General features: G+C 36.0%; 5 protein-coding genes and 1 long non-coding RNA gene across 6 annotated transcripts in view; 3 read left to right on the forward strand and 3 right to left on the reverse strand.

Annotated features, from left to right (window-relative positions):
• The first annotated feature begins 7,428 nt into the window (after positions 1-7,428).
• On the forward strand, positions 7,429-10,413 carry LOC109146519 (metal-nicotianamine transporter YSL1-like). The gene is made up of 7 exons (XM_019294183.1): positions 7,429-7,882; positions 7,989-8,161; positions 8,307-8,401; positions 8,607-8,741; positions 8,877-9,066; positions 9,146-9,260; positions 9,369-10,413. Exons 1-7 carry the CDS (start codon positions 7,471-7,473, stop codon positions 10,292-10,294), a joined length of 2,046 nt encoding a protein of 681 aa, XP_019149728.1. The 5' UTR covers positions 7,429-7,470; the 3' UTR covers positions 10,295-10,413.
• A 185-nt stretch (positions 10,414-10,598) lies between these two features.
• On the reverse strand, positions 10,599-17,514 carry LOC109146520. The gene is made up of 14 exons (XM_019294184.1): positions 16,931-17,514; positions 16,216-16,332; positions 15,721-15,790; positions 15,258-15,371; positions 15,021-15,104; positions 14,638-14,688; positions 14,286-14,315; positions 14,056-14,118; positions 13,861-13,926; positions 13,572-13,700; positions 13,256-13,291; positions 11,635-11,754; positions 11,104-11,283; positions 10,599-10,946 (listed from the first exon to the last, which is right to left on the reverse strand). Exons 1-14 carry the CDS (start codon positions 17,392-17,394, stop codon positions 10,836-10,838), a joined length of 1,635 nt encoding a protein of 544 aa, XP_019149729.1. The 5' UTR covers positions 17,395-17,514; the 3' UTR covers positions 10,599-10,835.
• Positions 17,515-31,997: 14,483 nt separating this feature from the next.
• Positions 31,998-38,508, reverse strand: LOC109146535 (small G protein signaling modulator 2-like). Its single transcript, XM_019294201.1, has 5 exons — positions 37,933-38,508; positions 36,892-37,027; positions 36,715-36,764; positions 33,639-33,692; positions 31,998-33,454 (listed from the first exon to the last, which is right to left on the reverse strand). Exons 1-5 carry the CDS (start codon positions 38,286-38,288, stop codon positions 32,176-32,178), a joined length of 1,875 nt encoding a protein of 624 aa, XP_019149746.1. The 5' UTR covers positions 38,289-38,508; the 3' UTR covers positions 31,998-32,175.
• LOC109146536 lies at positions 35,608-36,428 on the forward strand. Its single transcript, XR_002048461.1, has 2 exons — positions 35,608-36,172; positions 36,214-36,428. It is a non-coding gene; the product is annotated as an uncharacterized LOC109146536 (long non-coding RNA).
• A 29,194-nt stretch (positions 38,509-67,702) lies between the features above and the next one.
• LOC109193914 lies at positions 67,703-68,431 on the reverse strand. The gene has a single exon (XM_019344740.1). It carries the CDS (start codon positions 68,429-68,431, stop codon positions 67,703-67,705), a length of 729 nt encoding a protein of 242 aa, XP_019200285.1.
• Positions 68,432-69,045: 614 nt separating this feature from the next.
• Positions 69,046-72,089, forward strand: part of LOC109146581 (embryogenesis-associated protein EMB8) — a 5,009-nt gene continuing 1,965 nt past the window's right edge. The window contains exons 1-3 of the mRNA XM_019294259.1: positions 69,046-69,566; positions 69,630-69,758; positions 71,859-71,990. Coding sequence (XP_019149804.1) covers positions 69,141-69,566; positions 69,630-69,758; positions 71,859-71,990 — 687 coding nt within the window. The 5' untranslated portion in view covers positions 69,046-69,140. The remainder of the gene's footprint in view (positions 69,567-69,629; positions 69,759-71,858; positions 71,991-72,089) is intronic.

The raw sequence follows: 72,089 nt of genomic DNA on the forward strand, positions 1-72,089 counted from the left end.
GCCGAGTCAATATTTTTATTGTTTTGCTCAGTTCAACCCAATTCATATTTTATTTGTGCATTGATAAATGTAATAAGTCTAAACTAAAAAGATTGGAAAAAAAAAAACATAATTTTTTTTTAATCTTTTGGTTTATGGGTAGGATTGAGCCAAGATTTTATTGTTTGGATTAGTCCAAACAGGTCTATACCAAACTAGCTCAATCATTATTGTGTGGACCGTATGGATCATATTTTGTATAGTGCAAAATAATGTACATTCAATACAAAAATAATGTACATTCAGTACAAAAATAATGTACATTTAGTATATTAAAAATGTACTTTTTGTTATGGTCCACATAACATTGTGTGGATTATGGTCCACACAATAATTTGCCCAACTAGCTCAATCCAATTCAAATAATAATTTGACAGATAGTGAGTCAATTTGTCAATTTCACACCATCAGAGTGAGTGAAAAGGAGAATTTAGCATGAGATAGGAATCTGGAAAATGTCTTACAGGTTTTTTTTTTTTTTTTGAGAAAAAACTTCTGACATGATTATTGTAGCCTGCAGCAGTCAAAGCAATAGTCAGTTGGTAATGATCAAGAGTGAATTAGGAAGAGGTAACGGTTCTTATGGTACACCTCATCAAAGAGCCGTCACAAGTCGTGCGCATAGCAATTACTGAGGAGTCTGGCAGTTATGGAGGGAGCCGTTGCATTTATTAAAAGGCTGTTAATGCCCATTATTATTGTCGTCACCATGTACAATATAAAAGATGACCTCATGTAACAAGTAAGAGGAGGGATTCTTGTACTGAGAACTTACTCTTAGCAATACTACCTGTCTCATTTCACTTACACAAATATACTCCGGTAACATATCTACCGTCATCTTCCGAATTAAAATCTCCAAAGACATTTTCTACTAAAATGAGTCATTTTTTCTTTTGACCAGAATGAGTATTTTTAGTTAACTTCATTTTTCTTTAAGAGCCAAACACTGAAAAATAAAAAATAAAAATGACTTCTAGAATCCATTTTATGAGTTTTTAAATGGACCCTTAATTTTATAAAAGGTAAGGAGTGTATTAATAAACTACATTGTTAAAAAATTGAAAAATTTTGACCATCCGAAAAAAATATTATAAATTTAACAATTTTTTAAAAAAAAAAAAAAATTAACCATCATCTTTTTTGAATGCTACTGGCTCTATTACAATGTAGTATTTATTCATGTACTTTCTCAATCTACTAAAACACAAAAACGCCTCCACTGAAACTCGAACTCACAATCTTCCAAATGAAAGTCCAACTCGGATACCATTAGACCACATAGCCTTTAAACAATAGTATAAGTTACCTAGAAGAATTTTTGTGGATCACGAAAATGATAAAAAAAGTTTGTTTTCAACCAAACAACCTAGCTTTTTGACTACTTTCGGGTTGTCAAAATTCCCATAATTCCAGTAGTGCTAGTTAAATATCAAACAGCTTTCAAAAAAAAAAAATTAAATATCAAACATTACATATTGCCTACAAGAAAAAAGGGGGAAAAAAAAAAAAAAAAAAAAAAAAAAAAAAAAAAAAAAAAAAAAACCATTACATGTTTGTATTGCCTAATGAGTAAAAAACAAATAAATAATAATAACTAAGATTATGTAGTCTAATGGTACTTGGGTTGAACTTCCATTTAAAAGGTTGTGTGTTTCAAGCCTCATTAGAGGCATACTACGTCGTAATAGAGTCAGTAGCATTCAAAAAATAGTACATTATAAGAAAATTTGCTATCATATTATTCCCTCCATCCTATTTTATGTGTTTGGTTCATTTAACGAGACTTAATTAAAATTATTTTAAAATCAAATTTTCATAACATTAAGTTTAGTATTAGTTTATAATATATTTAGAAACTATCTTAAAAGTATTATAAAATACAAAAAATTAAATTTAAAATAATTAAAAACTAATAAAGAAAATAAACAAAGAAGAAATTAAATATGCGATTTGACCCATGTATAGTAAACAAGGCATGTAAAATGAGACAGAAAGAGTATTATGACACGACATGGTACGACCTTGGACTGGATGGTTTATATAGTCGCAGTACACTCACAATATTGTAAAATTTCCCTATGTTAGGAATAAAGTGTAATGGTTTTGATATGCCAAATTTGTATTTGTAGATCCCCCAATTTTATTTCATAGGTCTAGTAGAGTCTTAGACCGTGATCGGGAAATTATTTAATTATGAAAAGAGAAAAACATAGGAAGATGGATGAAAATAGAAGAAGAAGATATAAAGCCGAAAATCAAGAATTTGTCTAGAGAAAATGACAAATTGAAGAAGAAGATGAATGATATGAAATCACGTCAATGCTACTCAAAGAAGATATCCCAGAAGAATTTTCGTGAAGAAAATTAATATTGGAAGAATGCATGAAATTGACTTGGAGATCAAGCATCTATGGAAAGAAAGAAGTACATCAAATGTGATTAGAGATTTAATTAAAAGTTGTACGGACGAAGTGGATGATGCTTGATATATTATTTGAAATGGCTCAAGTTCAAAACTCACCACCAACAATTTTACAAGGTAAAATTTGAGAAGTCAAATTAAATTAATCTGATGGAGTTGGGCGTCAATTACAAGTGGAAATTGGGTGGCAATTGAGATGCAATTGCACTTGGGAGCCGATTTCATAGAAATTGAAATTGGGAGCCAGTTCGAAGCAATTGAAATTGGGAGCCAGTTCGAAGCAATTGAAATTGGGAGCCAGTTCGAAGCAATTGAAATGGGAATTGAATTCAATATGGGAGCCAATGTAGAATTTCAAAGTTGGGGACCATGAAATTCAATGTAGAATTGAATTCAATATGGGAGCCAATGTAGAATTTCAAAGTTGGGGACCATGAAATTCAATATGGGAGCCAATGTAGAATTTCAAAGTTGGGGACCATGGAATTCAATATGGGAGCCAATGTAGAATTGAATTCAATATGGGAGCCAATTGAGGTTGTAGTATGAGATGTAGTATGGGATGCAATTTCAAAGTTGGGGACCATGAAATTCAAATACCAGGAGAAGTCTGGGAGCCAATTTCAAAGTCAAAGTCAAAGTCAACAATTCAAATTGGGAAGCAATTGAAAGCACCAGGAGCAGTTGGGAGCCAATTACAATAGAGAAATTCAAATTGGGTGCCAATTATGAAATTGGGTGTCAATTACAATGGAGAAATTCAAATTGGGTGGAAGTTCAAAGCCAGTTTGAAGTCTGAGAACACCCAGACGTGAGAATGAAGAAGATGAAGATGAACTTACAATGAAAATATTCTCACAAGGAAAAATACTAGTTTAACTAGTATGGGATTAAATTGAAGAATATTTTTAAATCTCAAAGATACAAGGACCACTTCAGAGCTAATCAAAGAAGCCGTTCTACACCCAGATATTCCCACTCAACGTAAAACCAGAGGAAATATCATATGAAGTTCAAGAACCCATTTACATGGAGATGAAGCTCTAACAACGGCTAGCTTATCCTTTCTGACATCTTTGCAGAAGATAAGATAAGATCTCTGACAAAAAGATACAAGATTTCAAAAATGAGAGCGTCTCTTTCCAACGGACAGATTCTCATTACCAGCTATAAAATGATGAAGATATGAAGACTTGAAGACAAGGGAACTCACGAACAAGAGAGCAGAAAATTCGAAACTCATCAAGAGATCGAATAGAGCAATTAAGATTGAAAAGAGCATAGAGCAAAAATCTCATTTGGTACAGAGCATACCAAAAATCTTCAAGTGAGAAGTGAGAAAAGAAAAAGAACTCAGAGAGCTTCAAAAGAGAAATATTCTGAGAGTTCTTAAACAGAGCAAAGCAGAGCAAAAATATCAAGTGCTTTACTTGATATATTCACAGAGAGAAAACACTCAGAGCTATCAAGAGAAATCATTCCAGAGTGTTTATCTTCATCAAAGAGACCTTCGCATCATTGAAGATCATCTACAGAGTCTCAGACGTTGGAAGCAAGACAACACTTGTTTTGGAGCAAAACAAGAGAAGGGAGGAAAGTAGCACGGAGCTGTGAAATCCTGGATTGTCACACGGAACTGTGAGATCCGAAGCAGCAGTGTCGGAGGCACTGGGCGTGATTGGTGTGGGCTTGGTGATCAAAGCACCAGATCACGGGATACGTTTCTACCGGAGTGTGGAAGACGGGGGGAAAGTAACGCGGAGTCGTGAAATCCTGGGATAGTAGCGCGGCGACGTGAAACCCAAAGCAGCAGTGTGGTGTCACTGGGCGTGATTAGTGCGGGCTTTGTGATCAAAGCACTAGATCACGGAAATTCATTGTATCTTGGAACCAAGGAGTGGTAGATATAGTGAATTGGCTCTTGGAGAAAAGAGCAAGTGGAGTAGGAGGATTACACCACCTCGCGAACCACTATAATTGTCTTGTGTTCTTTACTGCTTTCTTTACTTATCGCTCTTTACATATTCGCTCTCACGAAGATATACTGCTCACACAATCTCACACACACTTTATGTTTATTTATTTCCGCTGTGCACCATACTCTAACAATCTAGTTATGAGTTTTGGTTTATCTCTGTCTTAGCAATTGTTGTGTTGTGCGAAAAAGTTTGAAAGTCTATTCCCCCCCCCCCCCCCCCCCCCCCCCTAGACTTTCACCTTACCTCTTTTGGGACCAACACCCTATATTATAAACAACTTAAGAAAAAATGTATAAAAAAAATGTGAATATATAAGAATATAAGAATATAAGCACAATATATAAGTTATTATATTGAGTTAATTCCGTTTTTAGTCCTAAATTTATATATGACAGTCCACTTTTAGTCTTTTTTTTTTATCAGAACATCTACATTTGGTTATAGTATTATTGTGGCCTGATCATATTTGGTCCTCCGTCAACAAAATCGTTGAAATGTCGTTAAATATAAAGATATTTCGATCATTTTTATACAAAGTGAATTGATCTCGCTATATTTTTATGTTTATTTTTTTGAAAAAATCCGTAATTGATCTGAAGACCAAAATTCCTTTGTATTTAACTGCATTAAAATTGTTTTGTTGATAGAGGACCAAAATTGATCATGCCACAATAATACGAGAACTAAATTTGAATATTATGATAAAAGGTACTAAAAGTGGATTGTCACCTATAAATCTAGAAAAAAAAAAAAAGAATTAACTCTATTATATTTAACAATCTTAATTAACAATTTGAAGCGGAAGCAAAAAGGAAGGGTAAAAAAAAAAATATTATTGTACACTTGTGTGAGACCGTTTCACGGATCTTTATCCGTGAGGCATGTCGGGTCGGTTGATATGCAAATGCAATTCTAAATCAAGAATAAAATGTTTTTTTTAGTACTACTGACTCTATTAAAATGTTTGTTACTTATACAAGAAAACATAATACTTTTGAGAACAAATATAATACTTTTATATTTTGATGTAAAAGTATTACTTTTTTTATCAAAAAAAAAAAAAAATTATTTACCCTTATAAGTAATGTTGAACTTATAAAGGAAAATGTAATACTTTTGATGAAAAATGTAAAAGTATTATATTTTTTCTCAAAAGTATTACATTTTTCCATATAAGTAATAAATATTTTGTTCTTGATTTAGAATTACATTTACTAGTATAAGTATTACATTTCATTTTAACCTGACATGTCTCACTAACAAGGATCCATGAGATGGTCTCACACAAGTTTTTGTCTTATTTACAAAAAGTAAGCACAATATATAATGTATATAAAGTAACTGTGTATAAAGCACCTTATATATATAGGGTGCATGTTCAAATGAGAACATGCTTCCATATATTAATCTCACTCATCTATCTATATTGATCATTAGTTGAAAATTAAAGAATTGAAAATATGAGAAAAATATATGATGACATTTTCGTAATTATGATGATATATTTAGAAATGCTTAATAGTATATTCATAGATAACTAATAGTGCATATATGTGAGTGCACTATTATAGATCTTACGTGTATTGTCAACTTTTCGCGGATACATTATCAAATGTTTTCAAATGCATTGTCATAATTACCTAAATGTTACCACATTTTTTCTTAATTTCTAACCCTTGATCAACCAATATAGATTGATAAGATCAATCGACACTTTTAAAAATGCGGAATAGTATATGCTAGTTGTATTAAGGAAAAAAAAAAACACAAATAAAAGACCACGTAATTATTTCAAAATTTGAACTGCATTAAATAAAGTTTGAGAGTGTATTCAATATATGTGACAATGCATTCATAATCTATAAAAGTGCATTCAAATCGGATGCATCATAACATATTAATGGATACATTATAAACTTTTAGTGAATATGTGTTTAAAATTTGTAATAATTACAAAAGTTATCCAAAATCGATGGAAGAGGTGAATTTTTTTACAATACACAATTTTACTATTTTACCTTTAAAATATTTTAATGTGTTGTCACGCTAATCAATAATATGAGAACTTAGTACCAGTTGAGTTTAGAACCAATCAACTCTGGTTCAATTCCTTGGGAGAATCTTAGGATTGATAATTAGTATTTTAGATTATTGTTTAAGGTTCATCTTCAAAAGTCGTTCTCGATTCTGGGATTAGATCGAAAAGCAAAGCAAGACATTACCCATATGAACCTCAAACAATTGGTCGCTATACACTGCTACAGTTGTGCTCTGTATTATTAAACTGCTTACCACACAATTATTAATACATATCGCCCCCACTCATATTCTTAGTCATATTCAGATCTCGATATTATGACTTTATGATATGAAGTTTCGTTGAGATTCAATTCTTGTTCCCTTATAATATTTTTGTTAATATATATCCCTCACACTCATATTTTAGTCAGATTCAAATCTCGATATTACGACTTTATGATATGAAGTTTCGTTGAGATTCAATTGTCGTTCCCTTATGATATACGAAATGATCCTCTTTACTCATTCTTATATATTACTCCATCCATCACATTCTATGTGTTAAGTTCAATTAACCAGATTTAACTGAAATTATTTTTAATTCTATTTTTTATAATGTACTATTAAATTTAGTATTAGTATATAAAATTTATATATTTAAAAGTTACCTTAAAAGTACTATTAAACACACAAAAATACTAAATAATTTTTTTTTAAAGTTGCTTTTAACCAATTAATAATAAAAATGATAAGAAGCCATTGACCGGCAGTGCTTCAGTAAGTTGAGAAAGTAGTTATGAACAGATACTACATTATAAAATAAAATTTTAGAAAAAAAAAAAAAAAAAAAAAAAAAAAAAAACATGTTTGAATAGGTATTATAGTTATATATAAACTTCATTCATATCTGGTAGGATATACATACCATAGCTATGGCTATAAGCCTATAACATCTAATTGTTGATTTTGTTATTAAACATATAAAGGGTTAAATTGTAGTGGGCGAGAATGATGCAAATAATGCCAGCAGAATCCGTGGGTGATGAGAGGGAGAAGAAAGAAGAAGCGTTGGGCATTTACGAGGAGGAAGGTGAGGAGAAGGAAGAAGAAGTAGCGGATAGGGGCGTGACGGCTGCGGCGGCGGCGCGTGTGGCGCCATGGAGGAGACAGATCACTGTACGAGGATTGATAGTAAGCAGCATAATAGGGTGCATTTATAGCGTAATAGGCATGAAGCTGTGCCTGACGACCGGGATAACTCCCAATTTCAACGTGTCGGCGGCCCTTCTGGGCTTCATTCTGGTGCGAACATGGAGCAAGGTGGCGGGGAAGCTGGGGATCAAATCCGCGCCTCTCACGCGCCAAGAAAACACCATCATCCAAACCTGCGCCGTCGCGTGTTACAACATTGCACTCGGAGGTACGTACCTCATCATAGCTCATTATTTATATATAATTAATTAGTTTCAATTGTTTGGCCTGGGCGGGGATCATCATATCATATCATATCATATCATATCGATCAGGTGGACTAGGATCTTACTTGTTGGGGATGAACAAGAAATCATACGAGCAAACGGGAGTGGATGCGGTTGGGAATTCGCCCAGTAGTTATAAACAACCTGCGATGGGTTGGTTGACTGCATACCTGCTTGTTGTTTGTTTCATTGGCCTTTTTGTATTGATTCCTCTCAGTAAGGTACGTATATATATACATGCAATTATGCATGCATGCATGCATCAAAACTCTATCTAATTTAATTACAAGCTAAGCTAGCTAAGATAATATTATATATGATCGAATTGAAGAAGAAGTAATTAAGTTTCATTTGGTTGGTTGATAGATCTTGATAATCGACTACAAGTTGACCTTTCCCACTGGAATGGCAACTGCAGTTCTCATTAATGGGTTTCAGGCCAAGAATGATAAGATGGCCAGGTGATTATTATTATTATTATATTATATTTGTTAACCATAGTTTTTTAATCAAGTTTCAAGCAAGCATATATATATATATATATATATATATATATATATATATATATATATATATATATATATATATATATATATATATATATATAGAGAGAGAGAGAGAGAGAGAGAGAGAGTTTTGAAATTTGATATGGTTTTGAATTTGCAGAAAACAAGTGAAGGGTTTTGTGAAGTTCATGTCGTATAGTTTCTTGTGGGCATTCTTTCAGTGGTTCTTCAGTGGAAATGCCGACTGTGGGTTTTCGCATTTTCCTACTTTTGGATTGCAAGCCTTGAAGAAAACGTATGATATGATATGATTGATGTTCCATTCTTAGTATTAGAACACATGCATTTTTTCTTATATATAAATATATGAAATTGCAATTATATATATATATATAAAATAAAATTCCGGGCGGCCTGGCCTGGCCTGCAGGTTCTACTTTGATTTTAGTATGACGTACGTGGGAACAGGGATGATATGCCCTCATATAGTGAATGTGTCTATGCTTCTTGGAGCTGTGCTTTCATGGGGAGTGATGTGGCCTCTTATGGAGAAGCGTAAGGGAGATTGGTTTCCTGCTAATTTACCACAATCCAGTATGAAAACCCTTAATGCCTACAAGGTCCGATCCTCTCCATCTCGATCTTCAATTCAATTCTTTATTAACAACAACCTAAGCTTATATATATATATATGGGCAGGTATTTATCTCCATCGCTCTCCTCCTAGGTGATGGTCTTTACCATTTTACCAAGATACTGTGTTTTACTTTATTAAGTATTCAAGGAAGAATCAAAAATAGAAGACGAGTTTCAGGTAAATTTCTAATTTTAAGTCTCTTATTATTTTATGTCCAAGGATTCAACTGAAGGGCCCACCTACCCCTCCCTTTGATCCACTAAGCTAAATTTGTTGTTGTTGCAGGTAGAGTTGAGCAGAACAAAAGCCATGATGATCTAATGAAAGATGAAATGTTCGTTAGAGAAGGCATTCCAATGTGGGTGGGAGTAATTGGGTACATAGTCCTCACCATCATAGGCGTGGGGGTGATTCCCATCATCTTTCACCAGGTCAAATGGTACTGGGTAATCCTAGTCTACGCACTCGCCCCCATTTTAGCATTCTGCAATGCTTACGGGGCTGGCTTGACTGACATGAACATGGCATTCAACTATGCCAAAGTCGGGCTTTTCGTGATGGCAGCATCGGGCGGCAAAGAAAACGGTGTGGTGGCCGGGCTAGCTGGTTGTGGCCTAGTCAAGTCGGTGCTCAACGTTTCCGTTAACCTCATGCTAGATTTCAAAACAGGCCATCTCACTCTCACCTCCTCTAGAGCCATGTTTCTCAGCCAGGCCATCGGCACTATCATAGGCTGTGTGGTTGCGCCGTTGAGCTTCTTCTTGTTCTACAATGCCTTTGATGTGGGCAACCCTAATGGAGAATACAAGGCCCCATTTGCCCTAGTATACAGAAACCTGGCTAGTGTGAGTGTTGAAGGCTTTTCGGCTCTGCCCCAGCACTGCTTGCAGCTGTGCTATGGGTTTTTCGGGTTGGCGGTGATGATGAACTTGGCGAAAGACGTTTGCCCACAGAGAATAGGGAAATGGATACCAGTGCCGATGGCGATGGCAGTGCCATTCATAATTGGAGGGAACTTGGGGGTAGATATGTGTGTTGGGAGTGTGGTTGTGTATGTGTGGCATAAGCTGAAGTCAAAGCAGGCAGAGTTGATGGTTGCAGCAGTTGCTTCTGGGATGATCTGTGGTGAGGGTCTCTGGATTCTGCCTGCATCAATTCTGGCTTTGGCTAAAGTCTACCCTCCTATTTGCATGAAATTCCTGCCTTCTTAAATAACTAAACCCTAACTAGCTTACTTGGTATTTTTGGGAAGGACTAGATGCAATTATATTAATATTATATTGTAGATCAACAATTGATCATGACCAATTCAATAACATAATGGGCATCACAGAAAGTGACAATGAATACATATATGCAATTCAGTAACATGATGTCATTACAATTTATCTAATTATATGTCAATTCAGTTTTCTTGACCTGATGAATAAAAAAAGTTTTACTATCTTCCATCTAAACACAATTTTTCATTTTTCCACATCCTGAATATGCCCTAAAGATTCCAACAAACTAAGGTAGAGAAAATTCTAAAATAAAATTAAAAATCAATAACACAGTTCAAGAATCATGTATTGAAAAAGTCAAAACATTTGGACATCAACTCAAGGTGTAATTCTATAAACTACATTCATCCATAGAGGGAAATAGGAATGCGTATCAACGGGCAAATAATGTACATGTGTACATGAGCAGCAGACAATCGGTGTTTCATCAATTCAGGCTAGTCCTCCCCATGGAGTTACCTAGACAAAATTACCCAGTTATTATACCTGCCAAAACATCACTCTTGCCCCGTGCATAAATTGTGTAAGTTAAGCGAATAGCATCAAGCCACCAGTCCAAGGACTCCCATGAATCAGCAATCTGAGATTCAAATGACATCCTTATCATAAAATGTACAAGAAAACACAATGAAAAATGATGTTTTTCCTTTAAGATTTCAGAAGATTGAGTTTGACATTATAAATTAGCTGGGAAAAGTATAAAATACTTGCATAAGGATGGGAAAAATATATATTACCATGTAGACTGGTCCATGAATTGTATTAATGCAAAGGCCTGCCCCAGGCGGTAATGTCAGATCAGCACATGCAGAAACAGACACAATATCCGGCACATCAACTTTGATTGCTTGTCTACTAGGACTTGTGCTATCTCCAGAATTTGAAGAGAGGCTTCGTCTTTGCTCAACTTTACTAATCTGTTCAAAACAACAAGGATTCAGGACAGAATAAAATATGGAATTCCTAAAAGAATGCAGCTAAGGACAGATACTGTACTAACAGATTAAAAATTGCATTTTGAATTGATTGAGATAGGCATGCTTTGTGATGGGAACAGAACAATTATGTTTTCCTAAAAGCTTGGATGACCAAAGATGACTAGTACAAGCACATTTAACAACTAAGAGAGCATGGCTCTGTGGCTTTCAAAAAAGTGGGGCTTGCATCTCTGAAGTACTGACTTGATAAGCAATAATCAAGCTTGTAGCCCTGTACTCATTGAGATATCTCACGTTTACTACAATAATTGAAGATGGATACTTCATTACCTGGTGTAGTCCTTCCTGGTTCAGAACAAATTGAGAACGTTTCCAATCACTATGTGGTGCAAGTGGATTTCCAGAAGGTGGGGCAGAAAGATATCCAACCTTCAGATACGGTAGAGGCAGCTGGAAATACATGGATGACCCAGTTAGAACTTTGTAATGAATGATTCCACTGTCTAGACATTCACTACAAGTTTATCCTAATTTAATAAATCAAACTCTGCCCCATCGTCAGTAATTGGAATTAACCAATGATAGAATGTCTCTAAATAAATTAGCTCTACATATTTATGTTTATTCTGAAACGGAGAGAAGCCAAAAAGATTGAGTTTGGCGGGCTTTGATTGCCTCACAAATTGAATCTGAAGCTTCAACCTAAAGTATTCATTACTGTTGGGGGTAAAAATCTGTGTGAAGTAAAATTTAATAAATATATATATACATACATACATACATACATATATATATATATACATACATATATATATATATATATACATACATATATATATATATATATATATATATATATATATATAGAGAGAGAGAGAGGATCGCGTTCAGGTGAGAACGGTGCACCCAGGAGAGAAATAAGAACTACTCACAGCCGTCCACGTATCCAGATCAACGAATCATATGTAATTTTAAAAAAACGACGCATGGCACTTTCGTAAATAACTCGAACTTTGGTGCACCTTGGCAAGTATAAAGTGCAAGTAAAATCACTTACAAGTGCACCTATTTTCACTTACAAGTGCAAGTAAAATCACTTACAAGTGCACCTATTTTCACTTACAAGTGCAAGTAATTTACCTTGTTAACATTCGTGCACCTAGGTGCACTTAATGATAACATTAGGTGCAACTAATTATAACGTCAGGTGCACTTAGTATTGATGCTCAGTGTACATTTCACTTGCACCTGTAATACATTTTACTTGCACTTGTAATACATTTTACTTGCACTCAGGTGTACTATATGAAACTGCTATTTGCACTTATAATACATTTTACTTGCATGTTCAATTATTTACAAAAATGCCACCGCATTTTTTTTTTTAAATCAGTGTTTCTGATCCGTTAAATCTGGACATGTGGACAGATATCATGCGCTCTGATTTCTCTCCTGGGCACTGGTTCGCATTAGAGCGTGCCCCTATATATATATATATATATATATATATATATATATATATATATATATATGAAAAAATGAAACAACTTTTGACTGTCAATTTTCCTATTACTCCTTCCGTCCTTAATTGATTGTCTCATTTGCTTTTTGCACGGGTTTTAATACAACATAACAAATGCTACTAACTTTTCAATTTTGCCCCTCAAAAGTATGTGTTATTTGTACAAAGTACAATTGTACTTACCTCTAGAAATTTGAAAAGTCAAAAGGGTAAATTGGGAATACAGTGATAGTTATGTTCAATTTTGGAAAGATGACACTATTTTGGGACAAACTAAAAAGGAATGGGGCGGAGGGAGTATTTGTGAAAACTGAAAGACCCAACTGAAAACCATGAAATAGAAGAGTGGTTTATCTCAGCTAGAATTCTCAAGCCATTTTAATCACCACAATGTAATTAATCAACATCTGAGCATTTTAAAACACATACCATTGAACGGACGAGTTTCAGAGCACTTGTGTAAACCTGTAAAACAAATCAGTAAAGGTTCACTCATGGTACACTAAATTGGTGTACAAACATAACAATATTCTCGCACCCCTAATTAATTACAGAAGATGGGAGAGCAGAAATGTAGTTACACACTTCTTTTGCATTTATCATTTCATTAGCATTAATCAGAAACCAAAATCATATCCTTGGTCATATTTGGCAGCAATAACATTAGGGCAAATTTGTTCATAGTGAAAACAAACAGGAATGTGCAGTATGCTTTCCATGTCTAATTTAAGAGGTGATACATTACCGAGTAATTTGGTTTGAGTGCATGTGCAGCAGCAATATATATTGCAGACTGACTGTACAACTCATTTGGGGAAACATCTTTAGAATTTGTGGCTCCCCCTGTTCTTGACAAGTCCTCTGCTAACCCATACTGAGACAGGTGGGGCAAAAAGATGTAATCAGTAATAAATCAACTTCTTTTTTACTAAAAAATTCTATTTTCTTATATTAGTTTCTTGAGATGAATGAGGCAAACTGGGCAAGAAAATAAATAAAGCTCTACAGAAGAAGAATTGAAGTAGGAAACTAACCAGAACAGTCCCTAGGTTGTAAATTGCCCGATGGAAATCAAACTGCAGTTGAATCGCAGCCCGGAACTGCATTCAACACTGATGGTGTCATTTCCAAAAAGGCAAAAACAAATGAATATTCAATATTGCCTAATTCTAGAATGGCTTCACAGCTTATACTTTGCAATGGTCCTTAATTTGAATAAACATATGTACCTTACTGATTGCAGTTTTAACAATTGTTTGCTTTTCTCGAGCAGGGACAATTGCACTAAGTTCCTTCACAAGAAAAATATAAAACATATGGTAAGATTCAAAGTTACAGATCACTGGCCTGGAGACAAGAAAACAATAATTATGAAATAACAGCACAGCTGCATGAATTCCCTCTTCTAACAGAGTAAACATATATTGAAGAATATTAAGCAATGACTAAGTAGGGATACCTGCAGAGCCAGTCCCCAGTTGTTGAGTGCCTGGATTAAAAATTTAAGTAAGAGAAGGGAAATACTTTGAAATAAAAACAAAAAAGCAGCATTAGCCAGCTAAAAAGGCTTGCATGATGACTCAGATCAAGAGATGTTCAGAAACTATCAAAAATATAGTTGCACCAGAATAATGAGACAACAATTTTGCAAGCTATAAAAAGAAAAGTAACAAAGAACTGACATATAAGGGCATGGGAAATTATGATATAAAGATGAGGTAGGCCCTTGGTAGATAGAACCTACAAATAGAATTTGGAAAGCAAAAAAAAAGTGTTTTAACATGGGTAAGTTGGGCTGAGTTAGAGGTTACCTGAGGACTGTTCCAATTGAGCTGAACGGCTTTTTCATAGTTTTTAGTTGCCTGAAAATTGCAAGGGCAAGGGTTAAAAATAGCTGGAAAACATTAAAGATTTTCTGTTGATTAAAATTAATCATAATGTGAACCAGGAACAAAACAAAGGCAGAAAGAAGAGTAACAAGGTTTGCACCACAAGTTGTTCACTCATTACTGTTGAATAAATTTGCATATAAAATTCACTAGTAAAGAACTGAGTCAAAGTGAAAAATCTCGTTATCATAGTGTATATAAATTTTTTTAAGGTATACATTTGACTCAATGTGGATAAAAGGAGGAAGATATTTGACAAATGACTAAGCATACAGCATGGTTCCTTAATAGAGCTAAAAATTTACCTGTTTCCAAAGTTCTTCAGCTTCTTTTGTACGACCCCGCATTTTTGCTCTATCTGAGATGGCTATAGCCCAATTATAATAAGCCTGCACTCTCAATGAACACATTTCAGGTATACATTATGATTACACCTCAAACTCTAACAGCAATCATCTACATATTGAATTGTGAACTTTCTGGAGTGAGTTAATGTAGTAGTTGTCAAAAATGGCACTCCAAATGAAGGTCTATATGCTTACATCATTTAGTGTAGGGCAAAGCCGAGTTGCCTCCTCATACTTTTTACATGCCTCTTCAAGCAAAGCATCTTTTGAAGGTGTACCAGAATCTGGACCAACATTGTCAGCACTTTCCTGCAAGAAAAAAAAAAAAAAAAAAAAAAAAAAAAAAAAAGCAGCATGTATAATGTAGGAGCAAACAATTGTTGAATAAGAGTATTCAAGCATTAATTATGCATTATAGGAATTCAAATTCAAGTTATCAAGAAGTTGAAAAAGTGTGCTTCAATAAGATGCTTCTCCAAACATTTAGACACCTAGTCAAGATCATTTGTTTTGCATTAAAATTATATGGTTTAGAGACAAATTAATTCAAATTTACAGAATCACTGCTTTGTTAGTGAAAGTCCAAAGCAGGGAGGTCAAAAAGAAAAATGTCAGGAAGAGAAGCTTAAGGAAAAAACCTAAATGAAAATAACTATACCTGAAGAACTAGTGCCCAGTTGTAGAGTGCATCGTAATCTTCTGGATTTCGCTCTAGTGCACTAGCATACCTGCACCAAAGTCAGAAGATGTGCTCATAAAATATTCTATTTCCAATGATTCAAATTTCAAGAAACAGATGCAGAAATCCTCTAACTAACCAATAAGAGAAAGACACAAAAGCACCAATAGAAAGAAAAGGAATTTCATTGAAATGCATTGACAAATAATATATTCATAGTATACCTGTTTAGCATCAATGGAAAAACCTTTAGGTTTGGTGTAGAGCTTAGGCAGTAGCAAAATGTAATTTCTTTTTGAATGATATTTATTTTAACCATAATGATATGGCAGACATCAGACTTGAAAGGAACTTGAGTTTAATGCACAGTATATTTGTGCTAAAACTTGTGTGGTTCTGAATTCCAATGTCATAAACTTAAGACCTCACTATTTAAACCAGTAAAACTATCTGTACACCAGATGAGATGCTTACCTCCGGGCAGCATATGTAAGGATTCGTTGGCGAGACCGGCCCTCCTCATCAGCACCTGTGACATTGTTGATCAGCTCCAAGGCAGCATCAGTGTGATCTGTGCGATTGCTTTCCTGACTGTGATTGTTTTTGGGGGGCCACAGTGGAGGGAAATTCAAATGAAAAGAAAATTGAAGTGATAAGCTTCTGATTTTCAAATAAATATATAAAAATACACAACACATTGGATTATTGGAAAACATAGAAGGGCTTTTTTTTAAGTTTAGTTACACGGTACAGGCTGCAACCAAGAAAAAATCTGCCAAACATGAAATGAAGTAATGCACAATGTGGTTATTAGTAGTCTGGTACTTAGTTATTGGTAAAAACTGGCAGCAGTTTTGATTCAAAAATAGCTACAAACCCTTTCTATTCTGTGTCTTATTATCAAGTTGATAGAGATGGGAAACCGGGTTTCATCCTGTCCAACTAGGAATTAACTTAAATTCATTAAGAATGGCCAAAATTAAGCCAAACGCATATCATAATTCATAAACACACGGTTTGTTCACCAGTAAACTAAAGCTACAAAATGTATTAGTAGCACGAAATGTTGAATGTCAAAGCACTTCAAAAGAGTGAGAATCTTTTTTCTCAAATTCAATTAAGTTGATAAATCCTTCTACGGCCTTAATGCAGTTGATTTATAAAGAGGGAAAGAGAGAGGAGCGAACACCTGCGAGGGGTGCCAGCGTCGCGCGCTTCGGAATCTTCACCACCATTCTTCAATTCATTCAACAATTCTCTCATCGTGAAAGTTCGGTTACCATCACCTTTCAGAAGTTTCGAATTGCTATCGACTACATTTGGTTGGCCAGTACGGTCTTCAGAGTCAATAGTCTTGAGATCTGAATGATTCGCTGGTTCATCCGATTGGATCGAGGATTCGGAAGGCTCCATATTGGCTGGTTCAGCTTCACCGGAATGAATTTCATTGTCCTTCATCTCCGGCGGTTTCGGATCTTCCTCGCCAACTGGTGGAGGTCCCGTTGGTTGAATAGTAGCGTCGTCTGGATCGGGCTCCGTGGACGATGGTGCAGCCGGTTTCGAGTCAGCGTTCAGCGGTGGTGTTGGCGATTCTGCGGGGGCGGATTCCGGTGATCCATTTTGTGATTCAAGCTGTTGTGCAGTTGAAGACATGGCGATGAGGAAACAACGGGATACAGTTACTCTGGTCTGAGGTGAAAGATAACGGCATATAACACAGTGAGCGCAGTGGTCAGGCTACTTCCAAAGGCAAATTTTACTGTGATCAGTTCTGTTACTAAATGTAGAAGGTAAATTTTGTTAGGATACATAATACTCTCCTATTATTCAATTTCATTTTACATATATCATAATTTTATTAGAAAAAAAAAGTTCAAATTAACCATAGAACGTAACCTAAAAATGTAATTAGGTCACTGAACAAAAAATATATATATATATAATTAAATCACTGAACACCTTAAATATATATATAATTTCACCCAATAACAGGTAACTATCAATTTCATCAAGTTACCTGATTACGTTGATGGTGAGTTGGCATTTTAAATAATTTTTAATAATAAACTTTAAAAATAAAAATTAAAAAAAAAAACTATTCCCCTTCCTTCGTCTCCGGTCAGAGACGAAGAGATTTGTCTTCGTCTCCAACTGGAGACAAAGGAGGACGGAGGCAGGGAAGGGGTGGCCGACGGCCACCTGCTGTTTTTTTTTTTTTAGTTTATTATTAAAAATTATTAAAAATGCTAACTTACCATCCACATAAGCAAGCAACCTTATGAAATAGATGGTAACATACTATCAGATGAAATTGCATATATTTGGGGTGTTCAGTGGCCTAATTACATTTTCAGGTTACATTCAGTGATCAATTTGGACCTTATTCCATTTTATTATAACACCACTAAATTAACATGTTAATTCAAGTACAATTTCATTTAATAATATACACTCAATATGTGACACATGTTATTCAATTTCATTGTATACACAATGTAGTTTCATTACAACATCACTAAAATATCATCCTTATTCAACCATAATTTCATTTGACAATATGCACTTAATATGCAAGACTTGCTTTTCAATTTCATTTTATGCGTACTATAGTTCATTACAGCACAACTAAAGTTTCATTCTAATTCAAATACATTTTCATTTGAACATATACATTCAATATGTGAAAGACTTGCTATTCAGTTTCATTTTCGCAAGGTGTATTTGCAACCGTGTTCACCCGTATTCATTTTCACTGTGGGGAAGTTTCATGAGCGCTAAGTATTGCAACCGTGTTCACCCGGTGGCGAAATTAGTGCGAAGTTTTGATTCACACACTTGGAAGCGCATGCTCAGCGTCAGGAATGAGGTGGAGGCAGTCTTGGGTTTGCGCCTAACTCACGGCGATGTTAACCTCTGGTGGGATAACTGGTCTGGACTTGGCACGCTAGGGCACCTTTACCCCTTCCCAGGGGTTGAGTACTCTGGTGATTTGCTGTCTGACTACATTCAGGACGGGGAATTGGACTTGTCGGCCTATGATGACCTTCTGCCAGCTAGGTTGGAGGCGGACATGTCCCGTCTGGGCCAACGAGTGGCTGACATTCCTATTTGGCGGGTAGCTACGGACGGTTTGTTCTCTTTCTCCTCTGCAAAATCTTTGTTAAGACCTGAACCAGTGATTTCTAATCCTCTTTTGAGTCATTGTTGGCATAAGCATCTGCCCTTTAAGGTTTTCTTTCTTGCTTGGCATGTATTACGTGGTCGATTACCCACTGATGATGTTATGGCTAGATTCGGGCACCTTATGGTCTCTAGGTGCTGGTGCTACACTAACCCAGTTAGGGAAACCGTTGATCACATCTTTTATACGGGGGATACTGCCAGCGCTGTATGGGGATTTTTTATGGGATCACTCGGCCTGCGATTCAGTCATCGTGGTCTACGGACGCTGTTGACTGGGTGGAGGCGGGTGGTTTCACATAACCAGCTTGTTGCCTTTGTTGTTTGCAGGTTACCTTATCTCATCCTTTGGGAGTTATGGAAACATAGAAACGCATGTTTGCATGGTAGAGGATCACCGAGTGTGCCTCGAGTGGTGTATGGCGTTGCCAAAGGGATGGCAGAGTGTCTCTTTAGGCGGTGGCCGAGGGAGCACATTCTACCGCCAAACTGGTCTGTCATTCTGTCCTACATAGATTCCACTGCCCCGCGGCGTGTGGTTCATGCTATTAGATGGGATCCCCCTCCGGATGGCTCTATAAAGCTCAACCTCTCATACTCTGAGTCTGTGGGTGGGACTGCTGCCTTGGTGCGTAATTGGGGGGGGGGGGTGATTTTTGCTATGGATTGGCCATTTCGGCAGTGGTCGGGTTTCGGGATATTTTCCGTGTTATGTTCTGCTGTCTTGAATGGTGCTTAGCCGAGGGTTTTAGGTATTTGGTCCTAGAATCTGTATTGCCTGAGCTTAAGGGTTAGGTTGACCCCTCTGTTCCTACTCCATGGATTTTTTACTCTGAAGTGTCACGCCTCTGGTTTCTTTGCTCATGTGCCTCTGTTTCTGTTCTTCAGTGTCTGTCGCGGGGTACTCCTCGGTGTTCTTTGAGGATTATGACCCACCTTGAACTGAGGTTCCTGTTTACTTGATGTTCTTATGCTTTTGATGAAAAATGAAACAGAATTAAAAAAAAAAAAAAAAAAAAAAAACAAAAACAAAAAAAAAAACAAAAAAAAAAAAGAGAGAAAAATGAAAAAAAAACAAAAAAACAAAAAAACAAAAAGGAAAAAGAGAATGAAAAGAATTGAAAAAAAAAAGAGAAAAGAGAAAATGGAAAGTTTAAGGAAAACGATGAGAGAAAGAGAAGAGAGTGTGTTTGCTGATTGCTTGGAGGCAATGATGGCTTGGCTATATGTCAGGTCTAGCCTCAACAACGCAGGTGTCAACTGTAACACCTCACTTTTATAACTCTTAATTACATCTCTAAACAGTCATTAACATAAACTAAGCAGCGGAAATCTAGATGATAAGTAGTGGGAGTGTCACCGCCACAGCCACCCCTCTTGAGTGATTGCACAAGCTAAAAGGGGTAAAAACTACAAATACTATTAAGTCTGGGAACTAAGAATAAATACTGGAAAAGTAAGGGGAAAAAACGTCACCCCAATACAGTCTACTACAATTCACCATCATGAAGTCATAATTCTAAATCCATAACATCATCATAAATAAAAACTAGAGTTTAGACATCTCAAACTAAGAGACTAATCTAACTCGATATCTTCTCACTGCTGGGCCCACCTGAAAGGGGTTTTGCAAGCAACACATAGACAAACAGGAAAAACACCCGTTAGCACAAAGCTAAGTATAACCACACTCAACCATGTAAAGCATTCTAACATATACTTTAAAAGCATTTGATATCTTTATAGCAATAAGCTAATCTCAAATAATCTTTAGATTTATCACATTCTTTCTAGATGCTTGCACCCTATAATATCAGTTGGCATACTTATATATGTATAAGACTGATCACGTAGATTTGTCAACATATAGACTTCTCAAGTAGCTTATCAAGCAATTCATGCTTACAGATAGGATCATACTAAAACACCATATAACAGGTGTTCACATACTTCCACACTCTTATCACATAATTCATTAAGTAGAACTTCTACTACATTATAACAATCATGCTCAAAGGGATACCTTAAGTTACGCTTCTCATTTAAATAATTCTCTTACGATGCTTCATTCGCATACAATCATGTATAACATTATGGTCATGCTTCTTGTGCAATCTAGTGCAACAACATAATCATACTCTCATGCAATCTAGTGCAACAATATACTCATACTCTTATGCAATCTCATGCAACAATATAATCATACTCATATGCAATCTAGTGCAACAATATACTCATACTCTTATGCAATCTCGTGCAACAATATAATCATACTCTCATGCAATCTAGTGCAACAATATACTCATATTCATATGCAATCTCGTGCAACAATATAATCATACTCTTATGCAATCTAGTGCAACAATGTATTCATATTCATATGCAATCTCGTGCAATAATATAATCATACTCTTATTCAATCTCGTGCAACAATATACTCATATTCATATGCAATCTCGTGCAACAATATAATCATACTCGTATGCAATCTAGTGCAATAATATACTCATATTCATATGCAATCTCGTGCAACAATATAATCTTACTCGTATGCAATCTAGTGCAACAATATACTCATACTCTTATGCAATCTCGTGCAACAATATAATCATACTCGTATGCAATCTAGTGCAACAATGTACTCATACTCTTATGCAATCTCGTGCAACAATATACTCATGTTCATATGCAATCTAGTGCAATAATATAATCATATGCAATCTCGTGCAACAATATATATATATATATATATATATATATATATATATATATATATATATATATATATATATATTCATACACTATTTTATAAAATAGAGTACTTTTTGTGGAGGTCTCTTTCTTTGTTACTTTCTTGAGTCTCTCTTGACTCTCATTCTTTCTATCGAGTCTATATTGACTCTCATACTTTAGTCTCTGTTGACTCTCTTTCTTTCTCTTATATTCGTAGACGGCTTAGGGTTTCACAGAAGTGCGACTTACCCCATCGGGAACGGCATAATTCCAACCCAATATCTCCTACCGTCTACGGAACCAATCTCGTAGTTCAAACTCTTTGGAATCAGGTATCGAACTATTAGTGTGCACAGCCCCTAACCAGGATTCCAAGCCCGGCGGGAAGTTTCCAACCTCATTACGTGGGAATACGCCGCGTTACATATACTGGGACCGCAATGTCCATAAATATCTTCCGAGAGAAACATAGTCCAAACGGTATCCTCCAAAACCTTACCGATATAAATAATACATAAATATATCTCTCATGCATCAATCTCATGCATGCAACAATTCTACTACTTCTCAATGCATCAAAGAATGTTATACCACATGCTTATGGTTTTTGAAAGTATTCTTGGGCTCACGTTGGCCCCTTATGCATTTTTGAAATATGACTCATGTGAAATGTCAAAATGCTCTATAACATGCTTCTAAATCATGTATAAACTAACATGAATTATTCAAGAATATATCATCATGCTTGGTTTGCAACATAGCAATTTATATATACATTTCACTCAACAAATATGCTTCTATTCTCATTGATCAAATAACACAATTTAATCATGCTTTCATAATAAATCATATTCTCAAATGATCATGTTTCTTTACTCAACACAAAAATATCAACAGATCACAATATCAAGTATTTCTTGTTCACAGTGAACTTTGCAAAAATTATACTGCGTAGCAAATTCTTCAATAAATCATTCATATCTTACTCATTTTTTATTCAAATTCAACGAAGTCAAAGCCAAAACCGAGCGACAAGGGCCCGTAACACTCGGCTCGAAACGACACGTAGCTGAGCCACAAGAGCCCGGCCACTGCACAAAATCTCATCAAAACAATACTCGGGGACTTGGGGCGGGACTCCTCATGGTCCGCCCCATGAGCCCCGTTACTCCAACGGGACTAGGCGGCGGCCATCCTCTAGGGTCGTGCCCTAGTCCCGTGTAGCTACGGTCCTAGCCAGCGGCCCTCCTGATGGGCCGCGGCTAGGGCCGCAGGTCTGAATCTGGTGCACACTGTGTTGTGCACCAGATGGTGTTTCACCTGCAAAAACTAATCCAAACAAGTCCGAAACAATCTCAACAACTCACAAACACATACTAAAACACTTCTAAGCATAAACACATCAAAAACTCATAGTTTTTACTCATTTCTACTCAAAACTAGGCTTCACAGAGCCAAATCTAAAGAGGAATCCATGGGGTTATACCTCTTGTAGTCTAGTCTTCTTGCTTGGATCTCTTTTTCCTCTTGGCCTAGCTTGAGCCTCCTTCACCACCTACACTTCCCAATACACCTTCTATCCTTAGCCTATAACCTTAAAGACTAAAGAAAACTAGAAGATAAATGATACTAGGATGAAGGATGAACAAGCTTACTAGGTTGATGTTTCTCTCCTTTGATGTTGGCAGACAAAACGTGAGGAAGAGGCAAAGAAATGAGATCAGGAAAATGTGATGGAATGAAGGTTTATATAGGGTTCAAAACCCTAGGATGATTCACAATGATTGGTTGGGGGCAAAGGGGTAATTTTCCCAAGCTAAAAGATGACTTTATAAGGGATTTTGGATGTCTTGTGGTCCACCATGTATCATGAACCATAGGCTAGAAATGATATTTCTTTATTACATTGGGGTGGAAAGTGAATTTTCCCAAAAGCTATATGGATGAACACTTGTTCCAAATTCCCTTTTGAATTCTCCCGGTCTCACTCGGTTAAAATCCTCGATTTAAATCTTGGTACGCGAGGTACCCGAAAACTTTGAAATTTTCAAATGAAATTCATTTCTTCAGTGTCGAATTAACTTTAAAATGGAACAAAAATTATTTTACTCAAACACCGTTTGACCGCAAAAATTTTTAATGGGGTGAAAAAGCTACTTTGGGATTTATTAATACTGGATTTATAAAATGAAATTTTGGGTTGTTACATCAGCGGTACAAGAGGCACCCTAGTTCGGGCTGAATGGTGGCCGGGCAGGATTTATCAAATTCGTTGACCTAGTCAGGCTTGCTGCTGGCCAAGAGTAGCTGAGTCTCTTCTAGGCTCCAGGTGGGGCAGGTTATATATGATGGGGGTTGCCTAGTTGTTCGTGTCTTTCCTCTAATTTTCTATCTCTTTCTCTATAATTTTTCTACATTTGTTTTCACAAAATTTTGTTTGACAGTGGGAGTGAGTTACTTTTTGTTCTACCATGCTCCCTTTTAGTTGATTGAATATTTCTTGGCCTCTGAGGTTTGATTGGTCTGTTGCTTCGTTTGGTTTGGCCCTTGTTGGTATTCTTTGAACATATCATGCCTTAACGTTGGTGCAAGCGGTAAGAAATTGCATCCTGGCCCGGGCTGAACGGTGACCGGGTAGGGGTTCATCAAATCCGTTGGCGGTTTGTCCAGGCTTGCTGCTGACCCATAGTAGCTAATCTTGTTAAGGTTCTGGTTACTGAGTTGGTGTTGTGTCCTTGTTTGGGCATATGAGACTTTATCGCTATTGGCTGGCCTACGTGTCATTTTTTCGGGCTTGCGTGCCATCTTGCTTTATTTTGGCTTGTGTGCCCTTTGTTTGTTTATTTGGCAGCATGTGTGCCCTCTTTGTTCTGTTTGGCAGCTGTTTGATCTTTTGGGGCTCCTGTCTATTTATGGATAGTCCTAGAAATAGCCGTTATGATGCCGGATTTTTGCAAACTTGGTGCACTGCAAGAAGAGCGTGTTTTAGCCAGCCGATAGCCTTACGCCATGGGGTGACATACATTATGTTGCCGGGCTTCCGACTGCTACTGGTAGACCTGAAGTTTAAAGGAGGAATCTGCATCTCCATTTCAGCAACTCTTTTATTATTATTTTATTTATTTTTAGACCTGGCCTATTATTTGGGCTTGCGTCCATTCTTTTATTTCTTTCATTCTTTAGACCTGGCATGTTACTTGGCTTAGGTCCATTCTTTGTTTAAGTTCTTCTAGATTAGTATAGGCCCTTCTTAAGGCCTCAGTATGTTTTACGGGGCAAATTATGTTGTGCAACCGTGTGCACTATGTATGGTGCACACGGTTGCAAAAACGACGTCATTTTGACTAAAAACGTGTGTCCCACTTAAAAAAAAAAAAAAAAATTCAGGTTCGATTCCCAGCAATAGCATTTTTTTGTGCATAATTTGAATTATATATCCACAAATTCATAACTCTATATCCACAAATTTATAACTATATATCCACAGTGAATGAATAACACAAAATTCAGAATGAATGAACTAAATATCCACAATGAATGAACTAAATATCCACAATCAATGAACTAAATATTCACAATGAATGAACTAAATGTCCACAATCAATGAACTAAATTTCCACAATGAATGAACTAAATACCCACAATGAATGAACTAAAAATCCACAATGAATGAACAACATAATGTTGTTGAGGGGAATTGAAACTGATTTTTTTTTTAAAATGACGCGCATTTTTAGTCAAAACGACGTTGTTTTGCAACCATGTGCACCATGCATGGTGCACACGGTTGCACAACATAACTATTGGTTTTACGGTCACTTTTGGGCCATCATTTGTAAGACCTTTTAATTCCTTTGATTAATAAAGTTTATTGTTTGGAAAAAAACAAAAAACAAAAAACAAAAAAAAAAAGACGATGTCATTTTGGACTATGGTCCATGTATAAAGATTGACTTCCAAAATGGTCCTAATTTTAATTTGGAAAAATAGTTAATTAGGCACCGAATTACACCAAAATTCTAATTAGGTCATCAATTGTTTTAAAATACAATTAGTCTCTCAAATAACCCCATTTCGTACAATCTTACAAAAAAATTTCGTTTTTATCCATTCCCAATCAGGATTGAAAAAATTGCTAGGCACCCGTATATTTTTTAAACAATTTATTTATTTTTTAAAAAATTTGTTTAATTTTTTCTTAAAATATTTTTAAGAGTTGATAATTAAAAATAAGAATAAAGGTCAAATAGACTATCGAATTGCACACGATAATACAATTAGGTCACTGAACCTAAAAAAAAAAAAATTAACAATTGAGTCCCTAAACTAACCAATTTCAAGCAATTCTTCCAATTTGCAAGTTTCCAACAGGTCGTCCTCCCAAATTAATTATTTAAAAAAAATAAAGTTCAAAAATTAATTATTTAAATTTAAAAAAAAAAAAAAAAAAAAAAAAAAGGACTCAGGCAGGAGACGAAGAAACATTCTTCGTCTCCGGCCAGTTTCTTCGTCTCCACGAAAAAACTCTTTGTCTTCGGCCATAGAGAAGAAGAAACTCTTCGTCTCCGGACTCCGACCGTGGAGACGAAGAAATCGACCAAAGACGAAGAAGGTTTCTTCGTCTCCGGCCGGAGTCCTGTTTTTTTTTTTTTTTAATTTAAATAATTAATTTATAAAATTTATTTTTTAAAAAATCAGTAATTTGGGAGGATGACCTGTTGGAAACCTTCAAATGGAAAAAATTGTTTGAAATTGGTTAGTTTAAAGACCCATGATGGGGTGTGGACCCCGGGCCCAAAGCTTGGGAAGAAGAGAAGAAGTCCAAGAATAAGAGTGGCCCGAAGAGAAGGAGGGGCCAAGCCCAGAAGAAGGAAGGCCCAAGAGAAGCATAGATCGAGCCAAGGAGTCGGCTCGACCCTGAGGTCGGCACAAGTACTCGGTCCGCGCGAGCGCCAAGAGACCGTTGGAGCATTTAAGAAGCTGCTTTGAAGACATGGGCAAAGAGTCGTTGGGAGGCCCAGTAACGACCGCCCAACGGGCCCGAGGGTTAAAAGAGAGTTAATGGGCCAATTTACGGCCTTAAATGTATGCTTTAATGAATTCCAAGGTGACCCAGGCTCCTCAGAAACTGTAAAGGGGACGGTGAGTTCATGCCAAGAGAATACATACACATATTCACAATAGTTCTTATTCCCTTCTATTTTTGAAAGGTGAATCCACCAACTACGGTTGTGTTGGACCTCCCTGGGCCCAAAAACCCTAAAACCAACAACCCAATTGTTGGTTTTTTAGGTTTAGTGGTAATTGCATTATTGTGTGCAGTTAGATGACGTATTTGACCTTTATTCCTATAAATTATTTAGTACTTAAATAGTTAATACTAAAATATTACTTCGTAAATATTAAGCGAAAAACATCTAGGGTTTGAATGATTTAGAGTCATTTCACTCAAAACAACGTCGTTTTGAATGAAATAACATATTAAAAAGAAAACAATAGCTAACTGACCGACTAGGCGGCTTAGTCGGCCGGCCACCTAAACCACCGATTATGGTGATACGCTAGGCGACCCGCTTGCGCGTAGTTCGGATTTTGACAATAGTGTTCCCAAGTGGTTGTCATACCTCATGGATATTCGCATGTCATCTTTTATTTACTTTATGTAATTTTAAAAAGAGTTAATTACCGAAATGCTCCCTTAACTATAGCGAAATTACCAATTTGATTCTTGACTATTTTTTTTAGCAATTAAGTTCCTCAACTTTAAAAATCTTAACCAATTTGGTCCTCCGTTTGTTTGACCATTAGACAACCGTTAACTTAGGACCAAATTGGTAATTCGCTATAGTCAAGGGACCATTTTGGTAACTAACTTTAAAGGTGGGCAATTCGGTTCAATTTTCTCTAACCGAACTGTACCAAACTGGTTAGATTCGATAATATACCAAACAACTGAACAGTAATAGATTCTTGTATACCGAATGGTTTAGTAAAAACTCGAACCGAACTGAATTGTTCGGTAAAAATCGAACCGAACCGAATACTATTTGTTTGGTGTTTATATAACTTTTGATAACAAACCATAAAGAAATCAAATAAAACATTTACAAGAGATACTCGTGAGAATATGAGCTAAACGACAGAGAAAGCAATAAGGGACTTGGATTTACTTTTTATTTATTTATTTATTTATTATTATTATTATTATTATTATTATTTAAAAAAAATTAAATGGTATTCGGTTTTGTTCAATTTTTTACCGAATAATTCGGATCGATTTTTTATCGAATAGTTCGGTATACAAGAATCCAATACCGTTCGGTTGTTCGGTATATTACCGAACCAAACTAGTTCGGTTCGAAAAAATTTAACTGAATTGCCCACCCTGCAATCAGGTAAATGGGCCCGACTACCCTCAACGAAAGGTCTAGTCGGTAAAAAGGAAAGCTATTAAAAAAAAAATTGACAAGACAATATTCTTTCTCCGAAAACAAGGAAAACAAGACAGAATGTTTATTAATCAAGGCAGACAAGCCTACATCACAGTCGCGGTACAAACTAAGAAGCATAAAAAGCGGGATCACAGTTTAGCCTTCTCATTGGTCGGATGAGTAGGAGGAGGTGGACCTTCCAAGAACAGTAGGGGCTGGAAAGGAGGCGGAGTCGGATCCTGATCCGGTACATCATCCACATACACTGGCGGCTCCCCGTCGTAAATCATCTGAAGAGACCTTTCAAGAGCGCTGGGAGACATGGCCACCCCGAAGAGCGGAGGAACTTCCCATACTTCCTCCTCGTCCAAAGGCAGCTCGTTCACCACCGGATCCACTCACTAGTCGGTTGAGTCTACCGGAATCACGTCCAGCATGTCGGGGGGAACCACGATGGGATCTGAGCCGGTGTCACCCACCAAGTGGCCACCATGGGCTAGCCTCTGCTGCCTTAGTTTCTCCAGCCGAGCCTGCTCTTTCAGACGGATGGAGAAACGCCGGTCACCATCTCTATAGCTCATGTCGAAGCAAAGAGAGAAATAACGGCTGCAGGTGGTGTCAAGGAAAAAGTGAGGAAGGTAAGTAAAGAGAGACTTATTTATAGCTAGGCCAAGCAAATCTTAAGGAGCAAATCGCGGAGAAGAATCAAAACTGCCATCATTGGGCAGAAAAGAAGGAAGGGATAAAAGTCAGGAATCTGCGTCCAGTGAAAGATCCCATCAATTTCGCTCGGGCAGGGCAAGATTCCTGCCACGACCTGAAAAGTAAAATCTTCCATAGATACCGGAAGATCGCGAGTGTCAGACCTCGGGCAGTGCGGAGACCGACCAATGGGTCGGATGAACAACGAGCATAATTTCGTGCAGAGAAGAGAAAAGAACGCAAAGTCAAAAGATAAGTCCACACAGTTTATTAAAAAAAAGGGCCGGGGGGGGGGGGGGGGGGGGGGGCAATACATTGAGAAAGAGAGGAACTTTATTTGTACTAATATAGGTTCTTCTCACAGTCCCTCACTGAATCTCACTTGGCATCACGTTCCGCCGCCAGAAAACCTCGGGTGGTGCAATTCACTCGTCCGGCGAGGAGGGCTCGTCCAGGAAGGTCATCTCTTCCGATGAGCCAGCAGGAGATGGGCAGACCGAGTCCTAGAAGGCCGGCATCAAGGGCGGAACCACGGGTGCTTCGTCGTCGGGATATAGCTCGAGATAGCGAGCAAAGTCAACATCCGACAAAAGCTCAGTGGCTGGCCCGTCAAGGTCATCCAGGGGGATGGTGAAGGTCATTTTGAAGGCCAGTTGTTTTGGGACTGCCACCTCGACGAAAGTCCCGTCTTTGGCCGTGACACGGGTTTTGGTCTGGGGCGAAGGATCAGTCAGAGAAGAGGAATCCACGGCCGGAGGCAAGGCCTCAGTCGCCATCCGCGAGTCAGAGGAGGTGGAGCCGAAATGATGCCTTCGAGAGGAGTGTCTATGACTCTTATTCTTTCCTTTCTCCAGCCTCGATCGCTTGGAAGGAGGAGGGCGAGGCGGCGACCCAAAATCGATCTTCTTCCCTTTTATGGGAGAGCGGCCCAAGCTGGCAAGAGGGATGCGGAAAGGCCAAAGGCAAAATCGCTATTTATAAGTCTGAGGAGTGGAGGAAAGAGTTAAAACGGATCCGGCGAATCATGGAGATCACGCAGGATCCGGATGTTATCCGGCCATTGAAGGAAGAAGATTGGGGAGAGATTCCAGTGATTTGCAGTAAAGACGCGGTTACTTTTCAACATTCGAGTAAGAGAAAGGACTCAATATTGAAAAGTGAGGGACTAGTTGATGGGGTGTGGACCCCGGGCCCAAAGCCTGGGAAGAAGAAAAGAAGCCCAAGAATAAGAGTAGCCCAAAGAGAAGGAGGGGCCAAGCCCAAAGAGAAGGAGGGGTCAAGCCCAGAAGAAGGAAGGCCCAAGAGAAGCATAGATCGAGCCAAGGAGTCGGCTCGACCCTGAGGTCGACGCCAGCGCCAAGAGACCGTTGGAGCATTTAAGAAGCTGCTTTGAAGACACGGGCAAAGAGCCGGTGGGAGGCCCAGTAACGGCCGCCCAACGGGCCCGAGGGTTAAAAGAGAGTTAATGGGCCAATTTACGGCCTTAAATGTATGCTTTAATGAATTCCAAGGTGACCCACTATAAAAGGGTTCCTCAGAAACTGTAAAGGGGACGGCGAGTTCATGCCAAGAGAATACATACACATATTCACAAGAGTTCTTATTCCCTTCTATTTTTGAAAGGTGAATCCACCAACTACGGTTGTGTTGGACCTCCCTAGGCCCAAAAACCCTAAAACCAACAACCCAATTGTTGGTTTTTTAGGTTTAGTGGTAATTGCATTATTGTGTGCAGTTAGATGACGTATTTCACCTTTATTCCTATAAATTATTTAGTACTTAAATAGTTAATACTAAAATATTACTTCGTAAATATTAAGCGAAAAACATCTAGGGTTTGAATGATTTAGAGTCATTTCACTCAAAACAACGTCGTTTTGAGTGAAATAACATATTAAAAAAAAAACAATAGCTAACTGACCGACTAGGCGGCTTAGTCAGCCGGCCACCTAAACCACCGATTATGGTGATACGCTAGGCGACCCGCTTGCGCGTAGTTCGGATTTTGACAATAGTGTTCCCAAGTGGTTGTCATACCTCATGGATATTCGCATGTCATCTTTTATTTACTTTATGTAATTTTAAAAAGAGTTAATTACCGAAATGCTCCCTTAACTATAGCGAAATTACCAATTTGATTCTTGACTATTTTTTTTAGCAATTAAGTTCCTCAACTTTAAAAATCTTAACCAATTTGGTCCTCCGTTTGTTTGACCATTAGACAACCGTTAACTTAGGACCAAATTGGTAATTCGCTATAGTCAAGGGACCATTTTGGTAACTAACTTTAAAGGTGGGCAATTCGGTTCAATTTTCTCTAACCGAACTGTACCAAACTGGTTAGATTCGATAATATACCAAACAACTGAACAGTAATAGATTCTTGTATACCGAATGGTTTAGTAAAAACTCGAACCGAACCAAATACTATTTGTTTGGTGTTTATATAACTTTTGATAACAAACCATAAAGAAATCAAATAAAACATTTACAAGAGATACTCGTGAGAATATGAGCTAAACGACAGAGCAAGCAATAAGGGACTTGGATTTACTTTTTATTTATTTATTTATTTATTTATTTATTATTATTATTATTTAAAAAAAATTAAATGGTATTCGGTTTTGTTCAATTTTTTACCGAACAATTCGGATCGATTTTTTATCGAATAGTTTGGTATACAAGAATCCAATACCGTTCGGTTGTTCGGTATATTACCGAACCAAACTAGTTCGGTTCAAAAAAATTTAACTGAATTGCTCACCCATAAAGTTAATTATCAAAATGGTTCCTTGATTATAGCAAAATTACCAATTTGGTCTCAATTTAACGGTCAAACAAACAAAGAATAAAATTGGTTAAGATTTTTAAAGTTGAGAGACTTAATTGGTCAAAAAAAATAGTCAAGAACCAAATTAATAATTTAGCTATAGTCAAAAGACCATTTCAATAATTAACTCTTAAAAATTCAATTTACTTTATTTACGTATCATTTGATATTGCAGAAAGAACACATAGGTCACCTGTGTATTAGGTTGTTGCTCAGCACACTTCCACAAACAACAGACTCCACTGCGAAACCAGGTATGCTTTTATTTTCATAGTTCAAGTACACACACACACACACAGGGATTTGTGTTAGGGTTACGGTTGTATATGTTGTGCAGATTGGTTTACCTTGTATGGTGTATTTATCAAATATGTAGTTAATAATGCTGACAAGATGATTTTTGTTTTACTTTAAAAATATGGTCCTGAATGGACACCTATAAAACACTTGTTCCAAGCACTGAGGAGGAGGATACCGAATGGAAGACAAAAAAAAATAAAAGTCTTCAACTAGGTAAGGTAAGGTAAAATTAAGAAGACAAGTTAACCAAAGGGAATGCTAAATCTTATCGTGCAGGGTGACCACTAAGTCATGGGCATCATCCAAAAGCTTCCAAACATCCAATTTCCCAGTCATGCTATTGCATTCCCTCATAATTTCATCCATGCTGCTATACTTCTCTATGATCAGTTTCCTCCTTTGCAGCACAGAAGCAGCTATTGCATATAGAAGAAGATCGTCTGTGGGAGGAGCCCTAAGCCTCATGCGCCCCCAGCTTGACTTCCCTATTCCGGCCCTAATGGCTGCCTGATCAGCCCACATCACCTCCCACAGGCAAAGTGTCTGTTCAAAGTTCAACTCCCTCCTGAAAAGAACTACCACCATTCTATACACAAAAAAGCAATCCTCTGCTTCCAGCTGCTCCAAGTGTTTGTAAAGATGAGAGTCCTTGCACTTTATGATCTTTGACACAATGCTTAGCTGTCTCCGGATCCCTACCTCATCAAGACGGAAGTTATGCCGTGCTTTCCGCATGAAACCAACGAAGCTCCAGAAGGCTACATCATCCTCCTCAATCACTGAGATAATGGGAGAGAGTAAATCACTCATCCCCTGGCAGTATCCAATCTCAGAATCATACATAGCATAAGCTTCAAGGATGCAAACTAGGCGAGCTGCATGAAAAGTCCTGCACGCCTCCAAATGATCATAATCCCTCAATCCCACACTCTCAGCCAATTGGCGTGCCTTGGCCACAGAAACTGCCGCCTGCGAAGGTGAATATACAATCCATTCATCATTTGCTCGAATAGCATCAACACGTATGATGCGCTGCCATGTTGCAAAATCTTCTACTCTGTTGGATGGTAGTGAGCTTTCTGATCTGCCAGTTTGGTCATCACCATCAGTTTCTTCAAAATCCTGATCACAAAGGAGAGGTTGCTCTCCATCAGGCTCTTCGGAGGAATCAGAGTTGGATGACAGATATTCTTCTCCAGAAATATTTGCATCTACAATCCTGCCATTGTCACCTTCCGGCTCCACTAATGAGTTGGGTCTTTCAAGAATTGAACCAGATGCAGTTATAGTAGACTCTTTGGACCCCTCGTGTATTGGATTGGATGCAGTTTTAGTAGGCTCTTCACTTTTCTGATCCTCATTATCAAAGGCAGGAGGGTCTTGGGAGAGGTTTTGTTCTTCCATACAGAGAGAATTTAGAACTGGACTAAAATCACCACTTTCATCATTATTGTCATTTCCAGAACTTTCCTTCAACTTAAAACTCAAATTGTTTAACATCTGTCTGCACTTTGTTCGCAGATTTACATACTCTTTTCTGCAGTAAGTTAACATTTTTTAAAAATGATGAAAGCTTGAACTACAATAGAACAAAGAGGGGATAAGGATAACCATCCTATGAATGGATGAGCAAATGAACATAGTAAGGTTTCTGTCTTCAAAATCTATATAATGTAAAAATCTTGCTTTGAATGTGAATGGGCAATTTTTGAATGAAATACCTCTTCTGAGTTCTAATGTTGTCTCTCTCTTTCTTTGAACTCTCCAAATCATAGCTGCAGACATAGAGAACCCAGTAAGGATAAAAACTGTGTGCATGAGTGATATTGATAATCAAATTTCCAGTGAACATAAGAACTACCAATTAGCAATACCTAATAGCCACTTTTTTTGGTTGGTTCAACACAATGGTGAGCGATGTATAACAACCAATTAACATATGGATACACAACTAAAAGTCACCCAATCAACAATAGCCTATCACAACTTAATAGCCACTTAAAACAATGGACATTTTCAATGGTATGATATAAGAGAAAAGAACAACAATTCACAGCTACTACTAGGCACATTGGCAACAACAGTAACTTGGAATAAATCTTCAAATAGTTAAGGCATTGTCAAAATCTAGTTCAGTTCCAAACAACACATACAAAAATCAGATAACTGCATCGACAACATTTGCATTTCACTTTCCTCATTATTTGTGCTAAAGTTATCCAATTGACAAATAGTTGGTGAAGAACAGACCAAAAACCCAAAAAAAAAATAAAAAATTAATAATAATAAATAAATAATCAACAACATCTACCCTCATGTTTTCCTCCTTGTGACAAGTACTTTGCTATGCTCTTTTACAAATATATGGGATAGAAGAAATGTAATGACAAAATAGTCATACTTTGGCACTATCTTGGTCCTAGATTGTAACTCTCCAACACATCCATGGCCAAGGATGAAATAACAGCACAAAAAATTACAGACAAAAAGCCTCATATTAACACAAGATGATGCTATAAAGACATTAGAGTGAATATGCTGCTTTAGTTGTGATGAGTTAAAAGTAAGCACCCAACCCATCCCAAGAAAATGACTACTGTTATTAAGATAGAACAAACTAAATGATCTCATATAATTGGTCACAAAAAAAAATTTGATCAGATAACTGCATCGACAACATTTGCATTTCACTTTCCTCATTATTTGTGCTAAAGTTATCCAATTGACAAATAGTTGGTGAAGAACAGACCAAAAACCCAAAAAAAAAAAAAAAAATTAATAATAATAAATAAATAATCAACAACATCTACCCTCATGTTTTCCTCCTTCTGACAAGTACTTTGCTATGCTCTTTTACAAATATATGGGATAGAAGAAATGTAATGACAAAATAGTCATACTTTGGCACTATCTTGGTCCTAGATTGTAACTCTCCAACACATCCATGGCCAAGGATGAAATAACAGCACAAAAAATTACAGACAAAAAGCCTCATATTAACACAAGATGATGCTATAAAGACATTAGAGTGAATATGCTGCTTTAGTTGCGATGAGTTAAAAGTAAGCACCCAACCCATCCCAAGAAAATGACTACTGTTATTAAGATAGAACAAACTAAATGATCTCATATAATTGGTCACAGCCCACTGGCATTTCACTTTTGATACTTTATACTTTATTTCTCCTTTTTCTTTTTTGGGCCAATGAGGTGTGGTCGGATAAGTAGAAAACATTAAAATTAGGGAAAATGGCAGTTTTAGTCCATTAGTTATACATAAATTGTAGACTCAGTCCATGAATTATTATATTATATAAAATTTTCCCTTTAACTATGTTGAAAGTGGCAGTTTCAATCTATTATTTATAGATTTTGTTAATATTAACAATTTATTTTGAATTTTCAAATTATTAAAGGACATATTGGTCATTTTGTAAAATTTTCTCAAATTCCCTCCATGAATCTTCTTCATATATAAATGCTACTCCTACTGCAAAATAACATCATAATTCATATGTTGCACAAATAATAGTCTAAGTTGCACCTGTTTAACAGACACCAAAACAACCAAAAACATCCCTGGGTTGCACAAAATACAACCTAATTTGCAAATGGTTTAATATGCATGAAAACAACAAAATGATAACCTGAGTTACATGGTTTAACAGGCAAAAAAACAATTATTTTGCTTCTTAAATTTAGAATGATACTGTTGCTTTTTTGTTAGTCTTATTTTTTGAGGTGGCTGACTAATAACAAATGTTGGAGGTTGCACTAAATCTTCCTGAGTGTATTGGCTACTAATTGGTGGACGCTAGATAATTACATGTTTTTTTTCATTATATGCTTCATCTAAAGACCAATAAAGATAATTATCTCATCTACCCAACTTCCACTAAATCTAAAACCATCGTCATGATATGGTAAAAAAAGGATTGCATCTCCAACGAAATACAATAATACACAAAAATACTATTTAGATTAAAATAGTAATCCATTGCATTCACCTTTTGTATAAACCTCTACACACAATCAATTAACATATTAAAATAACTAAATTGCATATATTACCCATTAAGGTATGAACTCAATGAGATATCAAAGAGAGTAATTTACATACAACAAAAGGAAAAATTGTAATAAACTAACATATAAACTTACAATTCGGTGTATCTTCAATCCTAAGTAATCTCTTGCTTGTCATTTTTGCTTATCAAATTCTTCCTCAATCAAGACAAACAAGTATTTTGCAAAGGTTTTGCAATAACAGTAGCATATATATGAAGATTCATTGAGGGAATTTGAGAAAGTTTTAAAAAATGACCAATATATCCTTTAATAATTTGGAAATTCAAAATAAATTGTTAATGTTAACAAAATATATAAGTAATGGATTGAAACTACCACTTTCAAGTTCCAACATAATTAAAGGGGCAAATTTGTATAGGGTAATAATTCATGGACTGAGTCTACAATTTAGGTATAACTAATGGACTAAAACTGCCATTTTCCCTTAAAATTAAATAAGGGGATAAAGAAAATAGGGAAAACTTTATTATTGTCAGAAAAGGACTTAGGAAATCATAACAGCACATTAGGTTTATTTTTCTAATCCTTAACCAAATTTTTGAGAGAAACTAAGTTCAAGCACAAAGTTCTGCAGTTGCAGGCAACCAAAGCAAATCTCACAACCACTATAAGCTATGATTGAAGAAATTGAAGTACGATTGTTGAAAGCAAATCCAATTGCGAAAGCTAGCTATGTGAATGAAGATAAATATTAGTGTAGATACATACACTCCAAGAAGGAATGGCCAAACCTCTGCCCGTATAGTTGGATCAACACCCTGTCACATGTTGGAGTTTAAATTATGTGGATAGGAAAGTGAAGTTAGAAAAAGGAATGCAGCAGATTTAAACATGAAAAGAACAGACAAACACAAGCACAACAATATATATGAGAATGGAACATACTCCACTTCTGACTTTCTTCAAAAACCTCACCCCACCGTCAATCAATCTCCCATCTTCATCAAATAAATTACTCCATTCTGTTGGCAAAAGGGCATCTTTCCTTTGCCTTTGGGACCAAGGTGATTTAAGGCTTCCCCTGCATAAAGAGACATCGGATGCACAGTTCTTACTCAAGCAGAAGATAATTTGAAACACTAAAACTGGAAAAGAAAAAGAAGCAGACAATGAGATTGGAAAGGCACAGCGATAAAATTACTCTAATAATTTGCAAAGCTAAGAAGTCACACATACAACCATATATTTCAGGCCCATGAAATCATGAAGCCAACAGGGGGGCAAAGCTAAGAAGTCACACATAAAACCATATACATTCCGTAAAACTTAATCTATGTTCCCAACAGGGAGAGGGAAAAGCCAAAAGGAAACACTTCCCCCCAAACATCCAGTAGAAAAGGACTAATGTTCTCCCTGCTCAAACTTCCAAGCCAGGCAGCAGATCAGTTCAGAGTAACAAAACCAAATTGTTCAAAGGTTCTGGTGAAAGATAAGAGATGGATAGCAAAGCAACTATGGAATGAGATCCTGGAAAAGAAAAACTGGAAGCCCCACTCTTCTTTTTCAGATAAGAAAGGAACAATAACTGAAAGATGGGGAATGAAAGAGAGAGTGAAACTCACCTATCAGTAGAAATTGAATAGGATGAAGATGAAGATGACAAGGTAACAACTAAAAACAAACTTATCTTACATAAATCCGTGAGGGTGATGTTAGTGATGAGGACGAATTTGCAGGGGGTGATGAGGAAGTGTAACTCCGCCACAAAGTCTTCATTGATATTTTCCGTAGTATCAATATCTATCTATACATAAATAAACTGATAAACCTATAGTATCTCTATCTATCAGAGTATCAGCTCTGTCAATAATTGGATTGGATCCATTAGATAGATCGATTGGTTATTATCTGTCTTCCTTCAAATTTTCTAAGGTCTCAGCTGATGATATAGTATAGAATTTCCAAAACTGAAGCCTAATGTTTTACCTACGAGAGTAGACGAGAGTCGCGGCCAAGGCGAGACCGGCCATGGCCGTAACGGCGACAGCTATTCCAACATTGGAAGGCGAGCCTCCTCCACCGGACACCCAATGCACACCTGCACCGCCATAACCACCGCCCCCACCGGCACCTCCACTGGCCTCCGCAAAGAAGACGTGTCGACCATCGGAGAAGAAATCGAACATCAATGAGGAAATGAATAGTGTCGCCACCGTCACAACCGGCGACGGTTGGTGCCGTTGCTTGGGAATGACTTCTCCTTCTCCTCCTCCTCCTCCTCCGCCGCCGCCTCTGCTACTGCCGCTGCCACTATCCGTCACTCCCAATCTCCCCAACACCATCACCAACTGAAATCCCTATCTATAAACTGCTTTACTGTTCCTTCTCTCTCATTCATAGATACTGGACTCAACTTTTATTATTAATTATAATAAAATAAATAATTGATTAATAATAACAAAAGAATGATTTCTTTTCAATTGTGTTTTAAGACTGATTGGCATCTTCTCCGCAGTCAGCCAAAGGCTTCATTTAGTGATGGTTAAGCCTGTACCGGAGATGGGAAATGGGAATTGCAGATTTTGGATTCAATCCACTTAATTAGTATAAAGTGTATATATTATATAATTTTGATTTTCATTCAAAAAATCCTTCGAATATAATAGCTTTTTCACTTGTAACCCTCGTCTTAAAAAATTATATTGGATTAATTCTATTTTTTGTCATGGTGATATTTTATTTTTAGCCATTTTTATTAAAACATTCTCATTTGGTTCTAGTAGTATTATTATGTAATGATCATTTTTTGTCTTTCGTAGACAAAATCGTTTAAATGGCGTTAAATATAAAGACATTTTGATCTTTTTTTATACAAAATAGGTTGACCCGCTATATTGTTTATATTTATGTTTTTGAAAAAATTTATAATTGAAGACTGAAATATCCTTGTATTTAAGGATATTTAAATTATTTTGTTAATAAATGGTCATGTTATAATAATACTATGACCAAAAGTATATGTTCAGATAAAAAGACTTAAAGTGGATTATCACTTATAAATTTAGGACCAAAAATAGAATTAACTCATTCATATTTGATCTTTGGTCTTGTTTGATAACGTAGTTAGCTTATCACCCAATTTTGATTTATTTGACCATTATTAATTGTTTGACTTGATTAAACAATCAATATGAATGTTTGATTAATTAGTTTTTTGTAACAGTTTATTGCTTCAAAATGCTAAAATTCAAAAAGCAGTTGAAAATAACTTTTTTTTTTTCACATCTAATCAGCTATAACTTTTTTTTTTTTTAATAAGAGTCAAATAGGCCACTGAACTGCACACAATAATGCAATTAGGCCACTGAACCTAAAAAACCTATAATTGGGTCCCTAAACTAACCAATTTCATTCAATTTGTACATTTCTCAGGTTTCTCAAGTTGCTAACAGGTTATCCCTCCACCTAGGATGCATATGTGGCATTTAAAAAAAATTATTTTTAAATTCTTTTTTTTGAACACCTTAAATTAGTTTTTTTTTAATGTTTAATAAATAAAAACTAAAATAATTTGTTTTTTTTTTGAAAATAAAATCCAAGCCCTGTACGACTTAACAAATTATTTTATTTAAAAAAAATTTTTAATTTTATTTATTAAACATTAAAAAAACTGATTTAAAAATAAATTATTTTAGTTTTTATTTATTAAATATTAAAAAAATTAATTTAAAAATAATTTATTTTTTTTTTAAAAAATGCCACATATGCATCCTAGGTGGAGGGATAACTTGTTAGCAACTTGAGAAACTTGAAAAATGGACAAATTGAATGAAATTGGTTAGTTTAAGGACTCAATTGTAGGTTTTTTAAGTTCAGTGGTCTAATTGCATTTTCGTGTACAGTTCAATGGCCTATTTGACCCTTATTCCTTTTTTTTTTTTTAACATATAATCAGCTATCAACTAACAGCTAATTTACCAAACACTTTTTTACAATTCCCTAATCCTATCAACTAGTCAAACTCACTAACTTAATAAGTTAACAACTATTTACCAAACATCACATTTTATCTATTATAATCATTTCTCTATACTTCAATTAATTATTTCGTTGATGACTTAGGGTCCGTTTGGAACCCAGGAAAATGACTTCTGGAAAATGTTTTCTGGAAAATGAGTCATTTTCCGGAAAACATTTTCCTTTCCGGTGTTTGGTTGCATTCTGGAAAACTGTTTTTGTGTGTTTGGTTCATTTTCTGGAAAATGAGTAGAATTGTATAATTAAACATTTTAATTATTTTATTTAGAATATTACAACATGTATAATAATATATAATAATATAATATAATATTAATTTTAAATATAATAAAAAATAGCTAAGTTTTTCAACAAAAAAAAAAAACTAATAATATATCAAAAATATTATGGTGGTGGTGGTGGTGTAGTGGTAGTGGTGTTATTCGTTATATAATAATAATAATAATAATAATAATAATAATAATAATAATAATAATAATAATAATAATAATAATAATAATAATTGGTGGTGGTGGTGGTGGTGGTGGTGGCGGCGACGGTGGTATGGTGGTGGCGGCGGCGGTGGTATGGTGGTAGTGGTGGCGGCGGCGGTGGTTGCGGTGGTATGGTGGTGGTAGTGGTGGTGGTGGTTGCGGTGGTATGGTGGTGGTGGCGGTGGTGGCGGCGGTGGTGTGGTGGTGGTGGCGGTGGTATGGTGGTGGTGGCGGTGGCGGCGGTGGTGTGGTGGTGGTGGCGGTGGTGGTGGTGGCGGCGGCGGTGGTATGACGGTAGTGGTGGCGGCGACGGTGGTTGCGGTGGTATGGTGGTGGTGGCGGCGGCGGTGGTATGACGGTAGTGGTGGCGGCGACGGTGGTTGCGGTGGTATGGTGGTGGTGGTGGCGGTGGTATGGTGGTGATGGCGGCGACGGTGGTTGCGGTGGTATGGTGGTAGTGGCGGCGACGATAGTGGTGGCGACGGTGGTTGCGGTGGTATGGTGGTAGTGGTGGCGGCGGCGGCGAAGGTGGTGTGATGGTGGTGGTGTGGCAACGGTGGTATGGTGGTGGTGGTGGCGGTGGTATGGTGGTGATGGCGGCGATGGTGGTATGTTGGTAGTGGTGGTGGTGGTGGTATGATGTTGATGATGTTGGTGTAAAAGTTGGAAAATGACTTCCCCCAAAAAAAAAGGGGAAGTCATTTTCCATAAAATTGCCTTCCTTTTCCATTGACTTCCACCCCATTTTCCTTTGACCAGTCATTTTCCAATGTAACCAAACACCAAAAACCCGGAAAATGACTTCCAGAAGTCATTTTCCGGGTTTCCAAACACACCCTTAGTTAGAAATAGAAGTAAGATGGGAAATGGCAATGCAACTCCCCTTCATCCGAAGTAGGGATGATCATGATGAAATCTTTATCCCGTCTCCAAATCCCCTCGCCATCTCATGTTCATGGGGGATTATTTATGGACAAAAAATTCTCAATCATCATAAAAAACAAAACAACAAAAAAATTACGAAGTAACAATTAAATTATTTTACAAAAAATAAATAAATAATCATTCTTTAACAACTTTTTTCCATCTTTCTCATGTCTCTTTGAATTCCATTGTCAACACCAATACTAAATTAATTATTAAAAAACAAACAAACAAACTAAGAGAATAAGTCTAAAAGGATAGGGTTGTTTGTGTGTATGCAAGTTTCCATAAGAACAATGCTCCATGTAAAAAATTAGAAATATTACATCGATAAATCGCAGCAATTCAACAACTCCAAATGAATACAAAACATGGGTGGCGAATATGTAAATAATGGGAAGATTAAAAATAAAACAAAAAATATAAATGCACTAAAAAAGAAAAAAATAAATAAATAAGTTAATTCAGTTACACCATTAGATCAACACTGGTGGACGAATGGGATTGTTGATTGTTCCACATTTTTTATATAGGAGACATTGTTCTTATATATATATATATATATATATATATATATATATATATATATATATATATATATATATATATATATATATATATATATATACACACACACACACGAAAAAATCGAAGGTGTCGATCGACACATGTTTTATTCTTATATACAATATCACCCCCTAGGCTTTGAATTTGTATAGAGTACAAAGTCAACATTGTCTCCACACTTTTTAACTGAATTTGTATAATGAGACATGGTATTGATGGGCACTATAGCCTTTCACACACCACACACACACATTCATTTATGTATTTATATTGGTTTGGGGGTGGGCGGGACAGAGATGGTGTTCTCTGTCCCTAACTCCATTCCCGGAATTTGTCTCCATCCTTTGGCGGTGCAAGGAATTGGATTTCGCATCAAATTTTGAAGACAATGATCATCTATAATCTCATTGTGCAAATAAATAAAAAGAGAAAAACATGTGTTAATTAACTTAATTGACATTCATTTAAAACTAAACTCTAGGAAGCCTAACACATTTCAATGATTATGATTTAACTTGTTTAATAATTTGAAATACTACACCTAGATAAAAGAACAAACAATCAAATAGGGTAAATTATTATTTTAGTAATATGAAATACTACAAAGAGTAGACAATCAAACACAACATACATTTTTGTTTTAGTAACCTAAAACATTACAATTATAGAAAAGAGCAAGCGATTAAACACAACATACATTTTTGTTTTAGAGAATCTAAAATGCTATAACAAGAGAAAAGAGCAAACAATCAAACACGACATATATTCTTGCTTTGGTAATATGGAATGCTAAAACTTGAGAAAAGAACAAACAATCAAACATAACATATATTTTATACAGAATAACAGAAATTGTGTTTTGAAGTATAATTACCTTAACATCATTAAGGATCTTGTTGTAAAAGACATAACAGTCTCTGTAAGAAGGAATAGATTTTGAGGAAATGCCATCATCTAGAGAGATGCTAGAGAAGGAGTTGCTAGAGTTATGCAAGAAAATCAGTTGAGTTTAAAATTAGACAGTGAAATCATTTTGGGGTGGGTCATATATATATATATATATATATATATATATATATATATATATATATATATATATATATATTACTGGGAACGTGATTCACCTTTCAACGCAAAAATAGTTCTCTTCGTTTCATTTTTTTTCCTTCATTGTCATACTTGTAATTAATTTTATCGGCAATTTTTATTTTTTTCCCTTAATTGAAAATTAATTATTTCAAATTGTATTGATTATACTAGCAATCTAAATTTACAACGTTTAATGAAGTATTTTGATTTCCATTTTTGGCTTATTTTTTATGTATTATTAATATTGTTATACTCAACTGATTAAAAGTATATTTAGTGGTCAAAGTTGGTAAAAATATAGTATATAGGTTGAAAACAAAATGCCAATAATGATGCATATATGAAAGATGTTGAAAACAAAAGCAAGTTAACTAATGCATCTACATTAGCTACTAATGTGAGTATGGAACAATATATACTACTTGAGTCAAACATACACTCATGGGTTAAATTTTGTAATATAGTTAGCATTTGGGTTTGCATCACTTGATATTAGAGTCATATTAGTGAGTTAGGTGCATGCCTATCCAACTTTATCATGCAGATCCTCAACTAAGGTAGTGGCAAAACATGCGCTTACATTTCGCCAACTGAGGCATCATCACAAATTGCTGATTAAGGCAAAATAAGTATTTGTAGTCTTGAGGAATAGGAACCATAATATGTAAGACATGTGTCAAACTTACACTCATTGTTAGATTTTGTAGTATAATTAAGGTTTATGTTAATATCATTTGGTATCAGAGTCAGAATAATGAGTTAAGTGTATGTTAGTTCAACTCTACCATGCAAATCTTTGACAAGGGTGTAGTGAGTAAACATGTACTAATAAACTATTTTTTAATTGAACAATTGCAATACATGTGGACTAAGTGTGTCAAACTTTTAAAGTGAATGCTAAAAGTGAAAAAACCACTATAGTTGGAGGAAATTTTTTATAATTAACTAAAAAAAGTAATTTTTTTGGTTAATTGGCCTTTTTCTAATTAACTAAAAAAGTAAAAAAAAAATTATTATTATTATTATTATTATTATTATTATTATTATTATTATTATTATTTTGTTAGTGATCTTGTTTCTATTAAATTCTTAAGTTATTGAGATAATTGAGATATCACATCACCTATTAACAAATGGACTATTACAATAATACCAATTAAATTTTAAATTTTAAAAAATTCAGATGTACGTTTAAATTTGACCCCATAAAAGGGTATGATTGACACTCTTAACTAATTATTCAATAGTTGAAATTGATAAAACGATAACTTTATACCTTACATGTATATTAACTATTTCAACAACGCACAATGCACTTATGCACCATCCTTTTTATGTAAATTAATAAAAAAAAAAAAAAAACAACAATTTTTTTAAAAAATTTCAATAGAGACAAAGTTTACCTTTTATATTGTTAATCTATAAACTCAGAGAAAGCTAGATGAAGGTAATAATGGTTGTTTAGAGTTTTTTTTTTTTTTTTTTTTTTTTTTTTGGGAAATAAATTGTTATTAGTAAGATATCTTATAGTGGCATGCTAAAATTACTAATTTTACAAGTTTGGGGCTCATTTAGAATTTTTTATTCAATAATTTAATTGTTCTTTTCAAATAATTTGAGAGTTTGTTTAAGTGTCTATTTTTATATTTTAATAACTATCAATTGTATAGTAATCAATGAAAAAATGGAAAATATGTAATTCTATTTATGAAGAAATGTGTAAAATGTGAAGGGCTAAAGGACACGAAATTATGAAGTGCATTTATGAAAAAGCATGTTTTCATTCATTTTTTTTTTCAAATTGATTTATTTCCTTTCTAGGAAAAATAAAACCAATTTGAATTGCTTCAACTAATTGTAAATCTCACTCTAATGAAGGAAAAATAATAATAAAAGAAAAAAGCAAAAGAAAAATGAAAATAAAATTGATGGGGATATGAGACTCGGGGTCCGTTTTTAACCAATAAAATGGATTTGAGTCCCATCACCCATGTGCTACTAAGGTGAGAAAATCATGTTTGCATTTTTTTTTTTTCAAATTGATTTTCTTTGCTTTATAGGAGAAATAAAGCCAATTTGAATTGCTTCAACTAATTGTAAATCTCACTCAGAAAAAATAATAAAAGAAAAAGGAAAAGATAAATTAAAATAGAATTGATGGGGACATGGGACTCAGGGTCTATTTTGTTGGATAAGTCTTGACCCATGTGGGTGAAGAAGGGGGCATGAAGCAAAATGTTGATGGGGACATGGGACTCGAGGTCTATTTTATTGGATAAGTCTTGGTCCATGTGGGTGAAGAAGGGAACATGAAGCAAAATGTTAAAGCAAAGAGCGTGAATCAAAGTGTTTTCTTCTCGAAGATGAAAGTGTGGATAATGAAAATATATTATCATCTATGTTCATATTAAAACATGTATGAAATGTGACTGGAAATGGTATATGTGATTAGAAAACTCAAATATTGTTTTCTAGAAAGATTCCTATAAATCAAAGCCCACCTGAAAATATCTTGAATATATTTTAGAGGAAATTTTAATTTTGGTCATATGACTATAGGGGTCTTGTTAATTTCCGTCATTGACTTTTAAAAGTGTCAATTTAGTACCTTAACTATGCAATTTTTGTCAATTTTGGTCACTCCGGCCAAATTGCCGAATTTCGCCAGAAAATTTTAATTGTTAAAATAATGAGGGTATTTTGATCATTTCACGTCTCTTTTCTTCTTCCCACGCGAGTCCATCCATTCCTCTCCCGTTTTCGGTGAATGCAATGAACTAAGATGATAGAGAAAGGAGGCTTGATGATATTAAAGATAGGGTTTAGAGGGAGAAAAGACGCCGAAAGTGGGAGAGAAAGAGATGGACTCACCGGAGAAGAAGAAAAGAAGCGTGAAATGACCAAAATACTCTCATTATTTTAACTATTAAAATTTTTCCAGCGAAATTTGGCCGGAGTGACTAAAATTGACATAGTTAAGGTACTAAATTGACACTTTTGAAAGTCAGGGACTGAAATTAACAAGACCCCTTTAGTCATATGACCAAAATTAAAATTTCCTCTATTTTAGTATATTAATTGCCGTCCAATATTTCAAAATAGATAAGGACTTGTTTAATCCTAAAATGAAACTTTAGGACCAGAAGTCCACTAGTTTAAACGTCATCTTGAACACCTTGTTGGGATCATAAACTCTTTAATCGCATCAAGCCTTATTTGCGATGATTTGACTAAAATATTTGATGATTCTCATTGAAAGAGAAAAAGGAATGACGTTAACTATATCCATTAATATCCTTAAAGTATAAAATACGTTGGTTTATTTTTATGACCTTTTGGTAAGTTTCAGTATTGGCATTTTTGTTTGATTCTTATAATGCCATGCCTTAGATTGGATATGTATTTTTCTCTATTATAATATTAACATTTCATAAATGTCTATATATTGAATGCTATGGTTATTTCCTCTACAAAGTTTAGCACATATGATGAACAATTTAGTCTTTAAATATTTTCAAAAACCTAATGATAAATACCTGATTTAGTAAGATGTTTACGAACTGTGTTGGTTCTATGTGCTTTGTACAGATTTGTTGCACCCCATTATTACCTTGTTATCACTTTACTTATAATACGTTTGCTTTGTGATTATAGACACCAATAAGAAGTGAGATGAGAATAACAACATCAAGTCTATTAGCATATATTGTCATTAATATTTTTGTATAGATTCAATAGACAATTCAATTAGCTGTCGTACTTGGTACAATTCAAAACAATTGTACCAAATTACTTTACTCACATAGACTCCAGAAGAGTGGTGAAATACTTGGAGATCATTGTTTTCAAGTGGAGCAACAATATTCTAAAGAACGAAGATACAAATTGAATTATTAGTTCATAAGAAAGGTTATGGACACATTACTTAATAAAATCATGAAGATTGAGCCCTGAAGGTTCACAGTTGCACTCTTTTTCCTTAACTAAGTTTTTTCTCACATGATTTTTCATTAGTAAGGTTTTTAATGAGGCAACCAGTGCAATATATGATTTTACAAATATGCTGTACTCTTTTTATCAACTAGGTTTCCCCCCCATGGTTTTCCTAGTGAGGTTTTTTAACGAGGCATGAATGTATTTAAATATACTATCCATATACATTGTACTCTTTTATTGTCTATGTTTTTTCCACATGATTTTCCTAACAAGTTTTAACGAGGCTAGATCGTGGTCAAATAATGTCAAAGAGAGAATGTTATAAATAAAATTAATGGTTGACATAATTTTTAACAGTTGTAACAGACGTATTCATGTCTAAGTATGTATGCCATTTATTAACCTCTTTATATTGTATATATATGTATGTATATTTGGATGGTGAAGAGATGAATGAAATAAAACATTCCCTTGTTTTTCTTACTTTTGTCTACTACTTTTATCTTGCCAATTTCTTTATGATCTTCAACATACTAATGTGTGTGTGTGTGTGTGTGTGTGTGTGTGTATATATATATATATATATATATATATATATATATATATATATATATATATAATTCGTTTCATCGGAGATTTCTATGAGTTAATAAGGCAAATTAATCTTAACATATACAAAAATGTCAACAACAAAGACTTCAACAAAATCCTCAGTATACCAATTTCAAACACTGAAAGGTTGTAATGTAGTGGTTAATTGGGTGATTGTGTGAGATGGAATCCTCACATGGGATATCTTCTCAAGGAATGGTAGATTGGAATCGACCAGCGCGTTGCTAAGCGCAATGGCGTAAGAGCTCTAGGAAGCTAAGCCTCAAAGATTGGTGAGAAATCTTTAGAAAGTAAAAATGCAAAGCAACAAAAAGTAAATGAGAGCAATTGTAACCAAGGAGCACAAAGCAATTGGTAAGCAAGAGGTAGGAATGGGACTTGGACTAGGTCGTCCTTGTTTGGATGCAATGAAGTGTCCTAGGTAGGGAGTAGTGTAATGCATTAATCGAGATCCTTGGAAGATGGTACTTTATGTCTCACAGGATACAGAAGCGCAGCTGCTCAGCAGTTGTACTCATCCTCTCCAAAAGGCATAGGCAGTTATGTTAGTTGAAAGGGGCAGTTATGTCAAGCTGTTAGCTGTCATATTAGTTACGTCTGTTAGTTTGTTTAATAGCAGTTCAAGCTTTAGCTTTATTGTATATAAAAACATGTTCCATCTCCTTCTCAAAGTAATGAAAACCAATACACTCTTTTCCTTTTCATGTTCTATTTCCTCTCTAATTCTGATTGGCAGCCTTCCCTTTCTAGCTACGCAACATGGTATCAGAGCCTTGAGGAGGAACATTCAAAGTGCATTCTCAAGACATGGCAACAGCATGGCCCTCAGTTGGAGCAAGATCAACCCCGGCTTGCAATATAGCAGGAACCCCGGCGACCGAAAATCTGGACCAAACTCCTGCTGCTTCATCAAATCCGGCAGTTGAGCTCAATACAACAGAGGTATTGTTCGATCCCCAATCTCAATCGAACCCTTACTTCTTACACCCAAACGAAAATCCAGCTTTAATGCTGGTTTCTACGCCGTTAGAAGGCCCTAATTACCATCCCTGGGCAAGGGCCATGACAATGGCACTGTCTTACAAGATCAAACTGAAGTTTGTTAATGGTGCCATCACCAAACCACCAAGAGATGACCAGAGATTCGATGTATGGGAACGGTGCAACGACATAGTAGTTTCTTGGATTGTTCAATCCATCTCCCCAACGATAGGGCGTAGTGTCCTTTGGATTGGCACTGCTTATGGGATTTGGAGAGATTTGAAACGCAGATTCAGTCAGCAAGACCTGTTTAGGATTGCGGAAATTAAGTGTGAAATCTACCAGACAAAGCAAGGTGATAGCTCCCTTAATGAATACTTTACTCAGCAGAAGTTGTTATGGGATGAGCTTTAGATTCTCAGGCCTTCTATAAGTTGTGATTGTACCACAAAGTGTGAACGTGGGAAGAAAATCGATGAATTGAGTGAGCAGGCTGAAAAGGATAAACTGTCTATATTTATAATTGGTCTGCATGATAGATTTACAGGTGCAAGAAATCAAATCATGCTTATGAGACCTTTGCCGGATGTGTGTGATGCTTATTCGATGATCGATGATAGCACAACAAGAAAAATAATTCCACATTAATACTAATGGTATTGCCAGTCAATTGTATTAGGCAGGAGAAGTTAGTTCTGCAAGCAGTGTTCTAATGACTAGAACAGGCAGCAATCAACAACATAATTTCAAGAAGTTTGTAGGTGGAAACAAGAAACCTGTATGTACTTTTTGTGGCTTCACATGACATACATAGGACAAGTGTTATAAGAAGCATGGATACCTACTTGGCTGGAAGCCAAGATCAAGAAATCAAGGATCTGTTAATCACACTCAAGGGACCCTTGCAGTCTAGCAATCAAGTCTTGATAAAGGTATATTTTTCACTCAAAATGATTTCAAGAAGTTTTTGGAGTTTGTTCAGGCACAAAAGTTTTATGAGAGAGGATCCTTGAGCACACCCCTTGATCAATCCACTCATGAAGTACATGCCAACACTATCTCTGCTAACCTCATGCCAGGGGCTCAAACTGAAGGTACAAATCTATCACTCAATTTAACAGATTTCAGAGAAAATGAATGGATATTGGACATTGGTGCAACTCACCATGTCGTGTGTAGTTTGAATTTGTTGACAAATCAGAGAAAGGTTCAAAACATGTATGTTAGTTTTCCTAATGGACAACAAGTTGATATCACTTACATTGGATCTGTGTATATGTCTGATGAGTTAATCTTGCATAATGCTCTTTATGTACGTGGATTTTAGTACAACTTGATTTCTATAGGAGCTCTCATTAAAAGCTCAAATTGCACCATGAAACTACACACTGATCAATGTATAATACATGGTGTTATCCATGGCAAGAAGATTGTAATGGCTGAACTTAAGTGTGGGCTGTATCATTTGATTTTTCCTGTTGGTTCTAAATTTGTAAATAGCATTGCTTCAAAGTTGAATAAATGTAGTTTGTGGCATGCTAGATTAGGACATGCCTCACATTCTAAGATTCAAATGTTGCATGAGTTAGATTCAACAATCCAGATGAATAAGAATTTGATTTGTGATTGCTGTCATTTTGCTAAACAAAAGAGGCTTCCATTCCAAAGTAGTAACTCTATTTCAGATGCTTGTTTCAATCTCTTACATATGGATATTTGGGGACCTTATAAAACTGCTACCATCTATGGTCATCATTACTTTCTCACCATAGTTGATGACCATAGCAGGGCTGTCTAGATACACTTACTAAAGAAAAAAATCTGAAGTCAGAAGTATACTCATGAGTTTCTGCAAAATGGTTGAGGTCCAATTTGGAGTTTGTGTCAAGAGTATTAGATCAGATAATGGCCTTGAATTTGATATGCCTGAGTTTTTTGGTCAGAAAGGGATACTACATCAAACATCTTGCACTTATACCCCTCAACATAACAGTAATAGAGTTGAAAGGAAACATGGCCATCTTCTATCCATTGCTAGGGCCCTGAGATTCCAAGCAAACTTACCAGAACATTTTTGGGGTGAATGCATATTACATGCAACTTATATCATAAATACGTTGCCATCTGCTGCTGTTAACAACAAAATACCCTATCAGATCCTTCTCCAAAAAATTCCTCAATATCAACACTTGAAAGTATTTGGTTGCTTGGCTTATGCTGCTACAGTAGGGTTAAAATCAAAGTTTGATACAAGGGCTAGGAAGTGCATTTTCCTTGGTTATGCTAGTGGTACTAAGGGTTACAAATTGTATGACTTTCATTCAAAACTGATGTTTTTGTCTAGAGATGTAGTGTTTTATGAGGATTCATTCCCCTTTCAACAAGGTGCCAATCCAGAAAAGGAGTTCTCTCAGGTCATTCTCCCAACAAATATCTCAGCAGAAGTATCTGATGACTCATAGAGTCACTACCATGCTGATAGACATTATGAGCCAATACATAGTCCTTCCACTCATGAGACAGTTAAGCAGCCACCAGAAAAACATACCCAGCCAACCACTATTTCATCAGAAGAATCTCCACAGCCAGTCATTAGGAGATCCACTAGGCAAAGGCAGCTCCCAACCTACCTGGGGGGATTATGTGTGTCACAATGCCACAGTAAGGTCTTCTCCTCATAATATTTCTAAAGTGGTGAATTACACTAAACTCTCAGCTCCTTTTCATTCCTTTGTGATGAACATTGATTGTCTTACTGAGCCAAAGAATTATAAGGAAGCTGTAAAGAATGAATGATGGAGGAAGACAATGGAAAGTGAGATCATTGCCCTGAGAAGTAACAACACCTGGGAAATGGTGGACTTACCACTATCCAAGAAACGTATTGGATGCAGATGGGTGTACAAAATCAAACACAAAGCATATGGGACTATTGAAAGGTACAAAGCAAGACTTGTGGCAAAAGGCTACGCACAAACTCCTGGTATTGACTACATAGATACCTTCAGTCCAGTGGCCAAAATGACTACCATTAGGACTCTAATGGCAGTTGCAGTAGCAAAGGATTGGCATCTTCACCAAATGGATGTGAATAATGCCTTCTTTCATGGAGATCTAGAGGAAGAAGTTTACATGGAACTTCCTCCTGGATGTGATGAAGGAAAGGTTGGTCAAGTTTGCAGGTTAATTAAGTCCCTATATGGCTTGAAACAAGCTAGCAGACAATGGAACATTAAATTGTGTCATGTTTTACTGAATATGGGGTTTAAATAGTATACCCCTGAAAATTCCCTGTTTACCAGAGGAGCATGATTATCTTTTATGGCTCTATTAGTGTATGTTGATGATATAGTGGTGGCCAGCCCTAACATGAGCTTAATTGAACAGATCAAGTCACAACTCAATGATCAGTTTCAAATTAAAGATTTGGGACCTCTAAAGTACTTTCTTGGTCTAGAAATTGCTAGATAGAGAAAGGGTATTGTAGTGTCTCAAAGGAAATATGCTCTAGAATTGCTAGATGAAGCAGGTTTCCTCGATTCTAAAGTTGTTCATAGACCCACAGTTCCTTCCCACAAGTTAAGCAGAAATGAAGGAGATCCTCTTGAAGATAATGCTCAGTACAAAAGACTTGTTGGGAAACTTTTATATCTAAACATTACAAGGCCTGACATAAGTTTTGCCACACAACAGTTATCTCAATTATCTCAGTTCTTGGATAAGCCTACACATCTACACTTGCAAGCAGCTCACAGGGTATTGAGATATCTTAAAAATGCTCTAGGACAAGGCCTATTTTACCCAGCTGCATCTGATCTCCAATTAAAAGCTTTCTCTGATTCAGATTGGGGAGCTTGTGTTGACTCTAGAAAATCTGTCACTAGCTTTTGTGTTTTCCTTGGTAAAGCTTTGGTATCCTGTAAATCTAAGAAGCAACCTACCATATCTAGGTCCTCCTCAGAAGCAGAGTATAGAGCCTTAGCTGCAACTACTTGTGAAGTCCAGTGGCTGATTTATTTGCTTGCTGAGTTTGGTATACATCCCAATATACCAGTTGCTATTTACTGTGATAGCAAATCTGCAATAGCTATTGCTGAAAACCCTGTTTACCATGAAAGAACAAAGCACATAGAGATAGATTGTTATCTTGTTAGAGAGAAACTACACAAAGGAGTTATCAAGCTTTTTCATGTTGCTTTTGAAAATCAATTGGCAAATGTTCTAACTAAAGCTCATTGCCCAAACTCTTTCTTCAATTATGTTTCCAAGCTGGGATTGTTCAACCTTTACAATCCAGCTTGAGGGGGGCTCTCATAGGATACAGAAGCTCAGCAGCTGTACTCATCCTCTCCAAAAAGGCATAGACAATTATGTTAGTTGAAAGGGGCAGTTATGTCAAGCTGCTAGCTGTCATGTTAGTTACATCTATTAGTTTGTTTAATAGCAGTTCAAGCTTTAGCTTTATTGTATATAAAAACTTGTTCCATCTCCTTCTCAAAGTAATGAAAACCAATACACTCTTTCCCTTTTCCTGTTCTATTTCCTCTCTAATTTTGATTGGCAGCCTTCCCTTTCTAGCTGCGCAACATTATGCCAAAGCCACGCACATGGTCATTGTACTATAAAAATAGTTCGAGTTATACTTTTGTAGCAACTTTAATTACTTAAACATTTTATCAAACACCTTATATTCACATCTTTTTTAGAGCTCCGCCTCTCGACATAAGGTGAAAATGCAAGTGGAAATGACTATAGTGTAGTCCCAATTTCTTGGTAACTACACACATCCTAGACCTTTTGTATGACGTGGTCACTTCTCATACAAAAATATGTACAAATTTCACTCCATGGATCAAGTCAATGCATTAAGTCACTCCAAATTTGCAATACAGGCAATTGAAGGAAAATAAATTCAAATTAAGATGAACAAACTTAACTTCATCAAAGTAGATTTGAAGATGCACAACTTGAAATTGAATCAATCTTCAATTACAATATAGGAATTGTGAAGTGGTTTTTCTTTCCAAGGAACCCTGGGAGGGGGTGGAAAAAGTGTCAAGAAGTGATTTAAAACTACCTCCTCTATCTAGCTTAGTCCCTTGAACTATTAAAACCTCAAAATCTTCATTTTGCTTAATTTCATCCCCGTGTACCAGCCCTTGCACACTCATGCAAAGTCCCGGTGTAACACACTATTTTGGTTGCACGAGTGAGTGCACGAGAGTTTACTTGTGCAATTTGATCTTGAAGATGTTTGAATTAGACTTTGTGGCATCTACAGAAGTTGTAGCTCTTCTAGTTACCTTTCCAAGGCCATTTGAATCACTCTATTTTGGATACTCTTAGGCTGAGATATGATCAAAACACCAAGACCTTGTCTACTCAACCATCGCACCACCATTGCATGAACGTGCATTTTTGAACTCCTTATCATTTTGGCTTTAAATAGATCAAAATGTCCTCGAAATGACCTTATTTACCTACAATGCACAAGAGTGACCAAAACTAGTCCTTGGACTCAATCTATATCAATTTAGGTCATTCTAAGCACACAAGAGCCAACTTCACCACAAAATAACCACAACTTATCCTCAACACACCCCCTAAAACATGTTGCATTTGGGACTTATCAAACAAAGATATTGAAGACAAACTTATATGGAGATCGGAGGAGAAGGGTCTCTATACAATGAAAAGTTGTTATCATCAACTTGTTGGTGAATGACATAACTCGTGTGATCTTGGTTGGACAAAGATGTGGAACCTTCAGATATATCCCAAAATTAAGTTGTTCTTTAGGCAAGCATGTTCCAATATTTTGCCCAACTTAGACAACTTGCGTATCGAGCACATAAATTTCTCTCTAATATGCACTTTTTGCTCTTCTGAAGATGAAACTCAATTGCATCTCTTTAGTGAGTGTGAACTAGCGAAATGTTGATGGAATATTGTAGGGCTAAATGTGGAGAACTTAAACTATGTCCCATTCTATGATTGGTTGTTACCCAAAAATTATATGAAGGGAGATGCAATCACTTTATTGCTATATATTGAACATTTGGAATGCCGAAAATGCTAAAGTTTGGAACAATCAAGCTCCATTTAGCTAAGAGGATTTGCGATCATGCTTCTAAACCTTTTGCCCATTTGGAGGGTTGCTCAGATTAGGTTTCAATAGCTCTCCCAAAAGATTTGTTACCCACTGGCCAAAGTTCCCTGGAAATTGGCTCAAAATGAATGTTGATGCAACAACCTTCCACGACAAAAACATGATTGGTTTTGGATGTGTTATTAGAGACAATAATAATTCCTTGTTGCCAGATACATAATGGGTAATTGTGTTTAAAATTCTAAGGAAGATGAAGCTTTAAGCATTAGGGAGACTTTGAGTTGGGTCAAAATGTTGAATTATGATTGTATCCAGATTAAAACTGACGCTCTCCGAGCTCTAATCGTAAATCAAAGCTAGTACCCACTTCTCCCTATCTAGTGTAATCATTAATGACGTAAAAGAAATCATGTGGAATTTCCCTCCACTTGCTTTTATTTTATTAAGCGGTTTGTGAACCATGTTCCTCATTTATTAGTTCGTGAAATTGGTTTTCTATCGGGCTGTATGGAGTGGTTTTCTACCCATTTGGATTTCATTGTAAACGCTTTATCAGTTGATTTTGATGTATAATGATATTTCCGTTTTACTTCAAATAAAAAATGAAGAAAAAAATTTAAAAATGGAACAAATAAAATACGAGCATCCAAGATTCCAAATAAACATGTTAACTTAGAGGCTTAGACCCATTTACTTCATGAATTTGCTCTATGTTTTTTTTCTAATTTTTTAGTTTCCATTATGTGTTTTCTAACTTCCGTAATTACCATCCGTCATCCTCCGAGTTGTCAAAAGTTACCTTCTAGCGTCCTTCCGTTACTTCCTCCCGTCTCAGCCGTCAAAATGGAGGGTAATATTGTCATTTGACTTATACGAAAAGAGTTAATACCAGCCAAGGTCCCTCGAGTTTGGTGGTTTGGCCATCTTTAGTCCCAAATTTCCATATTCTATTATTTTCCTTCTTTCATATTCTCTTCTTCAAATGTATTATTATTACTATTATTTAGAGTTATTATTAAATTCTTATTATTATTACTATTATTTAAAGTTATTATTGTTATTATTAAATTATTCTTATTATTATTAAATTATTATTAATATTGTTATTATTAAATTATTATTATTAAATTATTATTATTATTATTATTATTATTATTATTATTATTATTATTATTATTATTGTTATTATTATATTATTAGCATTAAATTATTATTATTATTATTATTATTATTATTATTATTATTATTATTATTATTATTATATTCATATTGTTATTGTTATTGTTGTTGTTATTGTTATTATTATTATTATTAAATTCTTATTATTATTACTATTATTTATTGTTATTATTATTATTATTAAATTATTAAATTATTAAATTATTATTGTTGTTGTTGTTGTTGTAGAAATGTGCAAATGCTATATAGGATGAGTGTATTTTATAAAATCAGAAAATTAGAGAAATAAAAATCTGGAGGAATGGAAAAATGGAAAACTGAAAAAATGAGAAGGAAAACTGGAAAAATGGAGAAAGAAAACTAGAGAAATGGAGAAATGAAAAACTGGAAATGAAAAAACAGATAAATGAAGTAAACGACTCCTATACATTTGTAAATTTTCTTTAATATTGTATAGGAGAAGAGGGAGTTCGAGTTGGAAGTTGAGAAACCACCAACTTTCTTTAATATTGTTTGGCCAAGTTTGGGACTAAAGATGGCCAAACCACCAATAATAATAATAATAATAATAATAATAATAATAATAATAATAATAATAATAATAATAATAATAATTTAACAATAACAATAACAATAACAATAATAATAATAATAATAATAATAATATGAATATGAATATAATAATAACAACAACAACAACAACAACAACAACAATAATAATAATAATAATAATAATAATAATAATAATAATAATAATAATAATAATTTAATGCTAATCATATAATCCTTCCTTTATTATATAATAAAGCTATATGGTTTGGGAAATATTTAATGTTACAATTAATGCAACAACATCCTTTATTATATATAAAAAAAAAAAAAGCACAACATTTAAAAAATAAAATAGCTATATATTATATAATCATATAAAAAATATACTTTTGAAAAATAAAATAGCTATATATTATATAATCATATAAAAAATGTGTTCAACTAGAGTTTAAATTTACACCTACAAAATTTGAAATTTGCTTTCCAAATGTAATTATCTTAGTTATTATTCGTATTGTGAAAATTATAATATAGATGAAATACAATTAAGAATAAATCAATGTAATTATGTAAATTCTCTATATAAATTTATTTGAATATGCACATAATCAGAGATTATATTAACCATACAAAATTTTAATTTTAATTTTAATTATAATTTTGTATTCTATAAAAATAATAAATACTTGACCAATGGAAGTTCAAAAATATTATTATATTAAATGATTTAAAATATTTTAGTTTTTCTATTTTTATTTATATTTATAATAACATAATTTTTTTCCGTGCATCGCATGGGTGAATTAAACAACAATAATAATAATTTAATAATAACAATAATAACTTTAAATAATAGTAATCCTTTATATAATAAAGCTATATGGTTTGGGAAATAATTAATGTTACAATTAATGTCACAACATCTTTTATTATAAAAAAAAACACAACATTTAAAAAATAAAATAGCTATATATTATATGATCATATAAAAAATACACTTTTGAAAAATAAAATAGCTATATATTATATAATCATATAAAAAATGTGTTCAATTAGAGTTTAAATTTACACATACAAAATTTAAAATTTGGTTTTCAAATGTAATTATCTTAGTTATTATTCGTATTGTGAAAATTATAATATAGATGAAATACAATTAAGAATAAATCAATGTAATTATGTAAATTCTCTCTATAATTTTATTTGAATGTGCACATAATTAGAGATTATATTAATCATACAAAATTATAATTTTAATTTTAATTTTAATTTTAATGTTAATTGTAATTTTATATTCTATAAAAATAATAAATACTTGACTAATGGAAGCTCAAAAATATTATTACATTAAATAATTTAAAATATTTTAGTTTTTCTATTTTTATTTATATTTATAATAACATAATTTTTTTCCCGTGCATCGCGCAGGTGAATTACTAGTAATAATAAGAATTTAATAATAACTATAAATAATAGTAATAATAATACATTTGAAGAAGAGAATATGAAAGAAGGAAAATAATGGAATATGGAAACTTGGGACTAAAGATGGCCAAACCACCAAACTCGAGGGACCTTGGCTGGTATTAACTCTTTTCGTATAAGTCAAATGACAATATTACCCTCCATTTTGATGGCTGAGACGGGAGGAAGTAACGGAAGGACGCTAGAAGGTAACTTTTGACAGCTCGGAGGATGACGGATGGTAATTACGGAAGTTAGGGACCATTGATGGCGATGCCGCCAAACTCGAGGGACCATAGGTGGTATTTACTCTTAATTTTTTGTTAGACTAATGTTATAAAATTAATGCAACTTTAATTTCAAGTAATTTTTAGACCTTATATTTAATTTTTTTTTCCAGATATATTTGGTTTAAATGGAGTAAATATAATTTTTACTTTTAATTTTAATATATGTAAGAATTTTATATTTAATTTCTGAATCAAATTTATATTCGTATATAACATAACTAAAAATATATTGCTAAGCACCTTGTGCTCAGATGACATGTAGTGACCTCTTCCATGTGAGAGGTCATGAGATCGAGCTTCCTACACTCTTGATCAAAATCTAGCCTCAATGGTAAAAATCTAATCGATAACCCTGAATTTTAGTTTAGATAATATTGATATTTTTGAGCTAATATTTAAAATATTTTCAAATATATTCATTTGATTGAAATGTGTGTATATAATTAACCGATAAATCTAAATTTTAGTTTAGATAATATTGATATTTTTGAGCTAATATTTAAAATATTTTTAAATATATTCATTTGAATGAAATGTATGTATATAATTTTTACTTTGAAGTCTAATATATGTAAAATTTGACCATACTTGTAGTAGGATATAACATAACTAAAAATATTTGAACCAATAATCTATTTAGTTCAATCAAAATCTAAAACTTGGTGTATAGTTTTTTTTTTTTTTTTTTTTTTTTTTGGAAAGGGGATGAAACCCACCAGATTACAATATGGTCTAGTCACCACCTTGGGCAATCGCACACTGGTCTCTGATTCTTTTGGATTTCAATAGGTTGCTTTATGAACTCAATCCAGTCACACTTTATACTGACCGCATACTTCGCCGAACTTTGAACAATCTCGGTCAACTCCCATAGAATAAACGAGATTTTAATCTCTCAAGCTCTCAGCATCTGTTGTTTGTAAGTTTTATTTATGATAATTTAAACAATGTCTAACTTTAAACGTAAACAAATAAGTTATGTTTATATAAGTACTAGTTTTTTCACGCGCATTGCATGAATGAGATAATGCCCAATGATTATTTTTAAATAAGTAATCCGGAGTATATCAATGCAAGATTATATATAGGAGATGTTAATGCATGGGTAATTGAATGTTGATTTTGTTTATATAAATTAGTAATTCAAAGTATATATAAATGCAAGATAATATATAAGAGATTGATTATAATTATCACTATAATAAATGTTTGCAACTTTGTAATAACACTGGTCTAAATACTTAGTCTAAAAATGATAGTTTAAATAAATGCTACTTTCGATTTAAATTTCTCTAAGTCTTCTTTATTCTCATTTATGGGTAGCATTGTCATTGTCTTCATCTTCAGTACTTGTCCTCATCTTTTTTTTTTTTTTTTTTTTTTTTTTTTTTATTCGTAGTGTGTCATGTGCAATTGGGTTACTGGTGGTAGCTTAAAGGGCAGCGTCATGCAATGAGATTATGGTGTAGTAAGTATTAGATTTGTTTTGTTGTATATATGATTGAGATCTTAGTTGTACTATGAACTATTTATTATCTTGCAAGCGTCTATTGATATTTGGAAGTGATAGTATTTTTCCCTACATATGTTTCATGTGTTGTGAGATATGTGCCGTAGATTATCATGTGAAAGTATTGAAAAAAATATTAATATTTATTATATTTGTATAAAATACTTGGTAAATAAATATATAACATATTTTATATTATAATTTCGATATTTAATCACAATATATTGTAAAAACAAGACAATGACAATATAGTGAATATAATTAATTAATGAATTTGAAGGTATGGAATCTTTGAATTGTAGAAAATAAAGATAATATAATTAATGAAATTATATATCTTTTTTTTTTTTTATGTTTTTATAATTAATTTTGTTTTTGAATAAAGGCAATATAGACATCTAGTTATAAATTAATTAAATGAAAAAAAAAAAACTTAACCTAAATTCATTTTTTTTTTTTTTGAGAAGAAAAACTTAATTCATTGAATCAGATAAGAGAGTAGCAACAAGATATGGAGGTGGTATGTCATACCATTCTCCGCAACCTGATGCCAAAACGGCTGCCCTGGCAATAACGTGGGCGGCACGATTCGCAGATCGCTTAACAAACCCGAAGTTAACCCATTAATCGAAGAGGCCACTTCTTTTACATCATCAGCTAAAAAACCAAAAGCACTAGAAAAAGAACTTGACTGCAAAGCATAAAAACAAAGTTGTGAATCCATCTCCACATCCACATCCCCCATTCCAGTATTTTTTAGCCATGTTAGAGCTTCCCGAACACATATCATTTCTGCCTCAACCACAAAGTAACGCCCGGACCTCTGAACCCCCCCAGCTGCAAGAAACCGTCGCTCGTCGTCCCGCAATATCCAACCTAGCCCCATGACATTGCGGTCCTCGTCTAGTGCAGCATCCGTGTTCAACTTAACCCTCCCTGTGCCTGGCGGTTTCCACCTTGTATCTCCTGCAATGCCGTCCACATGTTCATTTGACGGGGAGTTAACAGCCTGCCAGTTCATCCAAAAAGATATCGCATTATGGACTACAGCTCTCGAGTCAAACACAACCCCTTTCCAGACACTATCATTTCTACTCCCCCATAAACCCCAACACACCATCGCGAATTTGCACACCACATCACCCTGCAGCTTACTAAGAAACTCAAAAAACCAGTCTACAATAGTACCTTGGGTGTTCGTATTCTGCGGCAAAGTCATGGAACTCCAGATAGCCGCTGCTCGCGGGAAATCCCGAAATAAATGTACCAGAGACTCGTCTGCATTACCACACATATGGCAATTTAGAAAACATGCTACTCGTTTATGCACCAAGGCGTCCCTAGTCGGTAAAACCCCTTGTGCAAACTGCCAGCAAAAGTGACGTACCTTGGGGGGAACACGCAGCTGCCATATCAAACTCCACGGCTTCGCAGTGTGTATCTCATTAACCAACATTCTGTATGCGGATTTGACAGTGTAAATGCCCTTGGGGTCCGTACGCCACACCCATGCATCTGGTGGCCTTCTTATACTCAACGGAATATTTAAAATGCATTCTGCCTCATGGGAATTAAAAATATCCTTAACACAGTGCTCATCCCACCCGCTCCCTCCCGGAGTCATTAGTGACGCAACCGGAGCCTCCTCCAATGTAGGATGCATGGCTGACCTCACGTAAGGATCTCCAGCTGTAGAAAGCCACGAATCCCTCCCTATTATTGTTGTTTGTCCATTACCAATGCTCCTCCCTATACCCCTTTTAATCTCATCCTTCGCCTCTACAATTCCCCTCCAAACATACGACGGGGACCCTCCAGCTACAACATCTAGAAACGTGGTGTTCGGATAGTACCGGCTTCTATAGACCCGAGCCACGAGGGAGTCTGGTCGAGATAACAGACGCCAAGCCTGCTTCCCCAATAGCGCTATATTCATCTCCCTAAGCTTCTTGAACCCCAACCCACCCTTTACCTTTGGGGCACACAACCCATTCCACGCCCGCCAACGTAACCCCCTTGCATTACTGACCGTCCCACTCCACCAGTAGCGATTCAGCACAATCTCAATCTCATTACACAGAGTAACTGGCAGCAAAAAGACCATCATAGCATAGCATGGCATTGCCTGCAAAACATTCTTCAAGAGGATTTCGCGACCGGCTCGTGACAAAAACCTTGTATTCCAACTTCGCACACGGTTTAAAATTTTGTCCTTCAAAAACCCCAAAACCTGCCTCTTATTCCGCCCCACTAACGAAGGCAGTCCGAGATACCTCCCAGTCGTGTCCCCAGCCCGGACCCCTAACGTACTCATGACCTCATCCTTGCTAGTTGCTACGGTGGTCCACATTCGCACTAAAGCAGACAACTAATTTGTCATAATTCACCAACTGGCCCGAGGCTGCAGCATACACATTCAAGACCTCCCTCATATTATGACTCTCCACATCATTTGCCCGGAGAAAAAGAAAACAGTCATCCGCGAACAGGAGGTGGGAGATAGGCGGCGCCCCCCTAGCAACCCGGATCCCATGCAATAACCCCCGGCGCATTCGGTTCTCAATGAGGGCACTAAGCCCCTCCGTTATCATCAGAAATAAATAAGGTGAAAGTGGATCACCCTGCCGTAGACCCCTCCCCGGCACAACTGGTCCCAATTGCTTATCCTCATGCAAAATATTATAATTCACTATACAGACTGTCTCCATTATGATGTCAACCCATCTTTGACAAAATCCCATTCTCAGCATCACCGCACTCAGAAACGACCACTCTACCCGGTCATATGCCTTACTCATGTCTATCTTAAGAGCAGCCACCCCCGATTTTCCCTGTGTTTTCCATTTGAGATAATGATGTGCCTATGAAGCTAGCATAATGTTATCTGTTATCAAACGCCCGGGCACAAATGCACTCTGAGCTTTCGAAATCAACTTTTCCAACAAGGGCTTAACTCGATTCGCACAGACCTTAGCTGCCACCTTGTAAAGAACGTTACATAACGCAATTGGCCTCAAATCCTTCATTGTCTCCGGTACTGGTTTTTTAGGGACCAAAACAACCAAAGTATTATTAACTCCGACTGGAAGCTTTGCAGTATTAAAGAAATTCCTGCAAAACATAGTAACTTCCCCTCCCAACATGCCCCAAAAATGCTGATAAAAAGCCGGGCCAAAACCATCTGGCCCCGGAGATTTATCAGGATGCATAGACTTCACAGCTTCATGAACTTCCTCCATCGTAATCGGTCTTACCAACCCATCATTATCAGCTTGTGTCACTCCGGGACTAATACAATTAATCACCTCCCCAGACTCTCCCGAAGCTGAAGTGAACAACTCCTGAAAATAAGCAGTCATTATCCATCCAAGCTCATCTGCCTGTTCCACCCACGTCTCATCCTCCCGCATCAACTTAGTAATCTTATTCCGCTGACGTCGTGCCTTAACAGAACAATGAAAGTACTTCAAATTCTGATCACCCTCCCTCCACCAATGCTCCTTCGCTCTCTGCTTCCAATAAGTATGTTGCTGGTCCAACAGAGTTAACAACTCCCGCTCCGTCCGATCATATTCTGCCACACCCACCTGATCACGGCGCCCTTGTAACGCTCCTAACCGATTCTTACACCGTAAGATCCGTGGAGCAAACTGCTGGTTGTATGTGCGACCCCACCTCCCCACATCTCTACTACACATCTCTATTCTTTGAAGGATATCCAACCCCACCGTCTTACTCCAGCTTTGTTCCACCACCTCCCTGAACACATCCTCCCACAACCACATATTGTCAAAGCAAAACCTTTTACATCGCAATGGGCGTTCAATCACAATAGGGCATAACACAATTGGTAAGTGGTCACTATAAGGGCATGGAACCGAAGTAGCAGTCGCCCCTTCAAACATTTCCAACAATGTGTCCGAAACCAAAACCCGATCCAACTTCTCTTCTACCATATTGGGCCTCCCCCGCGAACGGTGCCATGTAAACTGATATCTCGCAAACGGGAAATCCTGCAACCCACAATCCGCCACTGCCTCCCGGAACCCTGTTAACAACCACTCTGGGTGCGGAACCCCACCCCGCTTCTCGGACTGTTCCATCAAGTCGTTAAAATCACCCATAACAACCCAGGGTAGGTTGCTATGACCTGCTAGCTGACGCAACAACGCCCAAGAGTCTCGCCTCTGGTGCCTTTTTGAATAACCATAGAACCCCGTGAACCTGAACGGCGCCATCCCCTCATCCAACACCACTATGGAATCGATGTGATTAGCAGAATATCCCACAACCTCCAACTGTACCGCTCCATCCCAAAGTAACGCCAGCCCCCCACTGTGCCCGTCCGCATCCACCACTAATATATTACCAAACCCCAGTTGCACTCTTATTGGCTCCATCTCCCCCTTTGCTACAAAAGTTTCGATCAGAAAAAGTATCTTCGGCCTCTTATCACGGACCAGGTCCGTCAGAACTCGAATCGCCGATAGGTTGCCAAGCCCCCGGTAATTCCAAGCTAACACATTCATGACTCTCGGCGGGCTTGCTCCGCAAGTCCCGCCGCTGGCAAGTTTTTTGAACCCGACATGTCACAATCCATCTCATTCGTAGGAGTACCTGCACTGTCCTCGGTACGCCGCCTCTTCTGTTCAGAAACAGTCAGCCCTTCCCCCTCACCGTGGCCACTCACAGCAGCAACCTGTTGTTCACCCCCCATCGCCTCCAGCACCTCAGTCTTCCATTTACGACGTTCAACAGCAGATTCCGGTGGTATCCACCTCTGCCCATTGCCTGGAACACCCCTCCTACTGCCCGCCCGTAACCACGAACCATAAGGCCTGACCATACTCGTAGTATCAGTGGTCAAGTATTTGTGACAATACTTCTCCCCATGGCCTATTACCCCACAGAGGAAGAAGAAGGTGGGGAGCCGCTCATACCGGAAATCCACGACCGCCCATCCGCCATCGTCCTTCCGAACCTTCATCTGCTTCTTAATAAGCTTAGCCACATCAATACCGACCCTCACCCGGTAGAAAGTCCTCAACGAGTCGTCAAAATTACGCTCATCTGTCTTCACAAAGGAACCCAGAAAAGCACCAATAGCTGTCACCACAACCTCCGACCGGAAACCGGTTGGCAGCCCATGGACTTGGACCCAAATCTCAGCGTGTGTTAGCGGTACCATCATAGGGTCCTGACCAACTAGCACTCTCTTCATCACTAGCAGACATTGCTCATACGTCCATGGCCCATCAGCTACAATTCTTTCAACATCCTTCTCGTGATGAAACCGAAACAGATACTTGTGCGGCTCCAACTCACGCATATTCACCCCTAGCACCGGCCTCCATACCGCCGCCATTGTGTCATGGAAATAGGCTAGGCGGATTGGTTTGTCAGTGACCAGCCTCCCCACAGCGTAATATGCGTCCTCCTCATCTGCATGGTCTTCCGGGGCATTAGGCAGCTGCATAGTGACCGCATCATCGTCGACGTCCGCTAGAGTTAGGTTTGCACACATTGCCTGGATATCTGGCGGCGTCATTGCTGCCGTAGATCGGCGTCGCCTTGCGTGATCAAAAGGTATAACGGAAATTTCGTTATCGGCTAACAAACCCTAGAAGAAAAGAAAAACCTCGCGAAGAGAGCGAGAGAAAAACTAGTGACAAAATTCATTTTTTAAAAAAACACAAGAAAATGATTGCAAGATTCTTGATTTATAATCTTTGATGCTCAACTTTGAATGTTATTTATTTAGTTGGCCTAATTATTTGACCAAAGTTTATTTTAAATTTTATATTGTATTCTTTAACATATGTGTAGTATATGTTTTAGAATTATGCCAACTCTGATTAGGGTGAGGTTCGAACATAAGACATTTCTTACAAAAATTAATAAGTAAGTTAAGAATAATAAATAGTTAACGAAATATTGTCTTACTAAAGTTTATTCTAACGGAGTTTAGGGTTATTTAAGGGAATGAAATAATATAATAGAGGGTAAATAAGGAAAATCATTAAAAATATATTAAAATCAAATTAATATTAACCATTCATTTTAAAAACAATACTACCAACATTTTTTTTTGTTCCAGTTAAGGGCCTAATATTATTGGCTCTTATTGATAATCTAGCTCAGATCATACATGAAACCAGGATGAAGTACATGATGCAGTGGTGCAGCCTATCAACAGATGAAGAATGCAGCTCTAAGGGCTATTTTTGCTAACAGTCACAGTTGCACTAGTTGAGGCCTGACTCCTTTGATTCTGATTCTGCAATAGAGATAGCAATCTCTGAAATTGTTCAGATGTGAGACCTACATCTCCAACCTGATTCACAAGGGAATTATGAGTCTGTTGTGAGTCCTAAGTCTGTCTAGCTCTAGACTTATATCCTGGGATCCAGCCAGGGGGGAAACCATGTTTCTTATAGCATTTGTCAATAGTGTGACCAAGCCTCCCACAAAAGGTACACTTAGGCACACTCTTTCCTGATCCATTCCCATTTCCATTGCCACTACTGTACTTGATGCGTAGTATATTTGCAAACAAATAATTCTCGGAGTACGAGTTATCGATCCACAGGGAAGTGGTTGTATCAAGCATTAGTTACTAACTTATTCATTAGAGCTAATCCTAACAATTACTTAGATGATTGATTGGCATAAAATAAATAAAATAAAACAGAGGTTCAGGATTTTGAAAACAATTAGAGAGAAGTTGAGATTCATGGGATTCAAGTATTTAATCACCTAGTGCAAATTATCGTTTGCAATATTTAGTTTGGAATTAAGATTTGTGTGGGAATGCAAAGTGGAATCGAATTACTCCCGTAATCTCTATTCCTAGTGAATTTCCACTCCCATGGCTTAAACATCCAATAAGATCAAAGATCAGCATTCAATTATTCCTAATTACTACCATCTCCCGATGAGCAATAATCTAGAATAAACTTCCCCTAATAAGTTCCCCTTTCCCAAGGTCCAACCATTAGGTGCAATTGTGTGTACCCTAATTTATGCCCCAACTCCCATTGGTGACACAAACATGGCTATGAAGCTAGTAACTATGGCCATTAATTACAAGCATCAAACAATATTATCACGATTGCAACACAAGTATTAAACCCAAATAATAATATATTAAAGAAACTGAGAGCTCAGGCACATAGCTTCATAAACACTTTTACCCAAGAATCTCTAAAGAATTTAGCCAAGCATGACTAAATTATACATAGCAAATATAAATAAAGAATTACAAATCATCAAAAGAGTACAAGAATTAACCAGACGATTTTCCCAAATCTCCCTAGTCTTCTTCTTGCTTTCCAAGACAACTTGTGGCTCTTGATTTCTCTCCTTCTTGTCTCCAAGAATCTCTGAATTCTCGGTTTCTTATTAGGGTTGAGGAAGGAGGGATTTTATAGTGGGTACAAAGTTGAGATGAAATAGGAATCTTGTACAAAATTGGACTCAAATTATAATTCCTATATTTAAATAAAGAATTGCCCCTTTTGCTTCTAATTTCCGCGCCTTCGCTCGACGCGTCGAGACCAGCAGGTCCCGATCGCCAAACATTCTGAAAATTTTCGACGCGTCGAGTCTTCTGGGCCCCGAACTTGTCCAAAATTGCTCCAAACTCATCCTTGAACTTCCCTTGCTCATAGAATTGACCTACAATGGTTCAAAAACACTAACAAACACCGTAAAACATTCAAAACAAGTGTGAACCATAATTAAATGATAATAGCAAGGAAAATATGTAATAAATAAGCAAAATTAAAGAACTTAAATACTGAGATGATTCAAAATAACTATAATAACAAGCAAAGATGTGATAACATCAGTACTTTTTCTTACTGTTTAGAGCTGAGACTGCCACCATAGGTTGTCCTTCTTCATATTGATCTTGACCATTTTGGAGAACATTGGCTTGAATCATATCATTGTTCTTTTGACTGAAAGAGTTTTTAAGTTTCCTTTCCATTTTTAAAGCCATACACAACACTTTCTCAATGGCAGGAATATGTTACATAACAAGGATTGCAGATTTAATACTCTCATACTCTTCACTTAGGCCTTCTAAAAACCTAATAATTTGATCCTCTTCTTTTTCCTTCTGGATCTTACTTACTAAGGTGCAAGAACATTTAGGAATACATTCACAATCAGGAATTGGTCTCATAGCATTCATCTGCATCCATAAACCATTGCTTTTAGTAAAATACTCGTTGATTGAGAGGTTACCTTGTAAGCATCGATAGATCTCATTCTGTAGCTCAGCAATTCTGTGTGAGTCTACTTGAGAATATCTCTTCTTAAGAGTATTCCACAGATCTGATGCAGCTTCAAGGTACAGGACTCCTTCTGCAATCGTGGAGCTGAGGGACTTGAGGATCCACGAGCAGACAATGTTGTTGCACCTTTTCCAAACAGCAAATCTTCGATCAGTTTCCTCAGGTCTGACAATGGATCCATCGACAAATCCATACTTGTTCTTCACTTCGAGAGCGATCCTCATTGATCGACTCCATGAAGCATAGTTGACTTCAGACAAACGCGGAAAGACGAGAATCAAATTACGATTTTTCATAATGTGAAGATACCAAGGATCGTCGAACTCCTGTGCATGATCAGCATTCATTGGATTCTGACTCGAAGAAGCTCCGGCTCCGGCTTGTTCTGTTGAGCCTCCGTTGTTGTTGTTTTGATTTTCCGATATCACCACCGCGGCGTAGCTCCGGTGCTCTGATACCATGATAAACTAGCTCAGATCATGCATGAAATCAATCATATTATTAAGCAAAGCCTTTGAGAGTTTTAGGCAAGTAAGAGAGGAGAAATTATAGAACTGAAAAGAAGTAACCTCAATATGAGCTTATATACAAATAAGAAGGGAAAGAGCAGTTATAACTACCAAGAATAGGAAAGGACAAAAATAGCCCTCAGAGGTGCATTCCTCATCTATTGATAGGCTGCACCACTGCATCATGTACTTTATCACTTATTAGATTTGTAGATAGAAATGTCAGTAGATAGAAATGATAAAAGATGGTAATAAATAAAAGAGAGTGATAATGAATGTAATCTTAATAATGAATAAATATGTAAGTAGATAAAGATGAGAGTTTGATACACAGTCAAATAAGTGGCCAATAATTATATTTTTCATCTAGAGAACAATTATTAAAATTTCACCAATTCTTTTAAAAAACTGAAAATATCTTTTACTTTTCAGAATGAAAAACTTTATTTTTATTTTGAATACAATGAAAAACTTTATTAGTAAACATGTTTTTTTTTTAATATATATATCTAGTTTAAAAAAAAATTATTTTATAGAAAATTACACAAATTCTCTCTTTGGTAAACTGGCATTGTACAGTACTCCCAAAATACTGCATATTTTATTTTGGATATTATTTGCTTCTTCCTTCTGGCTTCAACCATTCATCTTCAAGCTGCAAATGGCTAGAGCCTCCATAGGCTCCGCCGTGGCCCCTGTTTCCTCCTCCTTTCGTCCCTTCTCTCTCCGGCCATTAGTCTCTGTTTTCCGTGTTAGAAGCTGCAGCACAGCTCCCGGCGCCGTCGCAGCCAAAACGCGCTTAATGTCTGACAACCTCATTCCTCACCCCTCACTGGAAGTCGTCGGCGGAGCTCGAGATGCTTTCCTTCCCGCATTGAAATCCCTTCAAAGTCCCTATCATCCATACCCTATAATCGGTTGGAATCGCCACGCGGAGACAATTTTCGCGGCCTTCTTCCGGTCCCTCCCCGACCTCAGACTTCGGCGAGAGTGTCTGCGCACCAAGGACGATGGTTCCGTCGCCCTAGACTGGGTTGCTGGAGACGACCGCCGCCTGCCGCCGGATTCTCCTGTGCTCATCCTACTGGTATGTCATCTTAATCACGCTATGGACCGTGTTTAGAAGTGTGCTAACAAGGCAACGTTGCAGCCAGGCCTGACTGGGGGGAGCCAGGACACTTACGTTAGGCATATGCTGGTGAGAGCTAGAACTAAAGGTTGGCGAGTTGTAGTCTTCAATAGCAGAGGCTGTGGAAATAGTCCTGTCACCACTGCTCAGGTACTCAGAAATTGTCTCTACCTATTTTGCTAGAAATTAATATTTTGTTTTAGTTTCTCTTTTATTCATATCGCCGCATTCGGTGAATTAAAGTCTCTCTCAATGCGATTTTGAATTGCAATTGGTCTTGCGTTTTTGACCTTCCAAAGTTTCGGTGAGAACTATTAAAGATTAGCAGACGCATTTCAGTGCGGTACTGCGGTTTGTTTTACATTGATGTAAGCTAATAGGATTATAGGTTAAGAAATTCGAGATTTAATGGTGGGAATTCAATGATTGAAAGATGGAGAAGGTGAGGCTGTGTTATAATCTTGCTTATTCACATGTTAGGTAAACAAGTGAACAACCCTTCCAAGTTCCAACCAAACAATTGCAGCTCAACTCCCATTCAACAACCATAGAAATTTCCTTCCCAGTCTCTATATTTAAACCCTGCATTGTGACACTTCAATGCCACACCAATTCAAATCCTACTTTTTTATTAGATTTTTGTGGTAGAATGGCTACTGTTCAGAAATCATGTGAAGATGAGCGAGCAGGAGCGGAGATTATCTATGGCTCTGAAGATTGCTTCCGCCATTCTGTTGAGCTCCTTCATGAGTTGGGATTTCCCAAAGGTGTTCTTCCCCTGAAAGACCTTGAAGAATGTGGGTATGTTCGTGAAACTGGGTTTGTGTGGATGAAGCAAAAGGCCCCATATAATCATTACTTTGAAGGGACTAAAACCCTTGTCAGCTATGCTGCTGAGGTGACTGCCTATGTAGAGAAATCTAAGATGAAAAGGATGACTGGTGTTAAGAGCAAGCAACTTCTTATTTGGGTGCCAATAGTTGAAATGAACTTTGAGGATCCAGCTCAAAAGAAAATCTACTTCAAGACTCCAATGGGCATTGGAAGATCGTTTCCTATTACTGCTTTCATGACTGAAGAAGAAAAGAAGCTGCATCTGGAGAAAGTCAAGGAATAGGATGTTCATCAATTCAGTTACTTCATCAGTCATACAGTTCTTACTTCTCAGTTTGTCATGCATTTTGCCCTTCCCTTTGCGATCTACAATGGGCAGTTGATACTTTTGCTTGTTATTCTTGTACTATTTTATAAAGAAAGATGTTGAATGATCAGTTGTCATTTTCATTAGCAAGACCACACTGTCAAACATGAGTTCTTGAATTGTCAGGCATATGATGCCTTTTTTCTTTTTTTTTTTTTTTTTACCTTCCCATTCTACTTTTAAGATCTTAGTGAAGCTCTATGTCTCTCTTGACAAATGTTACTGGTTCTGATACAATTGATTAGTTCCCCTTTGTTAAGTTATGACCCAAACTCTTCAAGCTCAATGATAAAGGGTTTGAAACAAGTATTAGACCTAATGATAACTAAAGTAGGCTCTTAGGCAAATAAGAATTACTTTGGGAGGGACTTTATATATATAAAAAGGTGCTAGGGAATAGAAGTAAACACTGTGGAAAGAATGAATTGAAGATGGTATACCTTGATTAAAATAAACTATCTTGCTTCTCTTTTTTGGACAACATGACAAGGCTGTGGTGGAGTTGAGAGGAAAAGAACATTACCAAAGTCTGTGAGATTGAGAGTGAACTAAAGTGAGAGAGTCTGTATCCAGTGGAATTTCTTGGGTGTCTTTCACAACAGTATTTCTTCATTGTATCCATTAAGGTTGAAAAGCTTAGTGTGAAACACTCTATAAAGGACCTAGTGGCACACTCTATTGTTGTTACCACATGATGGCAAATGCAGTGGAAAAAAAGTCTCACCTATCAACAAGGCATACTGTATATAATTGTGCAACTTTTTGTTTTCAGAATATTACTCTATCTTGTTCTGCATTCTAACATGAGAATCCATTTCAAGAATGCTCAAGTTTTTCAATAGGTTGTTTTCAATCATACTGATCACCATACTAATTGTTAATCTTGGACTTCTATAATTAAATACTAAACTGAATCACATATTCACTTCTATATTAAAAAACAATTTAGTTGATAGTTATGTTTGGAGTGTCTTTATTTTTAAATAGAGTTGTTTTTCGGCATATGATGAAAAAGTTAAACACATCTGATTTACGTCTATGTTATGCAGTTTTATTCAGCTTCATTTCTTGGTGATATTTATGAAGTGGTGGCACATGTTGGTAGTCGCTATCCAAATGCCAACTTATATGCTGTGGGATGGTCTCTTGGAGCAAATATTCTCGTTCGATACCTTGGACAGGTATCTTAGTTTGTTTTGCCCTTAGGCCTTAACTTTGTATTTAAATTTTCTTTAAAGTTGATCTTTCATCCTGTTAAGGTAATTCATGGATAAATCAGC

The sequence above is a fragment of the Ipomoea nil genome, unplaced genomic scaffold (assembly GCF_001879475.1).
Source record: "Ipomoea nil cultivar Tokyo-kokei standard unplaced genomic scaffold, Asagao_1.1 scaffold1932, whole genome shotgun sequence".
NCBI lineage: Eukaryota > Viridiplantae > Streptophyta > Magnoliopsida > Solanales > Convolvulaceae > Ipomoea > Ipomoea nil.

Coding starts and splice junctions, on each gene's coding strand:
- LOC109146535 (XM_019294201.1), bottom strand. CDS start 38,288: ATGGTGTTGGGGAGATTGGGAGTGACGGATAGTGGCAGCGGCAGTAGC. Junction 33,693..36,714: donor TGGCCATTCCTTCTTGGAGT/GTATGTATCTAC, acceptor CTATGTCTGCAG/CTATGATTTGGAGAGTTCAA. Junction 33,455..33,638: donor AACATTAGAACTCAGAAGAG/GTATTTCATTCA, acceptor AACTTACTGCAG/AAAAGAGTATGTAAATCTGC.
- LOC109146520 (XM_019294184.1), bottom strand. CDS start 17,394: ATGTCTTCAACTGCACAACAGCTTGAATCACAAAATGGATCACCGGAA. Junction 16,333..16,930: donor GACGCTGGCACCCCTCGCAG/GTGTTCGCTCCT, acceptor AAACAATCACAG/TCAGGAAAGCAATCGCACAG. Junction 11,755..13,255: donor TGAAACTCGTCCGTTCAATG/GTATGTGTTTTA, acceptor ATGTATTTCCAG/CTGCCTCTACCGTATCTGAA.
- LOC109146519 (XM_019294183.1), top strand. CDS start 7,471: ATGATGCAAATAATGCCAGCAGAATCCGTGGGTGATGAGAGGGAGAAG. Junction 8,162..8,306: donor TATTGATTCCTCTCAGTAAG/GTACGTATATAT, acceptor GTTGGTTGATAG/ATCTTGATAATCGACTACAA. Junction 9,067..9,145: donor AAACCCTTAATGCCTACAAG/GTCCGATCCTCT, acceptor ATATATGGGCAG/GTATTTATCTCCATCGCTCT.
- LOC109193914 (XM_019344740.1), bottom strand. CDS start 68,431: ATGGTATCAGAGCACCGGAGCTACGCCGCGGTGGTGATATCGGAAAAT.